This window comes from Thermobia domestica, chromosome 16 (assembly GCF_964235325.1).
Source record: "Thermobia domestica chromosome 16, izTheDome1.hap1.1, whole genome shotgun sequence".
NCBI classification, from domain to species: Eukaryota; Metazoa; Arthropoda; class Insecta; order Zygentoma; family Lepismatidae; genus Thermobia; species Thermobia domestica.
The window spans coordinates 186,703,502-186,775,590 of NC_137469.1; the positions used below are offsets into that span (position 1 = coordinate 186,703,502).

The 72,089-nt window shown below is 34.2% G+C and overlaps 1 protein-coding gene across 1 annotated transcript; it reads left to right on the forward strand.

Moving 5' to 3' along the window:
- Positions 1 to 1,941: 1,941 nt before the first annotated feature.
- Positions 1,942 to 45,741, forward strand: LOC145673566 (uncharacterized). Its single transcript, XM_081743399.1, has 2 exons — positions 1,942 to 2,559; positions 41,285 to 45,741. Exons 1-2 carry the CDS (start codon positions 2,195 to 2,197, stop codon positions 42,873 to 42,875), a joined length of 1,956 nt encoding a protein of 651 aa, XP_081599525.1. The 5' UTR covers positions 1,942 to 2,194; the 3' UTR covers positions 42,876 to 45,741.
- Positions 45,742 to 72,089: the final 26,348 nt, after the last annotated feature.

The following is a 72,089-nucleotide window of genomic DNA, read 5'->3' on the forward strand; positions in this document are numbered from 1 at the left end:
GGGGACGGTGATGATGAGAATAATGAATGAGCTAGTGGAATGAAGAAAGTGGAAGGAAACGGGAGAACCCGAGAAAACCACGCACACGGTGTTTGTCCACCACAAACTTAACTTGGCGTGAGCAGTACCATCATTTCAGATTTTGCTTGGGGGGGCAAGACCTTTTGATATATGTAAAATTTCGCGTCTTCACTGATTACTACTAGTCCATTGATAAAATTTATATAAATCTCAAACTCAGGGGGAGGGCAATTGCCCCTCCCTGCCCTCCCCAAATAACGCCCCTGGGCGTGAGCTGGGATCGAACCAGCGTGAACGCTCTAACACTGAGCCACTGGTGTCTTCCTCCCTATTGGTTTATTCACAAGAAAAATAAATTGATGAATCAGCTATACATTCATTATTTGTTATTGGCTTTGATCATTTATCTAAAATTTTAAACTTTTACACACAGTACAGAATTATAGAGGAGTACAGATTGTCCAAATTGTAACTATAGTATAGTTTATTTATCTATTTTATTTCTGTATTAATTTCTTCATATGAATCCTTTATATCTTACTTCAAACAATTACATATCATTGTTTATTCAGTTTTCAATGTAATTCAATTTATACAAACTCTTAGAGTTACCTTTTCTCCAAATTTGTCTTAGGAAAAAAATTAATTTAATATACAGTATGTTTCACATTACTGACCTTTAATTATTTTCTGTGTAGTTTTCGATTATTTCTACTCTCAATTCTTGTTGGGGAATACAATGATCGTAAGTTAACCTTTAAACGCCAAAGGACGCATGTGCTGCGTTGGACTTTAAACCTTAATAACTCAGCCCCTAATTAAGCTAGGAAAATAATTTTGGTATCAAAGTCTTCGTGAAAGATGAAGCTTGTCGCCGATATGCATTTTATGTGTGTTGGGAGTACTACGGCGGAGACGAGAAAGGTAAATTTCGTGTTTATTTTTCGTTAATTTTTTGGGGGGCATTCTCCATTGGGGGTAAAGTCATAAAAATTGCACCCTAATACCCTGCAAAAGTATTTGTTACTTATATGAGGGAAGTAAGAAAGGGAGGAGGTTGGCCAAGATTTTAAGTATCATTTTTTTAACGTAAATTACATTTATTTTCTGGACTTCCATATAAGACGAGATATTTTCTCACTGAATTGGTCTAGAAGCATAACTCTTGTTGCCTCGTTGCAATCTGTGTTCCATAACATATCCAACGGTGTTTCAATCATGATTAGAGGGGTCACCAGGGCCGCCAAAGCGAATTTCTGTAACAGCCCTTCGAAAATTATATACAGGGCGCTTTATAGATTTTTTCTGAATTTTTCTCTCGCTTTGCATTGCAGCAATTGCTATCATTTTTTAAAGTAATATTATAACAAGCGTATTGCATATACATTATCATCGTTTTGTCAGCATTGGTTGTCTGTGTGGGTTGCAAGGGCCCCCCCAAGTTCTAATTTTTTCGTATTTTAAAAAAGTTTTATGACAACCTTCTTCTACGATTAGGGTGGGAATTCCACAGTGATACCTCGTTGGAATCAGTGTTCCGTAAGCTTTCCAACGAGCTATAGATACGGGGGAATTTGTAATTAGGGGGTCCCCTAGGTCCCCAGCGTGAGAGCCTACGATTTCGTTCAAATTCTTGCCAATTGTATAAAGGTTAAATAGCAACAATAAATATGAAAACGTGGAGTCAGGTTGGGCACCGCAGAAGACACAATCAAAAGTAACACTTGAAGCAACAATAGCACGTATATTAAATAAAAATCAGTATACGAAACGGGAGTTCGACAGTCAATCAAACCGCAATGGCATGCAGAAATACAGGATTTGTTATTCCCGCTAAAACGATAAAGATGGATGGATACCTTCTGAACCAAGAGAATAGCGGTATGCGAGAGTGAGCAACACTAGCGACAAAAGATCTCACTTGAATGAAATCTGAACTAAAACAGTATACATCCGGGTTCCATTTGACTTTCCTTCGGCTGCTCCAAACAAATAAACAATTGCCGAGAGAGCGATCGTGGCAAAGTAAATAAGCAAAATCAGAAGAAAAAGATTTGAAATATAAAGTTGCATTTGTGAACGTTCTTGTAAACCATTTCATTAACACTGGCAACATAAAATGTAAGAAAAAGTATAAGAAGAGTGTTAAATTCTTATTATATTTCAATTCACAATGGCTGGTGAGGCGTCTGTTAAGTTGGAATTGATGTGCAAAGAAGAAATTACTAATGACTTACCTCAGGATGATCCACTCAAAGGGAAAGGGTGGACATACGAACTGATGACTGACAAGAAAGACGTAATATTATCCACAACGGAAGGAGAGGAAACAATGGACAAGGATACAGCTATGTGTTCTTTGGATGTGAAACTAAACGTTGATAGGGTAAAATCAGAATTAGCAGTAGAAGAAGATCCTAAATTTGAAAGGAATATAGAAACGCCTAGAAAAATAGAGGTTCAGGAGACTTGCGCGTCGTACTCTAATGACTCCCAAGAATTAACAACAAAAAGTTTAAATTCAGTTCGGGCAGCAAGGTAATGTTTAATTCTATATATACTAATTGGCTCAGATTGATAAAACGGTTACATGCGTTTGGAAAATTTGTTGGTTAAAAGAAATACTTCACGAGAAATGTTTAGGTATGGGGTATATCTCGAACGTAAGTTAGAAACACAATATGGAAATGGTATGCCACACATAGACTAGCTGTATACCAAATAAAAATAATAAGATCGATAAGACACACAAATCTTATGTAGTTCATATTTTGATAAAATAATTAATTCTTTATTATTGATTAGACACTTCTCACTAATTGTTGCACATATTTAAAATATAGGTGGTCGACAATATTGTTTTATTTATATAGAGACTTATGTAAAATAAGATATCGTGAGAATGGTATTTATCGTAAAATTTTCCAAATTTAAACGTGGAATGTATTATATTGGAACAAAAACTATGGACATTTGAGTTTTTACTTAGGATTTAGCTCAAATGTGTCTAGCCTCATTTTTCCGGTGCACTTCGAAAGACATTAGCAAAATACAAAATATGTAATGTTTTAACCATCAATGGATGTTCATTAATTGTAGAGGTCCATACATCAATCCATTTCATAGCTGCACTTTTTTCTTTCAGGGAAGTCGATTATTTACATTCCCAGTAATCATTTCTATAGTATGGACCTCCATTTCTCAATATATAATCACATTGAGAGCTTAGTGAAGTTGCATGATATATGAATTATTGTTCAAACAACGCTAATCAGCATGTGCTAGATGGCCGGTAAAAATAAGATTGCTATGCAGATTAGGCATTACGCAGAATGTTGGTAGACGAGGATAGCGCAAAATTCTTTATTTAGGATAAACTTACATATCTTACGTGTTGAATGTGTTCTTGAATGTATTTTATAGGTAACACTCTGAAATGCAGTCTTTGCTTGTATATTTGTGTTCCAAATTACACAATATATTAGGGACGTAATTTCTTAATTATATGGATTCCCTCCTTCCCAAACGTTTTTCTAGTTTTGTATCATGATTTGCCACATTGAGTTTTGATACTTCGTTTCACTACCGTAACACGGGGTTACTTTGCACAACGGGCATTACTTCCCAAAAAATATGAAAAGAGATTCAGTCATCTGTTAGTAAAACCCTGAACTGTAAACAGATTGGTGGTAGTTCATATTTTTCTCACTGGGTGTCTCTGTACAGTCATATGGTACTTTGTTACTGTGGTGTCACATTCCGTCTACTTGTATGTGTGGAATGCGTTGAGCGGGAAATTGAATTTTTGTTTCATGGCGACGATCGTGGCAACTATTCTACAACCAACATTACTGAATAAATAACTTATTTATTTTCATTTGTAGTAGTTAAGTTTAACAAATTAGGAGTTTGTGCTTTTTACAATTTAGAAATTTGTAAAAACATCCCTAGATGGAAACTACAAAGAAAGTTTGAATTCGTTTTATTTCAAGCAAGCGCTTTCCAATTAGTTTTTTTTTTTTTTTTTTTTTTTTTTTTTGCGCGCTGCTCTGAGCCTATCGTAGAAGTATATATTTGACATCCTGCTATTCCTAGTAGAAGAGGCAAGTAACACGTGAGTATTTTTTTTAAATGAGGAAGGAGGTATTAATGTCCGTACTGACAAACAATGAAAGAAATTTTGATTCGTAGCATTAAGCTTGTTTCAAACTTCGTCATCAGAACGGCTCCTTCTCTGCGGATGGTATAATTTGAGATGGTTTCATTTCTTTTAGGCGAGTAAAATGAATTGAGATCTTATTTGAGAATATAAAGGAACGTAAGAATATCTCAGGTACAAACCATGAAAAATTTAACAAACATTCTATTTGAAACATCTTTCGAACTATTTCCATTTATTTTGCTTCTAACTACAGTGAAAGTAATTTGAGATCACGTCTTTCTTATTAGGTGAGCGAAATAGATTTTGTTACTTTGCTTTTAGATTTTAGATAGAAATGAGAATGGCCATAGATACATGTCCTGCAGGATTTTTTTTATTATTATTTAAGAAGAGAAGGTTAAGAATAGATTTATCAATACAAAATATCTATGCAAAGTACCTTTTTTTAGAAAATAGAATCTTATAATGTTTAAAAAACGTGCCCGACGTCGGCTTCTTCTTTTTTTTTTGGTGTTCCCTGTACAGGGGGTGGTCATTATGATTACAAATCGATTTCTAAGTAACTTTAGTTTCAGTTTTTGTTATGGTTTATCAGATAATGTTCTCGTTGTACTTTGAAAAGGGTATTTTATAAACGACTTTTCGTTCTTCAATATAGAACTCTTGTAGAGCTTCTACATAGATCATCATTATTATTTAAATTCATTTCAGAGAGATGTTAAGTCAAATTTCATTGTGGGTTTATGAGATGTACTCATAAAATGCCAGCAAAGCGTTATTTATTTATTTATTTATTATTTAGCCCTGTGCAGTCCACATTAAGAATATCGTAAATGAGATATTATTAAGTACATCCCGATTTTCAAACAGAATCTCTTAGTAGGATAGAAAACTACAGCGTCTAAGCTTCATTTCATTCTTGAAAGTAGGTTTACATTAGGGAAGCACGATGATGGTTGATTCCAAGTTTTTATGAGAGAAAGATATAAACTGCTTTAAGAAAAATTACTGTCAACTTTTATTTTATTTCTTACACGGGGGAGTATATTCTGTGATCCAGTCGAAAGTGCAGGAACGAGAGAGTACAATGAATCAAGTCAGACGAGAAGGTTATGGAGCTAATGGTTTATAGTTTATTTTTGTATCAGTTTTCTGATATATTTTGAGTTTCGACGTAGTTTTTTCTTTCTTTAACTTGCACTTCTCTCAAATTTTAAGATTTTTTCACACTATTTTAGATTGAATTCCACCAAGATACGAGTTTTCTATCATTTTGTCAGTACTAGTGTGTATTGATAGATTTTCCCATACTTCATTCTGAATTTTTGGACAGGTCAACATTCTTGCACTTGATGTAGTAAACGCTGAGCTATTCCATATAAAATCAGGAAGATCACGATTGAAATCTTAAAAATTAAAGTTAGATTTTACATTTCAAATGAAATGGACGTTGCTGATGGCTGAAAGCTCTTAGGATACTGGCATGGGTGTCGTTCTTAAGCTTATGCATCACCCTTTACAAGGATTTCCATTAACAAGCCTGGATTTCTTTAAATTGTACTATTGTTTTCTTTTAAGATTTTAGGCTGCATTCTCCGTTTTTTGTTGACTACTTACAGTCTTATCTAGGGCACTTGCCTCGTGCCTTTTTTTCCTTGTAATTGTCTATTTCCGTTACAATTCTTTTCTGGTTAGTTATAACTCAGTAGGTTACGTTTATGCATTTTAAATGTTGCATCGTCTCTGAAGTTTAAACTCAATTCCTTCTTCCTTCGTTTCCGTCTGTTTTTCTAAGATATTTTCTGAATTTAAAAATTACTCTAATAGCATATACCTTACCAAAATGGGAATCGTAGAAGAGCTGGGAGTGAATCCAAAAACTACTCTCTCTTCTTTGTCTTCAGTCAAATATAATGTTACTATTTGGATGAATCCTTCGCGATTAATTCTAATCAGTATTGTCTTAAAATCGATAGGATAAAGCGGGAGTAAAATGGAATTAAAAGAAGAAGAAACTGCTGGCAATCATCAAGGATATCTTCTAAAAGTTTGTTCTTGGCTTTCTTTTTATCCTTCCGAATATCTTGATATGGTTTGTTTCTCTTTTCCATTTGGTCTATTGCGAAACAACATCTGGAATTACAAACATGTATTATAACGAACACTAACAAAACGGAAGTGATGTTCACCTGTTCCAGGTTATTTCGAGAGAAGATAATTTTGTTTATAACAAGTTTTCGTCTTCGTTTATAAAGATACATAGTTTGTGCTAAAGTAATGTATGCTTTTTTTCTTGCTTTCGTTGTTTTTTTCTTCTCGCGATATTCTTTACTATATATTGAATTAAGTCCTGAAATTAATTTTCTATCTTAACATTTATGTTATCCCATGTATCTGCATTATTTTTTAAGTATCAATAATGTTCTCATTTCTACCAGGGTCATAATAAGAAGCTGTGAGAGGCGTAAACCTAAAATCAATAATTAGGCGCACTGACTGTAACATAGGAACGTTATTACATATGCGTATTTTTTCTTAAACTGGTGTATCAACAGTTGTATGTGGAGTATTATTAAAAACTATCCTCGCAGACGGTCTAAACGCTCAAAATTGTAAGTTTCAGTAAAACGCAGCGAAATTATAGCTATTCCATAATAAGTTACTAGCTTTGGAAACACCTGCTCGAAACACAGGTACCGTAGTGAGTCATCAAAATGGCCTTCTGACAATTTTATAACTTTTACGTTTGTAAAGAAAAGTTTAATCGAATATTTCTGATTCAGGCCTACACATCCAGAATAACAATGCTACCAACTTGAAATGTGCAAAATATAGCTAGAGGACCAAATATTTAAACATGTACAAATTTTACCCTGAAATCCAAATCGAAATGTTGAATATATGACAATTCAAAGATATGGTAGTCACTTAGATTGATTATTTTTTCTCTGTGGGTTCAAACTTCAGAAAAACGTTCATATGGCATTTCAATATATTTGACCCAAAAGCGCAAACCGTTGGCCGCTAGGTTAGTCCGATGCTGATTTCTTCCGGCGTTTGGTCTACCATGCAGTAACATGTTTAATCATATTCGGTATTTAATCTTCTAGTATAAGGATTACAGGAACCATGACCTCTAAACACTTCCATCGTTTCTTTGTTTAATTCCCTTTTCCCTTTCCTAATTAGAATAGTCGGTATATTTTATTCCAATTTGTCCTTTTATGGTTATTTTTTTTACCATGATATGCATTTTCTTTTAATGATTGCGTTTATCTACATAATCGGAATTGTTCCAAATATTTTTAAATGTTCACTTATTTTTCTTTAATACAATTTTTTATTGTCCTAGTCAGGTAACCACTAACATTTAGGGAGACTGACGTTCTAAGAAATAGTATCTCCGTCTTCTAGTTGAAAATGGCAACACGCATGCCCCAAGATACGACATGCCAGTACATTTCTCCAATTGGAGTAACAAAAATGAACATTTCGCCATCACTTAGACACGCACTAGGTAGATTTGATAAACTACATTCACGTTGAATTTTAAGAGATGAAAATTAAAGCAAACAAAATGAATATAACAATTTGCATCTGCTGAGACAGAGAAAGCATGGACAGAACAACGAAATTTTACTCTCATGAATAGACAGTTTGAATTTCCCTCCTGCCCCATCTTTCTGTTTTGGGTTTTTCTTTCTCCTTTAAGGAATATATCGCTTTTAGTTAGCAATAGCAAACAATTTACAATGCTTAACTCCCTGAAAAACAAACTGTAGTTCCAGTCTGCCAATCGAACGGAGAATAATTAGAATTAGTCTCACACTCTGTCTAAGTAGGTGATCAATCTAAAGCGTATGTTCAAATCAGTCATAAAAGTCCACACTGCCATATAGCTGTCTCCAGTTCCATTTCAATTTTTAAGTTTATTTACGGCTTTTAGCTTTTTATGGGTTAAGATCTTTCTTCAGAAAAAAACATTGGATTTGTAGATCGAGGTCAGACAAATTTAATTCACTATTTTCAGAACTTACTGTTGCGTGTACATATATGTAGAATTACTAAAGGATTTCCATTGAGAAAAGCTAAAATATCCAAGTTAGAAGCACGTTGAATGTGGTATTGGCGCACAATGTTGCGTATATCATGGACCGAAAGAAAAAGAAATGAACAAGGACTAAGGGACAAACAGGACAGGTCACGAAAATTATAGGATACAGAAAAAACATTATGCTTTGCCTCCTTATTTAGCACTCCGATTGGATCACCATGCTGATAGCGGAAAAAGCAATAGGAATACCAGGTTAAAGAGGACCAGGGATACAGTATATAGACAGTTACGAAGAAGAAAGGTTATCAAGTTTTAAAACTGATCTCCCAAGGTAGAGAAAAGTTTCAAAATTTCCATGTTGCCCACCTACCTGTGGTTGGTGTGAACAGGAAGGAATCGACGATTTAAAGAGTGATTTATTAAATTTACTATATTCACACTAGTTCTTGAAGAAGGATCAGAACGTTGATTTCATAAATCTACGAAGCCAGTTCTACCTTCTGAAGGAGGTGTACTCACCAATAATCCATGCGGGAATGACATTTCGTAGCTTTGTTATGTAACATTTTGCAGCGTAAATAAAACTTCGAAAATAATATTTGCAAGCTCTCGCATGAATACGTTAGAACTGGGTCGTGTTGTTTTTTCAAATAAACCGCGTTCAAGTATCGGCTTGTACAAGCTATATTTTACTCTCAAAATACATTAGTTTGTTAATAATAATTTGTTTTCTGCATTTCTTGTAGATATCTTAAATTTTATTGGCCAGTGGTTAGTCGACGCCAGTGTTGGTCAAAATCTTTACTCTTCTATTTCTTTCTTTTAACTGCGTGGGTTATTCGTGTGGCCATGAAATCGTATTTTCTGTGGTTGTTAGAATCTTGTAAATTTATTCGTAACCTTCATATTGATTTTCGCTTTTTTCCCAAAAGTTTACACATCCCTCTCTCTCTCTCTCTCTCTCTCTCTCTCTCTCTGTGTGTGTGTGTGTGTGTGTCACTTGTTTATTGCGTTTATCCCAACTTTGGTATGGCAAATCACGATTTCTTCCGTACCTACGTTTTGTCATAAACCGAAGCTGGGGAGATCGGTAGAAAAACATAGATACTGTAAAAATTGAAAAGTGAGCAAATGATCAAATTAAGCTCAGATATTAACAAACTAAAATTATCTTGTGCAAATCATAAAACCTGGTTAAACTGTACAGAAAATATAATAATACCGAATATAATTCATACAAACTAAAAGAATACTAAAAGGTTACAAATGAAAAAGTAGCTTTTATTGTATATATTTTCGGCCGTGTTAACTTCTTTTATTCCCCTTTTATCTTATTTTATTTTCTTTTAATACTGTACTGTGTGACACATTTGATAAATTAAGATTTCACTTACTTATAATATTCTTCGACCGGTCAACTCCTTCCGGGGTGTTGCAGTTATAAGGATCTCATTCGTTTACGTCGGATAATCCCAAGGATCCGCTGGAGTCCTCTGCTGATAGTAATAAGCGATCGTCCAAGCCGGCACAATTATTCCTTCCTTTTCAATGATTTTGAGCCAGGGTTTCTCACACAAAACTGTTATTACAAACGAATGTTACGGTTAAACAGTGGGGTGCATTGTTCCAAAGTAAACACACGTTATTCTTGTATGAGTGCTCCAATTGTACGGATTGATCTTCGCAAGCTAAATAGCAGTTTGCATACGTGAATGCCAAATTTTTTAGTTTATCATCAGTGTATGTATGATATTTTCATACGTCTCCGTGTAAAATATTTTTTTCTAATATTGTGCAGAAATCAGCAGTGAAGTGACTAGTACATATGTGTTAGCACCCTAACATTCGTTCGTAATCTCAGTCTTGTGTGACTAATTCTGGCTCCAAATAATTGAAAAGGAAGGAGTAAATGTGTGTGCTTGGAGGGTCGCTTATTCCTATCAGCAGAGGACTCCAGCGGACACTTGGGTTTATCCGACGTGGAACGCCTGAGACCCTATTAACTGCAAAGCCTCTGAAGGAGTTCATCGGTCGAAGATTATTGTGTGTAAGTGAAATTTTAACCCTGTTTTTCTGTTCGGGTCTATTTGACCCGAAATGGATTTTGATTTCTCATAAAATTTATGATAATTTTTGTAGTGTGGATCAAGTTTGTGACTTTGTTTTATTCAATCCAAATTATATTTTCTGAAAATCTCAAACTTTTATTAATGACGGTTTTCGAAATTTTTCTATATATTACTAATGTACTGTTCTGGATGTCACTAATGTAATATGACCCGAAGAAGTATTTCTGTGGTGTGTATGTGAATATTCAACTGCTGTCTTATATCTCTCGCAGAACTTGTGCATCTACTTTCGTGATGTATGGGAAAAGTGGATGGAAGTACTTCGTAAGATATATTATCCTGATGCAAACGTTACTCTTGACGAACAATTATTAGAATTTAGGAGGCGTTGCCCGTTCAAGGAATATATACCCAGTAAACCTGCTAAATACGGTTTAAAAATCTGGACTGTATATGATAGCAAAACATCTTACGTACTCAAGCAACATGTATATATATAGGAGGTCTATGTAAGGAACGCGGTGCATAGTCTGAGATGAACTAAGGTATGCTTGTTGTAAGCAGTGGCGAAGGGTGTACGCCCAATTTTCATCTTTAACTTTTTATTCTTCTTCTACTAATACTACTACTGCTACTACTACTACTAGTACTACCACTGCTGCTACTACTGTTACTACTACTAGTACTACTAATAATAATAATAATAAATGAAACAGATTAAACATAAATACTTTACTACAGAAAGAAGACAAATTCACATAAATTCAACGTAATTGTAGTGCATCGACAGCACTTATTCTATCCGGATCTCAATTTTCGTAGTGAAATTCACGTATGCGACTCTCAGCTGATCTTAATTCGCCGTAATGCAGTTTAATTGTTTTAATTGGGCGTGATTGAGTGGGGAAGATGGATTATCACATTATCTGCCCTTTACAAGAAGCATATGCCGCCCTATGCAGAGTCGTTTTGACATATGATTAGCATCATACTAAAGTCCTGACTACTGCAGGATACATGTTAGTCGATCTCTTTAGTACAGCACTAATTGCGCGTCAGAACGACTCTACATAATAGGCCCATGTTGTTTGTCTACTTGTACTGAAACAAACTCTGCTTGTAAAATTTCGTCTTTTATTATATTGTTCAAAACACATGGTAAACATTCAATCAAGTCACTTTGTGTGTCACTTAATTCTCCTTTAAAAGCAGAATCACACGTAAATATTTTCTTCATACGCTTCTCTTTATGTCAACAACCCCAAGTAATTTTTTGTACCAATGCATGTAGAATTCTCTTGCACTCTGCTCTATTTTCAACAGAGGCATTAATCTTCGTTCCTTAATAACACATTGGTAATTTTTAAAAGACCACTGACATAGAAGATTCTTTAATGGGAACAACGTAACGGAATAAAGGGGTATTTGCGGTAATACGCTTAGAACCTTTAGAATTGCTTGTCCCAGCTTCTGCGTTCCGTTAGAGTCCGCAAAATTAACAAAAGTTGGTACGGAAACGAGCCCTACATTCACTTGCTCATTATTTGTTTGATATAACGATTCGAAATCGAAAGTCTCGAGAGAAACGCTTTATGTAGACACGAAAGTCGATAAGCGCTGAGGCCGGTCTCTTTATCAGGTAATTACCAACACGTTCTCTCACCGGATTTTCAGAGTAGCTTGGCTGCAGTTCTATTACCGCCTGAGGCACTGCTCAGTTTGCCTCCCAGCAGAGGTGCTAACCACGATTTCTTTATCAAACATTTTTTTTTTTTCTACTTAGAAAGTATCATACATTCTGTGCAAGGAAAATGAATTAATTATAAATTATAATTTCTGAATGTAAATGGGTAGCCAGGCCTCAAGGCCTCTTCCGACCCTTCGCTACTGGTTGTGAGTGATCTTGTTTCCTAACTAATTGGCCATAAAGCAACTTGTGTAATTTTTTCGTCTCGTTCACTTTAGTACAGCATCTTCTTGGAAGGAAAATAACTATGCTTAGGACATTAAGGAAAAACAAACCTGAACTTCCGAAAATTTTGTCAATCAAAGAACTGCATTAACCGTCGTTCCGTTTTGCTAGCAATACAAGCGTTGTACATTATATCCCTAAAAAAAAAAAAAAAAAAAAAAAAAAAAAAAAAAAAAAAAAAAATAGAAACGATGTGCTGATGAGTATTCTTCACACAAAAGAAATCAGCAACCGAGTTTACAAGAAACCCAACATTATATTGGATTGTAATTCAACTAAAAGAGCTGTAGACACTTTATATCAACTTGTGAACACATACACATGTAAACGCAAAACCAACAGATGGCCCATAATATTATTCTATAATATGATAGATATATCAGCTTACAATGGATTTATTTTGTGAACTCCAAACAACCCAAGCTGACAAGTAGGAAATCTCATCAAAAGAAGATTGTATTTGGAAGAACTTGGAAAATCTCTCATTTTACTTGAGATAAAATCTAGACAATATATGCTGAGAAGTGACGACACTCGAAGGATTGTAGCCAGACCACAAGGAAATGCTGAATCTGAAACTACAGTGATAAAACCCGAAGCAAGTTCTTATCAAGCGTGCAAGGTGCAGATACTATCCATCACCTAACGACAACAAGATAAATTTTGTTTTCTTTATTTGCAAGAATCATATGAAATCACATACTGCATATTACTGTCCGCTCTGTAAATAAAGAGTGGTATGATCGCGTCTAACGCTTACCAAATTATTTCATGGAAGCTTGTTAATATTACCGCTTACCAAATTTACCAACAAGTGTTATGCGTGTCTAATGTGTTATATTCTATTTGCTAATTACCAATCTTGTGAAGACTAAAAACAGTGAAGCAATGCAGTGACATTTGGGCTTTATGAATATGAACAGCTGCGTAGTAATACAATTCTTAGTACAATATGCTATCTTGGTTTAGGTGAAAATAACTAATGTTCCAAGTTAAAATACAGTAAACCATTAGCAAATGTCCAATATTTGTGTCTAATTCAAAATTTCCTACATTTTGGTTTCATAGAAAGTATGTACATATGACGATGATGGTGAAATTTTCTGCCCGAAGGTCCCTGTGCAAAGAAAACCCACGACGGTTTGCTATTGCCTTTCATGGGATGATGAAAAATCCTAACGACGGGACCTACAGTTCAAAGTGAGATCCGAATCTCTTGTGTCCCTACCGAAAATCGGAAATTGAAGTCGATAACCGTTGATTATAAGGCAACGAGTGTAACCACTCATCCACCGGGGCAAGTATGTACACTAATGTCCGAAATTTTTGTTGCATGTCTATAAATATGTTGTTGTAGGAATATAATTTGATAACGAATTCGCTCGGTATTTCTTAAAATGTTAGTATGTGCATAATTGGCAAAGACATGTATGTGGCAAATTTCATCTCAAAAGATCAGTAAATAAGAACAATAAAACGAAATTAAAATTTTCTTATCCATTTAGCAACATTTTGATTTACTCATTTTAATTTTAGTATTTATAATTCTTTTCCTATGATATTTACCACAAATATGTATTTCTCGACTATAAACATAGTATCAGTATTAAAAGTATAATGCAAAATCATTATCACATTGTAGTCTTACAAGAAAATAGTTATACATATGCGACAATCATTTTGGACATGAGTGTACGGTTACCCACATAAGTACCTGGACCCCTGAGTGTCATAATTCTATTACTTGGGGTCCACGTACTTATGCGGATGACTGTACTTGTAATGCATTGTAAAATATTTAAACACAATTAAAATATTTTCCTAGCACTAGACTATTAAATAAACTAGTCATTGTTTGAAAACCTGGTCCTTTTCCAATACAATTTAATTATGGGTCATATTGACCCGAACGGTATATGTGTGGATAGTAAATGGGAACAGAGCAGCAGGGTTAATTTATCAATTGTGCCTCACAGTAGAGTATTAAAAGAAAAGAAAATAATATAAAAGGGGAAATAAAAAAATTAACACGGCCGAAAATATATAGAGTAAAAGCTACTTTTTCATTTTTAACTTTTTGATGTTCTTTTATTTGTGTGAAATATATTCAGTATTATCACACTTTCTGCACAATTTAACCAGGTTTTATGATTTGCACCAGAAGTTAATTTTAGTGTGTTAATATCTGAGCTTAATTTGATCATTTGCTCACTTTTCCATTTTTACGGTATCTATGTTTTTCTACCGTTCTCCCCAGCTTCGGTTTATGACACAACGTAGGTACGGAAGAAATCGTGATTTGCCGTAGCAAAACTGGGATAAACGTAATACACAAGTGACACACACACACACAGAGAGAGAGAGAGGGGTGTGTAAACTTTTGGAAAAAAAGCGAAAATCAATATGAACGTTACGATTATATTTACAAGATTCTAACAACGAAAAAGAAAAAAAAAAAAGATTTCATGGCCACACGAATAACCCACGCAGTTAAAAAAAAGAAATAGAAGTAAGATATTTGACCAACACTAGCCTCCACTAACCACTGGCCAATAAAATTTAAGATATCTACAAGAAATGCAGAAAACAAATAATTATTAACAAAATCATGTGTTTTGAGAGTAAAATATAGCTTGTACCAGCCGATACTTCAACGCAGATGTTTTCAGGAAATAACACGACCTAGTTCCGATGTATTCATGTTAGAGCTTGCAAATATTACTTTCGAAGTTTTATTTACGCTGCCAATATATTACATAACAAAGCTAAGAAATGTCATTTCCGCGTGGATTATTGGTGAGGACACCTTCTTCAAGAGGTAGAACTGGCTACGTAGATTTATGAAATCAACTTTCTAAACATCTTTAAAGAACAAGTGTGAATACAGTAAATTTGAGAAATCACTCTTTAAATCGTCGATTCCATCCTGTTCACACCAACCATAGGTAGGTGTGTAACGTGGAAATGTTGAAATTTTTCTCTACCTTGGAGATGAGTTTTAAAACTTGATAACGTCTCTTCTTCGAAACTTTCTCTATATTCTATCCTTGGTCTTCTTCTTCCTCGTATTTCTATTGCATTTCCCCTTATCAGCATGGTGAACCGGAAATCGGAGTGTCTAATAAGATCGCAAAACATGGTGTTTTTTCTTTACCCTATTATTTTCTTGACCTGTCCTGTCCTTGTCTTTGTCCCTTAGTCCTTGTTCATTTCTTTTTCTTTCGGTCCATGATATACACAACATTGTGCGCCAATACCATATTCAAAGTGCTTCTAGCTTGGATATTTTAGCTTTTCTCAATGGAAATCCTCGATTAATCCTACTATGTAGACGCAACAGTAAGTTCTGAAGATAGTGAATTAAATTTGCCTGACCTGGATCTACAAATCCAATGTTTTTTTTTTTTCTGAAGCCAGATGTTAACCCATAAAGATCTAAAAGTCGTAAATAAACTTAAAAATTGAAATGGAAACCGGGGCTACTATATGATAGTGTGGAGTTTTATGGCTGATTTGAACACACGTCTTAGATTGTGCACCTACCTAGACAGGGTGTGGGACTCATTCTAATTATTCTGCGTACGATTGGCAGCCTGGAACTACAGTTTGTTTTTCAGGGAGTTAAGCATTGCAAATTATGTTCGCTATTGCAGCTAAAAGCGATTTATTCCTTAGAGGAAAGAGAAAAACCCAAAACAGAAAGATGGGGCAGGAGGGAAATTCAAAGTGTCTATGCATAAGAGTAAAAATTTCGTTGTTCTGTCCAACCATTCTCTGTCTCAGGATGATGTATATTATTATATTCATTTTGTTTGCATTAATTTTCATCTCTTAGAATTCAACGTGAATGTAGTTCATCAAATCTGTCTAGTGCGTCTCTAAGTGATGGTTTAATATTCATTCTTTCTTGCTCCAATTGGAGAAGTATACTGGCATGTCGTATTTTGGAGCATGCGTGTTGCCACGTTCGGTGTCCAGCTATCAGACATAAATTGAAACAATTCAACTGAAGATAGGAGATACTATTTCTTAGAACGCCAGTCTCGTTAAATGTTAGTGGTTAGCTGACTAGGACAAGTAATAAAAAATTTGATTAAAGAGAAATAAGTAAACCTTTAAGAAATATTTGGAACAATTCTGATTATGTAGCTAAACGCAATCATCAAAAGAAAACTCATACTTTGGTAAAAAATAATCATAAAAGGACAAATTGGAATAAAATATATCGACCATTAAAAGTTGGAAAGGGAAAAAAGGATTAAACAAAGAAACGATGGAAATGTTTACAGGTCATCGTTCCTTTAATTCTTACACTAGAAGATTAAATGCCTAATATGATTAACATGTTACTGCATGGTAGACCAAACGCCGGAAGAAATCAGCGTCGGACTAACCTAGCGGACAACGGTTTACGCTTTGTACAAGCAACGGCTTTTGGGTCAAATATAGTGAAATGCCATATGATCGTTTTTCTGAAGTTTGAACCCACAGAGAAAAAATAATCGATCTGTGTGACTACTCTATCCTTGAGATGTATTATATTCAACTTTTCAATTTGAATTTCAGGGTAAAATTGTACATATTTAAACATTTGTTCCTCTATCTATAGTTTGCACATTTCAAGTTGGTAGCATTGTTATCCCGGATGTATAGGCCTGAATCAAAACTATTCGATTAAACTTTTCTTTACAAACGTAAAAGATATAAAATGGTCTTTTGGCAATTTTGATGGCTCACTACGGTACCTGTGTTTCGAGCAGGTGTTTCCAAACCTAGTAACTTATTATGAAATAGCTATCATTTCGCTGCGTTTAGTTTCGGAAGCAGCAGTTAAGATGAATACTGAGTAGAAGTTGTACTCTGGAGAAAAGTAAGATCATTATGTCGATTCGTTATGTTTCTGGTTTCAAGTTTTTTAAAGTTGAGTTCTGCGCTGACACACAATTACTACTGATGCGAATGCAGTTACTAATCCTCTGGACATTCCAGACTGGGTATATACTATTCATTTCACTCCTTTTGCTTTTCTGCAAATAGTTCCGGAGGTATGAGTTCGTTTTGCTAATGATTACACTAGGAAAGTAGTACCCGAATCATGTGCTGCCATGTGCTGATATTATTGCCACCTCGCATACAGTTTTGATATTTCGTGACTTTTCACGTCACACTCAGTTACAACATAAATTGACTTTTTAAGAAATTGTTCATTACCATAAACAAGTAATAAAAATATGATTTAAATTACTTAGACGATTCTGATAGTGCTTCGATACAAAATACAAAATATGTATGTTGCATCAGTTTGTGCGCTCCAGTTTTGAAACAGTTGTTGACCACGCAGAATTTACGGGGCATTTCACACCAGGTGTTGACAATAAGGTAACACTGGTTAACAAAAAAAATGTCCTTGTAATCCACAAGGAGCGTAGCATATTGGATGTCGCGCCTAGCGGGAGGTTGTAAGGGTAGTAGGGACTGTGAGAGGGGTAGGTCCCGAAGAAACCAGGAGGAGGCATGAGTCTTGCTGTGAACAAATCATATAAACTCTGCCTACCTTTCCCTGCGATAGTGTAAAACTTTTCTTTTCGTAGAATGTAATCGTTCGATTGTAACATTAAAATTAAATTTAACGTATTTTTCGTCACATTAGCCCAGTTCGAATACTAAGATAAGTTACTACTATCAGGCACCCTTAATTTATACGTATATTTGTAATAACTAGTGATTGCATAACTTTCAAATTAGACACATCATATTCACCACAACTACTTTTTATTCTGTAATCTCCATTAATAAGTACCAGTTCCCATAGGAAGCCGAAACAAAATTCTATTTTATTACTGTAACCACAATTACAGATTATCTATCTAAAGTCAACATATATTCTATATATTTTTCCTTCTTCTTCTTAACAACAGATTGTGCACTTTTAAGTAGCACCTTTGCCCAAAATAGCTACAAGAAAAATAGAAGTAATTTACAAGTATAAAATATCGTTGTATGATCTGAATTGGCATGTCATGAAATCAGAGAATACTGAAGAGAAAAGTTTCAGACCGTGCGTTTTCAGTGATGTCCTTAACAAAATCATTCAAAGTGTGTCTAACCGGTTTTCGAAACACGAAAACCTTTACCACGAATTGGTGTGTTTCGATCCAAGTCTGATTTCTGATTTAAAAGACGAACTACCCTCAAATGCAATGAACAAAATTTGTGGCATAGATAAAGGGAAAACTATCGAAGAACTAAAATTGTATGCAGATATTTAGTCCAAGACATCGCAAGGAGATGTTATGAGGGAATGAAATGTTGAATATATAAGTAGTGAGTATGAAGAGGAAGCATGGTGAAGCGATATTGAACCCGGAATGTAGGATATCAAAGTAAGCTTGCAAGTCCTGCCTCACGTGTGCGTTTAAAATTATATATGAATATCACATGTATGCCTTATGTTATACATACCTCTTTAAAATGTACAAGTTCCTCCTTACTATCCCTCTTGCACATGTAGAAAGGAAGTTGTAAATATGCTTTTCTTGAAACTCAATATTATTAAATAAAGATTAAAGTTGAAACTCGGGCAAGACAACCTTTAATCGTTTATGTTAATGCAGTGTGAAAGGGATATACTAAATGAAGTGAATAAAGATATCTAAAAAAATAAATTCTGTCATAATAATACAGAATTGAAAAGATCTCTGATATAAGGTAAGGATGTCCTTGCTTCTTGTCATGTAAACAGATGAAAGTAATAAAAGTTGAATTTTATATGTATATATATATGATGCATTGCCACATTATATATATATATAAATATATAGTGACAGTGCATCAATAGTAATTAAGCTGTCTGAAACCAATGTGAACTACCATAACTCCATTTTCGAGCTGTCAACAAGTATGCGTAAAACTGGAAACCCAGGATGTCAAATAACACAAAAAAGGTAGATTGCCACATTGTTACATCACCTTTTCATGTGAGTTTATCCACCACTGTTTCCAAAAGTGATAATTTATCACAAATTATAAAATACTACAATGTTTAATCTGGTTACTGATATTTCGAAAATGCATTTAGTTCACTGTTTTTAGACAGCTCAGTTGAGGTCCCCATAATAAAATGGATCCAAGCTATTCATAACGTTTCCAATAACGTTTATTTATATTCGAAAAACTACCATCCGGATCACAATATGCAAACTACAAGAACCACATTGCACTCCAATCGTGGGTCTATCAACGAGTGAATTGCGTCGCGGTTCTCCTACCAGCTTATATGTTTCACTATGAAGACTTACTTTCCTAGGCATAAATATACCTACTTCAAAGTCAGTTCCCTTGAACTCCAAGGTCTTCCCCTTATGTTTGATGTAGATGTTTTATGTAGTGTAACGGAATAAAACTATGTGGTTTTGAAACTTACAATTTTGAGCGTTTAAACGGTCTCCGAAGATAGTTTGTAACAATACTTCACATACAACTGTTGATCAGCCAGTTAAATAAAAATAATACGCATATATTATAACGTCCCTATGTTACATTCAGTGCGCCTTATTAATGATTTTAAATCTACGCCCCTCACAGCTTCTCATTATGACCCTGGTAGAAATGAGAACACTATTGATATTAGAAAATACTAATCCATTGGCATAGGATAACATCAAATGGTAAAATAGAAAATTAATTTCAGAAATTAGCTCAACATATAGTAAAGAATATCGCGAGAAGAAAAAAACAACGAAAACAAGAAAAAAATCATACATTACTTTAGCACAAATTATACATCTTTATAAACGAAAACGAAAGCTTGTTATAAACAAAATTAACTTCTCTTGAAATAACCTGGAACAGGTGAACATCACTTCCGTTTTGTTAGTGTTCGTTATGATACATGTTTTAACTCCAGATGGTTGGCAATAGACCAAATAGAAAAGAGAAAGAAACCATAACAAAATGATATTCGGAAGAATGAAAAGAAAGCCGAGAACAAGCTTTTAGATAATATCCCTGTTGACTGCCAGCAGTTTTTTCTTGTTTTAATTCCATTTTACTCACGCTTTATCCGGTCGATTTTAAGACAATACTGACTAGAATTTATCGCGAAGGATTCACCAAAACTGTACCATCATACTTAACTGAAGAAAAAGAAGAGAAAGTAGCTTTTTGATTCACTCCTAGCTCTTTTAGGATTTCCATTTTTGTAAGGTATATGCTATTAGAGTAATTTTTAAATTAGCAAAATATCTTAAAAAACAGAAGGAGACGAATGAGAGAGGGATTGAGTTTAAACTTCAGAAACGATGCAACATTTAAAATACATAATCGTAACCTATTGAGTTATAACTAACCTGAAAATAGTCAATGGAAATAGAGAATTACAAAAAAGAAAAAGGCATGATGCAAGTGCCCTAGAGAAGACTGTAAGTAGTCAAAAAAGAAACGGAAAATGCAGTTTAAAATCTTAAAAGAGAACAATAGTACAAATTAAAGAAATCCAGGTTTGTTAATGGAATTTCTTGTAAAGGGTGATGCATAAGCTTAGGAACGACACCCAAGCCTGTATCCTATGAGCTTTGAGTCATCAGCAAGTTCTAATCGAACAAACGTCACTTTTATTTTAAATGTAAAATCTAACTTTAATTTTTCAGGGTTCACTCGTGAACTTTCTGATTTTATATGGAACAATACAGCGTTTACAGCTTCAAGTGCAAAAATATAGACCTGTTCAAAAAGGCAGTATGATGTATGGGAAAATCTATCAGTACACACAAGTACTTACAAAATGATAGAAAACTTATATTTTGGTGAAATTCAATCGAAAATAATGTGAAAATAATCTTAAAAATTGAGAAAAGTTGCAAATTAAAGAAAGGGAAAAATACGTGGAATCACAAAATATATAAAAAAAATTGGTACACAAGCAAACTATAGACCATTAGCTCCATAACTTTCTCGTCAGTCTTGGTTCCTTGTACTCTCGTGTTCCTACACTTTCGATTGGATCATAGAATATATTCTCCCGTGTAAGAAATATAATAAATGTGGACAATAGTTTTTCTTAAAGCAGTTTATATCTTTCTCTCATAAAAACTTGGATTCAACCATCATCGTGCTTCCCTAATGTAAACCTACTTTCAAGAATGAAATGCAGCTTATACGGTGTAGTTTTCTATCCTACTGATTTTTTTTTCGAAAATCGCGATGTACTTAATAAATTCGTATTTACGATAATATTCTTAATATGGACTTTACAGGGCTAATTTATAAATAAAGCTTTGCTGCAATTTTATGAGTACATCTCATTAACCCACAAAGAAATTTGACTTAACATCGCTCTGAAATGAACTTAATTAATAATGATGATGTCAGCCTACAGGAGTTATATATAGAAGAACGAAAAGTCGTGTATAAAATACCCTTTTCAAAAGTACAACGAGAACATTATCTGATAAATGCTGCTGCCCCATAACGAAAATTGAAACTAACGTTACTTAGAAATCGATTTGTAGTCATAATGAGCCCTCCCTTTTAAGGGAACCCATAAAGAAGAAACCCACGTCGGGTACATTTTTTTAAATATATAAAGATTCTATTTTGTCAAAAGAGATACTTTGCATAGGTATTTTGTATGGATAGATGTATTCTTAATCTTCTATTCTAAAGCTGTTCTTAAATAAAAAATACAAAATCCTGTGGGACTTGTATCTATAGCCATTCTCACTTCTGTCTAAAATCTAAAAGCAGAGTAACAAAATTTATTTAACTCACCTAATAAGATGGACGTGATCTCATATTACATTCTTTGCATTTTGAAGCAAAATAACTGGCAATAGCTATTAAAGTTCGTAAGATGTTTCAAATAGAATGGTTGGGAAATTTTTTATGGTTTTTACCTGGGATATCCTTACATTCCTTTATGTTCTCAAATAAGATCTCAATTCATTTCACTCGCCTAAAAGAAATGAAACGATCTCAAATTATACCATCCACAGAGTAGGAGCCGTTCTGATCACCAAGTTTGAAACAACTTTAATGCTACGATCAAAATTTCTTTCATTGTTTGTCAGTACGGACAATAATACTTTCTTCTTCATTTAAAAAAATACGAGTTATTTGCCTCTTCTACTAGGAATAGCAGGATGTCAAATATATACTTCTACGATAGGCTCAGAGCAGCGCAAACAAAAATTCGATTTGGAAAGCGCTTGAAATTGAACGTATTGAAACTTTCTTTGTAGTTTCCAGCTAGGAATATCATTACAAATTGCTAAATTGTTGAAAGCAAAAACTCCTAATTCGTTACACTTAACTGCTAAAAATGAAAAGAAATAAATTATTTATTCAGTAAAGTTGGTCGTAGAATAGTAGCAAGTAAAAGGTACAAATCCGAAACAAATTTGGAAAATATTTCCAATCCTTATTCTTAAAATATTATCTAACTTGTGGATGGTAATAACTGTTTTCCCGCTTCTCAACACAAAGGATATAACTTGAATTTGTCTTATCCGTAATAAGAGAGGGAAACACATTTGTTGCTATGTGATACAATATAAAATGTAGAAGTATGTCCGTAGATAACAGAAACTCAAATTATCCATTTCTTCTATTCTTTACCTACTGTAAATTTTAGCCTCCCATTTACGCGCTCTGAGGAACTGACGTGGAAGTGTTTCATCTCACACCACGTTATCGCTATCCGATGAGTGAAATACGAGGTGTGACAAAAAAAAAAAAAAAAAAAAAAAACGAGACTAAGTGCATAACTTGAAAAAGGATTAGAGTTGGCAACAACAGTTTTGGTGACGTAATGCCACACCCCTCCTCTACCCATGCTGCCAGTTTCGACTCAGCCGGTGGTGACAGTTGGGAGTATTGCATCAGTTAGTGAACACGTGCAACTGCATTCTGCCGGAAAGATGTCTAGTGTAAAAACTGAACATCGAATTAACATCAAGTTTCTTGTGAAACGTAAGAAATCAGCCACAGAAGCATTTCAAATGTTAACTGAGGCTTATGGAGATGAAACTTTGTCTCGAGCACATGTGTTTGAATGGCATAAACGGTTTTCGGAAGGAAGGGACATTGTTGAAGATGATGACCGTTCTGGGCGCCCAAGGTCAACGATTACAGACCAAAACATTGCCAAAGTTCGTGAGATGATCCGGGGTGACCGAAGATTAAGTGTTCGTGCAGTGGCGGAGTTGGTTAACTTAAAAAGGAAAGCTGTTCGACGTATTTTAACTGGGGAATTACACATCAGGAAGATTTGTGCGAAGGTTGTTCCAAAAGTTCTGTCCGATGACCAAAGCAGTGCCGTAAAAACTTGTGTGTGGACATGCTAGAACGCATTAGAAACGAGCCAAATTTGTTGGAATCTGTTGTAACTTGTGATGAAACATGGATTTTTACCTATGATTCTGAAAGTAAGCGCCAATCGATGCAGTGGAAATGTCCAAGATCCCCAAGACCCAAAAAAAAGCGCGCATGTCAAAATCAAAATTCAAGGCAATGTTGATTGTCTTCTTCGACATTAAGGGAATTCTAATAATTGAGTAAGTTCCCAGTGGTCAGACTGCTACTCAGCACAACTACATTGAAGTACTAAAAAGACTTCTTAAAAAAATTAGGAAAAGAAGGCCACAGTTGTGGAGTGATACATGGCTGTTGCATCAGGGCAATGCACCGCTCACAAAGTCCTATCTGTCAAGCAGTTTCTGAGCAGCAAAAACATAACTGTAATGGAGCATCCACCTTACTCGCCAGATTTGGCTCCCTGTGACTTTTTTATTTCCCAAAATTAAATCTTGCATAAAGGGAACCCATTTTACCGCAGTTAAAGATGTTCAGGAGAAGACGGAGAATCTCCTTCCAGACACCTCGTTCCAGGAATGTTACAAGCAATTGCAGCACCGAATGCAGAAATGTGTGAATACTGAAGGGGACTACTTTGAAGGTGGAAACATCACAAAGAACTAATTCTGTAAGTACATTGACTTATTGGAACAGTCTCGTTTTTTTTTTTTTTTTTTTTTTTTGTGTGTGTGTGTCACACCTCGTAATTAGTTATTTTCTACAATCTAGGAAAGAATAAAAATATAAGGTAAGGTAATATGGACAACCACAAGCACCTTCGTTACTCTTTTTTTATACTAGTGCTTCTATGTCTGTGCTCTAAACAGAATTTATCATAACCTGCTGTAATGCTATTCCCAAAAATCGAAATATATACCCTACTAGATTTGGAATCCTGCTTTTACAGAATTTTTGTAAACAATGCCCCTCGTGTGTTATTAGCATCGTGAAACACTCTTCATTATTGTCTTTTACGCTAAATGTAAAAAGGGCATGCGAAGATAAATACTACACTCTGAATACCGAAAAATTTAAGAAATATGTTATGCATCACATTATAAAATACAGGGAGTTGAACTGTTTGAAATAAATAATTTACTGTGTTGAGCGTGTACATTTAAGTGACATTCTATTACGTTACGTTCATTCAAATGGGTATCATAAAGACGGGAAGAGGATTAAAATTGTAGGTCAAATATTATAATCTGAGTGGTCTCTCTTGTTAGAGAAAGGACAGTTGGCACACTAGCTTTTTTTACTTTTAAAAAAGTTTCGCGTGCAGCATTGTTTTCGGAATTAAACATTCAAGAGAGAGAAGACGAACAATCTGCATACTACACCTAAGTACAAAAAATTTGACATCAACCTAATCTGGTGTTAACTACAGAAATGGCTGAATCGATTGATATTAAATTTTACATGCCTGCAGTTAGCCAGACGTCTAACTCATTTAGAGAACTTGTTGTCTGTTCTTACGTTACTGTCACTAAAATGAAGATCCTACGAGTAAAAGAACATATTTAAATTTTACGCTAAAAGTTTTGAGTGGATTATGCTTAGGAGGTGTCTTTACGCTATACCAGTGAACAAGTGATCTGCTACTTATGAGATGAAAATGGGCAATTTCCGCAGATTACATAATACATAAATTTACCATGTGATATAAAATTAGTATGAATGTACAGAACTTCATCACGCATTGATGCACTCAAGTGATCACAATTTTGCTAGCATAAAAAGAATTATGGAAAAACTACGTTTTCAAGGGGATATTGTGAAATTAAGCTTTAAACTTCAAATCAACTTATAGACTACTTTAGATGTTTTAACAAGAACAACGTAAAACCAGCAAAAAGACATGAAGTATACTACTTAAAGATTATTTATTTTGAAAGAAAGTATTTTCATCATTTCTCTTTCAAACAACGCCTTTATCCTTTCCGAACGTGCTTGTTTATATATGTGGAGCAATCTACTTGTATCCAGAAGTATATCTGCGTACTTCTTGGGGAAATAAATATCGAAGAATCACTATTTCTTCCTTCGTAATTCACATTAACATTACCTGTATCATTCCCGCGTTACTACACTACGATACTCACGGAAGAACACTTACAGACACTCTTGATTAAGTATATCTACGTACCTTTAACGGCGTCATATATAATATACCATCTCTAACTCAACCTTGGAGGAATAAAATTACGTAATACTGTATGTCTAATGTTGTAATGAACACTGGACGCTTGTAAACTTACAACGTAAAAACTACAAACAATAATAATAATAATAATAATTAACATTTGAAATAAATTTTCAACAAAATTTTTTCCCGATTTTAGCATCGCATTTCGAAGAAAGTATACAGTTTATTTATACTATTTCAGACAAAGTGTATTTTCTTTGGTCTTGAAACTAGTCCACATCCCATTAAAGTACGAGTTAAGATCAAGATCCTGCACAAATCCTGAACCAGGGACAATAAGCACAAGCTTGGTCCTGGTTGTATTTACTGTGCTATCTGTGAAATTTAAAACTTGAAGTTAAGCATTGGTTTGTGCACATTCTTTTTGCAGAGGTAGCACCCTCGTGGTCAGATGTTTGTTTCGCTGGTTACAAGAAAGTACAACGTACTGAGCATACGTTCGCAAAATTGTGAATGAAGGCCGAAAAAGTCTATTAATTGCAACAAACGTGAATTTCATTTGAAGTTTTCATAGTAATTTTCAGTGTGTAATTTTACCAGCAAATATTAAAATCTTAAAAATAAAATATATACTCCACTTTAAACTTTAGTATACATTCAAGAATATACGAAACTCATTTACCCAGTGGTTAACCAAACCCGAAGTCCCACACCTCATAAATTTAACTTTCAACTGGATATCATCCTACACTAAACCATGCCAACTTAGATTATTAAAGCCCTTTCTTAGAGTATCGTATTGTATTATATTATCTTATCGTTTTTGACGCACCAACTTTCACACAGGTTTTACGGTTCACATGCATATTACTGACGCAAGTGACGTGACTCGCCTATAGTAGGCATATCGATTTCATCATTTGTGTAAAAATATGTGATGTCTTTCTAATGTAAATGTTAACTATATATATAGCATGTGAACTTCCGTTCGTTCATCTCACGACAAGTAAGTTATTCCAAATTTAAAATATTTTTGCTGATTGTTAATAAGCATTCTTAACCCTTTTGTCCCTGACCTACACAATTGTGCAGGTAGATAGAATCACCAATATATACAATACCGGCCGAACATGCACAATTGCGCAGGTAATTTTTCCGAAAGCTAATAGTGAAAAAAAAAAATCTATTAGTAGATCAAACTAGATTATGGAAACCACGATTCTTTCTTTCTATTTTTTTTGAGATAAAAGAGATAATCATCCTTTTCTCAATCTGGTCTTTCTGTAGAACTGTTCACAGTTCGGATGAGATTTTGTAAAGCCGGTTAACAGATATTTTCTCCTTCCTGATCGATTGTAAGTAAAACTGTAGCTGCGTGATACGTCTACTCTAACAACTAAATTTATTCCATTGATTAGAGCAACACCCAAATATTACAAAAATTATTATACATCAATCCAAATTTCTGCTGCAAAGTTATATTACTGGTATTAACCTATAGAATTTTACAAACTAGTAAACTTTGCGGACACACATATCAACTGAAGTCTGCTGAACCGGACAAAACTTCACTAACATAATTATTCATGCACTAAGGGATATATTATTATATAGCAAAAAATTGACTCAAACTGGAATCAAAGACATGAGTTAAGGTTTTGTAAGTTCTGGGTTTTACCAGAGACCTGATATCTTGAGCTTTTATTTATATGGTAGTTAGTAGTGGGAAAGAAGCGTGATAATATTGCATACAAATGGAAAAAGGAAATAAAGAAATGTTTAACAATGTCTCAGAAATATTATGTATACACTAAGACAACTATAATGAACAAGTTCAAAAAATTATAAAATTCGTAAAATATTTGCGTTTTCGAACAACTGAGAAGGTGTTAGCGGAATGTGTGAAATAACCAACGTAAATGTCGGAATGGTAAAATCTTGTAGTGTTTAAAACATACATCATTGGCTGGAAAACGAACAAAATAACAGCATTGCTTAGTACTAGAATAATATTTCAAATCAGGATAAACGTTAAAATTTATGGCAGTAACAAAGAAAGTGTGAAGGCAGCACATTTTTTATTAACCATTCACATAACTTCTGCCACATATCTGTTACATAGCTACAACTTTTTTATGCATGACTAAAGGTTTCAACTTGGTGGGGTGTATTAAACGTGTTATTAATACCCAAATTTAACAAGTTAATATCGTTTCACAGTGTGAATCTAAGACTTCCAGATTATGCGAATTCAATACTCAAACTTGAGGTCGTTCATCTGTAATAATTTGTTTCCATATAGTAAGAAGATCAAAGAAGGAATCTGTTTTTTGGACGCTGGATCTATCTCAAAAATCTATTACTAGTTATCCGTTACTCTTTCATTTCTATAGAGATAAATGTTGAAAAGATCGTTAATTTGAAGCATTTCTAATTTGAATAGAAGGTTAGGGAAGAAGATAGGACGTATCGTTGGGACGCTGATCCGATCGCAGAAGAGCTGCTCGACATCTTATACAGATTTCTGTATGAAAATTAGATAACAGGATTACTAATCACTTACTAAACAACAGCTACTACATATCTGTTACCATTTTCGTTTTGTAGCGATAAGTGTTGAAACGGGAGAGGGATAATTTTGACCACGTCCAGATTGAATTGAATTTCAACGGAAAAGATAAACATACTATTTGAACGTGGAATCGATTACAAGAAACTGCAACGTGATAGATTTTAGCATTCTATCTGTAAGAAAATAAGTATTGAAATTGGATGTAATAGTAAATTTAAACTACCTGCATATTCGGCAGTGTCGTGAATGGTCATTATATATTGTATTCAGACGCTCAGTGGCTTGCTGAAAACTTGTCTGCTTATCTGCTTGTTCTATGGCAACGAAAGTTGAAAACTATATCGAATCGGATGTAACAGTAAACTTGAAAACCGTTCGGTTTTGGGAGACCTCTGTGGTAATCATGATATGTACAATTGAAAAATCGAAATGTTTCCAGAAAGCCGCACTTCGCTGTCTGTTAAGTTCTCACTTCTGTAGGGATAAATGTTGAAATCAGAAATGACTAATTTGAAACGCTCACAGTTTGAGTGGACGGTGGACGGAAGAAATGAACCTATCTTTGAGAAGCTGTATCGATTGTAGGAAACCGTATCTCGATATCTCTAATCGCCCTGACTCTACAGAAATCAGTATTGAAATTACCACTGTAGAAAATTTCAAAAACTTCCGATTTCGTAACGTACTGTTGGTTGTGATATGTACACTACAGACTCTCAATCAGTTGCACAAACCGTTTGTTAATGTCTGTTACAGTTTCCATCCTACGATGACAAATATTAACACTACAAATATTTAATCTGAATTGCTCCGCTTTGAATAGGGCTTAGTGGAAAATGTAGCTTAGCTGACTGTAAATACGCACCTCCATTACTCTTACCGCGATTGTCACATAGAAATAATTTTTGAAACCTAAATAAATATTAAATTTGAGTGTTTCTTCTTTTGGTAAAGTGTTGTAGAATCATATTATGTTCGAAGCTCAATTTAATATGGTATAAGTTATAATAGTTGTTTTTTGAAAGATGTCTCCTTGCTATGTTTCCGTACTATAGCGATAGAAGATGAAATTGGAAGTGGCTAGTATAACCTTGTTTGGTTTGATTAAGATTTCAACACAGAAGATGTAACCTATGCTTGCGATGCTTCATCCCATGCAAAAAGTCGCTTCCTGATAGCTTTATTAGTGTTCTTTCTACGGAGATCAATTTTGAAACCAGTAGTACTAGTAGTATCCAGGATAGTAGCGATATATTGTTTTGAGACGCTGAATTTTTGGCAGCAAACCGATTCTTCTTTCCTGTTATCGTCTTCGTTCTACAGCAATAAATGATGAAACCGGTACTGAAACTGGCAGCAATAAAAAATTTGGAAAAGAGCCCATTTTGGCAGAGCGTCTACCCAGTCAATATCTGTTGTGTATAGACACAGGATCATTTGTAAGAAGCACTTCTCGTTATCGTTTACCATTCCGTTCTACGGTTTCTTTAGCTAAGTCTGAAACTAATGGCTAGTCTTAATCTTACGTTACAAATTTAGCATTATTTCCCATTATACAATTACATCAGATGAAAAAATTCATTATCTGTAGAGCACACTTTTCTAATTATCCAAAATTTTAACTTTATGATTAATTGTAGTTATTACTAGTACTTCTCTAACTATGTTCGTAAATATCTCTAATTGCCTAACATTTCTCTAAATCATTGATTGTATGGGACAGTTAAATGTTAATATAAACATAAAGTAGAATGAATTAAAACTCAAAACAAGATTTGATAATAAATTTTTATTATGAAGTCTGGTTCCCAAAACTGGAAACACCTGAAAAGAAAAAATATATACAAAACTTGAACATTCTAACAAGAATTCGATACAAAAAGTCCGCATACAAAACGGGATAGCAAAACTTTTCAAAAGTGGTGGGGTATTATTACTATTTCAAAGTCCAAAATTGCGTTCTAAATAAATTTCCTGTTTAAAATTTCCAGTGCCGTCCTTCTTCTGCTTTCCACATTCATCTTTCATATCCAAAAGCTTTAAGGAAACCAAAAAACATGACATCTAAGTGAACGTACCTAATTGCAGAGCGTTATTGATGGTTTCTTGGGTTGGCGCGTCAGTGGCGGTGGGCACACACTTAGAATATTAAAAGTAAAAACCTATCCTTCGAAATACGAGGGAAATCATCAAATAAATTATCAATAATCCTTTTCTCATTCTCCCTTAAAGTTTAAAAGGTCAAATTCGTTATTTCTGATTTCTCATTGCTCCGGCTTTAGTCCGAGTTCGGGTGAAGTTCACGCTTTTTTTTTTTTTTTTTTTTTTTTTTGCGCAAAGATTTTAATTTTCCATCTATGCCGGTTACGCTTTTAAGCTGTAATTTACCACGTTTCCGTGTACTTTTCCAGTTAGTTTCTTTAATTTGCAGAACTTTTCTCCTTTTTACAGCGCATTTACAAAATTTCGCCTAATGGCACGCTTAGTTTACGACAATTGGATTTACGCTGCATTGCGATACCTGGCATTAATTTCTTTTTATGTTTGCTCTTACTATTACTGTATTTCCCATGTAGTTTACTATAAAATATTCGTACGTGTTTCGGCTTAATCTTTTTAGTACTCTTCGGAGTCGATGTACACTTTTTTCCGCATGTTTGACTCGAAATAAGCTCGCCTACAGCTCGACTTTAATTTGCATCTTGTTCGTCTGTGACCGGGTTTAGTTCGTTCCGTATTACGCTTACCAAAGCACTTTTCTTCTATTCTCAAATTATTTCCTACTGGACGCCTAATGCGTGTTTGCGCGCTGAGAGTATACTGTACGTGGAGGTCGACGAACATTGTTATAATCACGAGTAATCAACTATTCTTCATTTTGAGCAGCCATACACTTAAATTTTTGCTCTTTACTATTTAGTGATAGTGAAGTATTAGTCTGAAAATTCACACATTTCGCAACTGAATATTAACAAATATTACATTTAATGTACTGATAATAATATTACGTCTGCTGAGTTTAATTCTGCTGATTATGCTCCTCGAAACAGAGTTTACGTTAACTGATGTATTGACAAAACTCAACTGGGTATCATTAGCTTTCGTATTTTCCTCTTAACCTTAGTGCTACATTTTAGCTCTACAACGGAAATAAACTTTCGACTGCGTGTGCTTTATTGAAAGTGTTACTTTTTCGCATTTTACGGTAAACATTTCTGTCCGACTGATTATGTACGAGACGTTCACTACGTAAAACACAATTCGCTTCGCGGGCCTACACTCTAAACTGTGAATTTGAAATCGTTTTCTTCTACAATACTCAAAGTTGATAAAGTCGGAATGGATTTGCAGCACTAAAATGCAACTCACGTTAGACGGTTACGAAGAGAAATTTGAATTTGTTAAGTCGCGCATTGTCAAATAGTTCTTTTTCTTCAAAAATGACATATGGATTATTATTCTGACAAAATATAGAAAGTATCTGTGTTAAAATTGTATTGGTTTTATTTAAAAAATTTTACAGACACATATTTACACATTTTTACACTAATTTTTATTCCAAAACTGGTGTTGAGTCTAGCGTAATATCAAGAATATATTTTAACTATATGTTAATAGGTTCCTTCTTACTTAACTTTCTATTCAAACCTGAATTTGTTCAGTTTAACCATTTCGAATTTCAAGGTTTATCGCTGTACAGCGAGTATTGTAATATAGCGAAAAGTATTTGTTTCCAAAGATACAGAATCTTAACACAATTTCACTACTATCCAATGTACCTTACCGGAAAACGAAGATGGTTCAAAAATAATTCTTGTGTAGAATAAACGGTAAATGCTTTCATGATGCTGTTTCTTATAAATTTTTCAGCGTCCCTCGAGTAGATTCAGTTTCCTCGGTTAGCCGTATACTGAAACCGAAATTTCTTCAGACTAGCCATTAGTTTCAGACTTAGCTAATGAAACCGTAGAACGGAACGGCAAACGATAACGAGAAGTGATTCATCCAAATGATTCTGTGTCTATACACAACACATAATGACTGGGATTCTGTCAAAATGGGCTCTTTTCCAAATTCTGTATTTTTGCCAGTTTCATTACCGGTTTCATCCTTTATTGCTGTAGAACGAAAACAGTAACAGGAAAGGAGAAGCGGTTTGCTGCCAAGAATTCAGCGTCTCAAAACAACATATCGCTACTATCCTGGATATTACTAGTACTGCTTATTTCAAAATTGATCTTCAATGAAGGAACACTGTAAAAGCTATCAGGAAGCGACTTTTTGCATGGGATGAAGCATCGCAAGCATAGCTTGCATCTTCTTTCTTGAAATCTTAATCAAACCAAACAAGGTTATACTAGCCACATCCAATTTGATCTTCTATCGCCATAGTACGGAAACATAGCAAGGAAACATCTTTCAAATAACAATTGAGCTTCGAACATAAAATGATTTTACAACACTCTACCAAAAGAAGAGGTGGCTGAAATTTATATTAATTTAGGTTTCAATAATTATTTCTATATGACAGTCGTGGTAAGAGTAATGGAGGTGCGTTTTTGCAATCAGCTGAGCGTTCTAAGATAAGGTTCCATATTTTCCACTAAGACCTATTCAAAGCGGAGCGATTTAAATTAACCATTTTTGGTGTTAATATTTATCATCGTAGGATGGAAACTGTAACAGATATGAACAAACGGTTTGTTTAACTGATTGAGGGTCTGTAGCGGATATATCACAACCAACAATACGTTACGAAATTGGAAGTTGTTGAAATTTTCTAAACCGCTAATTTCAATACTGATTTCTGTAGAATCAGGGCGATTAGAGATATCGAGATACAGTCTCGTACAACCGATTCAGCTTCTCAAGAATAGGTCCATCTCCTCCGTCCACCCTCTATTGAAACCGTGAGCGTTTCAAATTAGCCATTTCTGATTTCAATATTATCCCTACAGAACTGAGAAGGTAAAAGACACCGAAGTGCGGCTTTCTGGAAACATTTCGATTTTTAAATTGTACATATCCTGATTACCACTGAGCTCTCCCAAAAACGAACGGCTTTCAAATTTACTGTTACATCCCATTCGATATAGTTTTCAACTTCCGTTGCCGTAGAACAAGCAGGTAACCAGAATCAGTTTTCTGAAAGCGATTGAACGTCAATATACAATATATAATGACTATCCATGAAACTGTCAAATACAGAAATAGTTCAAATTACTATTACATCCAATTTCAATACTTATTTTCTTACAGATAGAATGCTAAAACCTATCACGTTGCAGTTTCTTGTAATCGATTCTGCATTCAAATAGTATGTTTATTTTTTCCGTTGAAATTCAATTCAAACTGGTCTTGGTTAAAATTATCCGCCTCCGGTTTCAACATTTATTCCTACGAAAGAAAATGGTAACAGGTAGGTAGTAGCTGTTGTTTAGTAAGTGACTAGTAATCCTGTTATCTAATTTTCATACAGAAATCTGTATAAGATGTCGAGCAGCTCTTCTGCGATCGGATCAGCGTCCCAACGATACCTTCTATCTTCTTGCTTAACCTTTATTCAAATTAGAAATGCATCAAGTTAACGATTGTTTCAACATTTATCTCTATAGAAGTGAAAGAGTAACGAATAACTAGTAATAGATTTTTGAGATAGATACCGCGTCCAAGGAACAGATTCGTTCTTTAATCTTCTTACTATATGGCAACAAATTGTTACAGATGTACTACCTCAAGTTTGCGTATTGAATCCGCATATTTTGGAAGTCTTAGAATTAGACAGTGAAACGATATTCATTTGTTTAATTTGGGTATTGTATAACACGTTTAATACACCCCACAAAGTTGAAACCTTTAGTCATGCATAAAAAAGTTGTAGCTATTTAACAGATATTTGGTAGAAGTTATGTGAATGGTTAATAAAAAATGTGCTGCCTTCACACTTTCTTTTTTACTGCCATGAATTTTAACCTGTATCCTGATTTGAAATATTATTTTAGTACTAGGCAATGCTGTTATTTCTTCGTTTTCCAGCCAGCGATGTATGCTTTAACCACTTCAAGATTTTACGATTCCGACATTTACGTTGGTTATTTCACAAATCCACTAACACCTTATCAGTTGTTCGTAAACGTAAATATTTTACGAATTTTGTAACTTTTTGAACTTGATCATTATAGTTGTCTTAGTGCAAACATAATATTTCTGAGAGATTGTAAAACACTTCTTTATTTCCTTTTTCCATTTGTAAGCAATATTATCCCGCTTGTTTCCCACTAAAAACTAGAAGATAAATAAAAGCTCCAGATATTAGCTCTCTGGCAAAACGCAGATCTTACAACAAAACCTTAAGTTCATGAGCTTGGTTCCAGTTTGTCATTTTTTTTAGTATATAATGATATATCCCTTAGTGCATGAATAATTATGTCAGTGAACTTTCACCCGGTTCAGCAGACTTAAGTTGATATGTGTGTCCCCAAAGTTTACTAGTTTGTAAAATTCTAAAGCTTTATACCAGTCATATCACTTTGCAGCAGAAATTAGCTTTGATGTATATAAATTTTTGTAATTATTGGTTGTTTCTCTAATCAATGCAATAAATTTAGTTGTTAGAATAGCCGTATCACGCAGCAACAGTTTCCCTTGCTGTTGATCAGGAAGGAGAAAATATCTCTTGACCGGCTTTACAAAATCTCATCTGAACTGTGAACAATTCTACGGAAAGACCAGATTAAGAAATGGATGAGCATGTATTTTATCTCAAAAAATAGAAAGAAAGAATAGTGGTTTCGATAAACTAGTTTGATCTACTAATCCGCCTAAATATGATTTATTTATTTTTTAACTATTAGCTTTCGGAAAAATTAGCCTGCACAATTGTGCATGTTCGGCCGGTATTGTATATATTGGTGATTTTATCTACCTGCACAAATGTGTAGGTTAGGGCTAAAAGGGCTAAAAATGGTTATTAACAATCAGCAAAAAACAACGTTAAATTTTGAATAACTTACTTATCGTGAGATGAAGGAAAGAAAGTTTACATGTTATATAGTTGACATTTACGGTAGAAAGACATCACTTATTTTCACACAAATAATGAAATCGAAATGTCTACTGTAGGCGGGTCACGTTGCTTGCGTAAGTACTATGCATATGAACTGTAAAACTTTTGCGGATGGTTGGTGTATTAAAAACGATAAGACAATACGATACTCTAGGAATGGGCTCTAATAACCCAAGTTGGCATGATTTAGTGTAAGATGATATTCAGTTGAGAAATTGAATTTCTGATGTGTGGGACTTCGGGTTTGGTTAATCACTGGGTGAATGAGTTTGGTATATTCTTGAATGTATACTAAAGTTTAAAGTGAAGTATATATTTTATTTTAAGATTTTAATATTGCTGGTAAAATTACTATGAAAACTTCAAATGAAAGTCACGCTTTTTGCAATTAATAGACTTTTTGAGCCTTCATTCACAATTTCGCGAACGTATGCTCAGTATGTTGTACTTTCTTGTAACCAGCGAAACAAACATCTGATCACGAGGGTACTACCTCTGCAAAAGAATGTGCAGAAAACCAATGCTTAACTTCAACTTTTAAATTTCACAGATAGTACAGTAAATACAACCAGGACCAAGCTTATGCTTATTGTCCCTGGTTCAGGATTTGTGCAGGATCTTGATCTTAGCTCGTACTTTAATGAGATGTGGACTAGTTTCAAGACCAAAGAAAATACACTTTGTCTGAAATAGTATAAATAAAATGTATACTTTCTTCGAGATGCGATGGTAAAATCGGAAAAAAGATTTTGTTGAAAATTTATTTCAAATGTTAATTATTATTATTATTATTATTATTATTATTATTTATTAGTTATTACGTTGTAAGTATCAATAAGTGTCCAGTGTTCAGTACAACATTAGACATATAGTATTACATGATTTTATTCCTCCAAGTTTGTATTTAGAGATGGTATATTATGTATGACGCCGTAAAAAAGGTACGTAGATATACTTAGCGAAGAGTGTCCGTAAGTGTTCATGCGTGAATATCTTAGTCTAGTAACGCGGGAATGAAACAGGTAATATAATGTGAATTACGGAGGAAGAAATAGTGATTCTTCGATATTTCTTCCCAACAAGTACGCAGATACACTTCTCCATATAAGTAGATTGCTCCATATAAGTAAAGAAGCACGTTCGAAAGGATAAAGACGTTGTTTGAAAGAGAAATGATGAAAATACTTTGTTTCCCAGTAAATAATTTTTTAAGTCGTACACTAGAAGCCTTTTTGCTGTTTTTGACTTTGCTCTTGTTAAAACGTCTAAAGAAGTCTATAAGTTGATTTGAAGTTTACAGCTTAATTTCACAATATCCCCTTGAAAACGAAGTTTTCTGATAATTCTTTTTATGCTAGCAAAATTATGATCACTTGAGCGCACCAGGCAATGCGTGATGAAGTTTTGTACATTGCATATTTATTTTATATCGTGTGGTAAATTTATGTATTATGAAATCTGCGGAAATTGCCCGTTTTCATCTCGTAAGTCGTAGATCACTTGCTCACTAGTATAGCGTAAAGACACCTCCTACGCATAATCCATTCACAACTTATAGCGGAAAATTTAAATCTGTTGTTTTACTCGTAGAATCTTCATTCTCGGTACAGTAACGTAAGAAAAGATAAAAGGTTTTCTAAATGAGTTACATGTCTGGCTAACTGCAGACATGTAAAATTTAATTTCAATTGATTCAGCCATTTCTGTATTTAATACCACATTTCGTTGATGTAAAATTTTTTGTACTGAGCTATAGTATGCAGATTGTTCGTCTTCTCTCTCTTGAATGTATATTTCCGAAAACACTGCTGTACGCGACACTTTTTTAAAAGTAAAAAAGCTAGTGTGCCAACTGTCCTTTCTCTAACAAGAGAGACCACTCAGATTATAATATTTGACGTACAATTTCAATCCTCTTCCCGTCTTTATGATACCCATTTGAATGAACGTAATGTAACAAAATGCCACGTAAGTAAACACGCTCAACATATTAAATTATTTATTGCGAACAGTTCAGCTCCCTTTATTTTATAATGTGATGCATAACAAATTTCTTCAAGTTTTCGGTATTCAGAATGTAGCATTTATCTTCGCCCGCCGTTTTTACTTTTATCGTAAAAAACAATAATGACTAGAATGTTTCACGATGCTAATAACACACGAGGGTCATTTGCAAAAATCCTGTAACAGCAGTATTCTAAACCTAGTAGATATTTCGATTTCTGCGAATAGCATTACAGCAGGTTATAATAAATTCAATGTTGAGAGCACAAACATAAAAGCACTAGTAATAATCTAAGAGTGACGAAGGTGCTAGTGGTTGTCCATATTAACCTGGGATTCTGGAATCATTATATAATGTATTTCAAATAAGTACATAAGGGTTACAAGAAATTGAAAACTCTATGCTTCTCAAAAGTATTTATTTTATTAGAATGTATCAGATGTAACTACGTAGCTACATATCAATATACGCAAAATTTTACTATCTCAAGTTATCAGACTATATAAAAACGCAACCAAAATTGGTATACTGAAGGAAATATCGTATCTTGTGCAAAAGTTTAAAAGTTGTTATATCGTTCCTTTGTTTCTTTGTACTCATAGTGACAGTTTCTTGTAGCTGCAACTGCAAATCCTCTTCCGATTTTTAAATTTTTTGACACATAAAGTAATAATGTTAGTGACAACGGATCTCTATTTTCACTCGTAATAAATATTTATTCCAGTTAGCACAAAAAAAGTATTTTGGTATGTACCTGAGTTAACTCTGATATCCTAGGTATCCTGACGGTCATAAATCCTTAACCAGGTAATGGCGACTGCTTTGAAACAAATGCAGAGTGTGAGAATTAAATCTGCCATATCTGTTGTTCCGTGTGCAGAAGATACATACTTCTGGGTCATGATCGTAGTAGGTCGTGGTGAGTGGTGAGTCGTAGTGGGTCATGGAAGTGGTGGGTGGCAGCGTGTCGCGTGCTGTTGACCCACGATCAACTGACCCACCGACTCAATGACCAACTCAACTGTGGCACTTTCCAGAATATCCGTACAGATTTTGGAAAAGTTCGAAACGATATGTAAGTGTTACATTTTAGGTTAAGGTATTGCTAGTCTTCTGTTTCATTTTTGAATAGAAATTTCAGAAATACTTTCCGTCTTTTTAAAATTTAATTTTGAATTCTCTGGACTGCACTATGTTATCATGACCAAAGTCAGTGATTCTTTGTTAATAAAACATTGGATTCGTAAACGTTTGCATTTCCTACATAGAGGAGTGATTTTTGACTCTTACTTAAAAGAGCGGTCTTAGGGTAGTGGCTTGAGCATTCGCTTTGTGTTAGTGGTCGGCGGTTCGATTCTCTGAGGATATTCAGAAAATAAATTATAATTTAAAATGTGCATGTTTCTGATGTATAATAAAATGAAGAATTGTCAATTTCTCTCGTTCTTACAAGTTAGAGTTGAAACGACTTCCTTCACAAGGAAAAAGTAGTTACATGTCACAGTCTATAATCCCGATTTCTACTGTCAGAAAACTTCCCTTGTTTCTCAAAAAATTCATGAATAGAAACGGGTAATTCTTCAGGCCTAGAATGAGTCATAAATTTTCCTGCAACGTCATTGTGTAATTGTTACTAAGTGTTCTTCCACTCTTACTAAAAATAATAATAATGTTTTCGTTCTGCATTTACAACAAGTTCCATATATTCGCTTAAGAAAAATTGATGAATAATAACTATTCCTTTTTGTATATTTTAATAATATATCAATATAACGCATACATAATCCAATGTCTTTTAACCAAAGAAAGGGTGTTACTTCGAAAGGGTATTGTGAAGAAGACAAATCCTACTTAGCTTCTGTTAAGGCATCCGAAGGTTTCATTTTTACATTATCCAGTAGCTGATACCTTTTTCCCATCTTTCTTTTGCAAGTATCTCTCATAAATCAATTCATCCCTATATGGGGTTGAAAGAGTTTATTTTCTTTTCGCAATTTCTGTATGTTTATTTGCATTGCAGTAGGACGTAATATTCAGGTCTCAAATATTCAATAATAATAATAATAATAATAATAATAATAATAATAATGATAATAATCCGTATGAGGACACATTGTATTAAATCCTGTAAAATCGCCCGTAGCGTTGAGCAGAAGTTACAAAATAGTCGCAATTGGAAAGAAGTGTCAGGGCCATCAAGACATACCCTCCCCAAATGTCCCTACAACTAGCTAAATGTTATAACGGAAAGTTTCCCCACAACTAGCTAAATTTTATAATGGAAAGTTTCCCTACAAGTAGCTAAATGTTATAACGGAAAGTTTCCCTACAACTAGTTAAATGTTATAACGGAATGTTTGAAGGCAAATTTCGTGTAGAAAGTAAGGACTCTGAACTCAAAAGAGCCGTAAGAAAATTTGTTTTCAAGTAATGGTTATGCCGGCTAAGCTACAGAATACGTCGATAATGAGAATGAAAGAAAAATTTAATAAAGAAAGTGGGAAGAAGCAGAGCACGGAGAAAACTATACACACGTTGTTTGTTCAGTACAATGCCCACTAGGTGGAAGCTGGGTGAAACAAATTGTACCATTAACTTTACAACACTTCAATAATAATAATAATAATAATAATAATAATAATAATAATAATAATAATAATAATAATGCTATTAAAATTTGGCAAAAACTTACTTAACGTAGGGGTTTCGGGGAAGGGATTCCGTACCTTCATGAAACACCTCTACAACTCCTCAGATCTAAACGAAAGCTTTCCGCTAATATTTCGTGTAGAAAATATCCTACTGTACGTTTTCAGGAAAATAACTTTAATAAAAATAACTGAATGTAATTGAACTCTAAAACTTGTAATAAACTAATTTCTGGAGTTTGCAGATGTTTTTATAAAAGCTTTGCTACGAAAATATGTAAACAGACCATAATTCAGAGAGCTCTGAAATGCAAAGTAACTAAATAATGTATAAGATTCAGTCTACAGAGCAGCTGTTGCTTAAAGAGTGGCATAGAGTATTTCTAGATTCGAGATAAGAGGAGAAATGTTTACGTTACTTTTCGTCTTCTCTCGATTCTCATCTCCAAAGCATGACAATAGTGTGAGTTAGCCTTGTCCCGTCTCGAATTAAAATGTTAAGTCTCATCCCGATTTTGTCTGGTTTGTTTTAGAATCGAGATCAGAAATTCGTCTTTTCATGGGCAACGTTACGTAAAACCGAAATATTTTTTTTGCCTAATATCACGTTTCTGCTTGTAACGATATGACCTTAGCGATAATATTTTTTTTAATTTTTAAATATTCTTCGACAGAATTATAATTATTACTAGTATTATTCCTGAAAATTTGATAGTTCAAGTGTAGAAACAAACGAGTATTCATATATTTGAATATAATAAAGCGTGTGTTACCGGCGATCAATCGCCATCAAAATTCCGTGTTCTCCTATGATGATATAAGTGAATGATCTTCGGTAGAGTTTATATTAGTAAGCTTAGTTGTTCTTAAACCTTTGTTTTTTCTCCACACGAAACTACAGATAAGGCAGATCTAATTCTCATACTGTGCATTAGTTTCAAAGCAGGCGCCGTTATCAGGTCAAAGATCTATAACTGCCACGATGTGAATGATTGTTCAATTTAATATAGTGAAACAAACTATAGCCTTTTATTTTGAGAATAGAGAGATATGAAGATTTCTCAGTGTTACTCTATATCATATTTCTACAATATTTCATGTAATAATACAAATTAAGAGTAATTTTATCATGAAGTATAGCGAATGATTATATTTTTTTTGTTGCCACTCAATCATTATCTCCATTCACATTTCTTTGTTTGTTGAATTTGTTACAGGCGCGATAACGTATTAGCTTTCCACGCAGTAGATGATACGTTTATTACATTAAAGGAAGCAATTTCTCATTCAGATGAGGAATCTCATACTTCCATGCAGTTTAACAAAGCATTTCATCGCTCACGTTTTTCAAGAGATATGCTAACACAGGAAAGTGAAAGGCGTCATACGTGCCGAAAGAAATATAAGCACTTTAGTCAAAATTCAACTTTCTCGAGCGAAAAGTTAGTACATACAGGTGAGAAGCTATACATCTGCGGAGTGAGTGGTAAGGAATTTAGTGTATGTTCAAGTTTGGCTACGCACATGTTAAATCATACAGTGGCAAGGTTACACACAAGCCAAGAGTGTGGTAAGGCATTTAATCGACGTTCACATTTGGCTAGACACATGTTAATCCACACAGGAGAAAAACGTCACGCATGCCAAGAGTGTGGTAGGGCATTTACTGAACGTTCAAGTTTGGCTAGACACATGTTAATCCACACAGGAGAAAAAAGTCACACATGCCAAGAGTGTGGTCACGGACTTAAACACCGTTCAAGTTTGGCTAGACACATGTTAATCCACACAAGAGAAAATTATTACACATGCAAAGAGTGTGGTAGGTCATTTACTCGACGTTCAAATTTGGCTAGACACATGTTAATCCACACAGGAGAAAAACGTCACGCATGCCAAGAGTGTGGTAGGGCATTTACTGAACGTTCAAGTTTGGCTAGACACATGTTAATCCACACAGGAGAAAAAAGTCACACATGCCAAGAGTGTGGTCACGGATTTAAACACCGTTCAAGTTTGGCTAGACACATGTTAATCCACACAAGAGAAAATTATTACACATGCAAAGAGTGTGGTAGGTCATTTACTCGACGTTCAAATTTGGCTAGACACATGTTAATCCACACAGGAGAAAAACGTCACACATGCCAAGAGTGTGGTAGGGCATTTAATCTACGTTCACATTTGACTGGACACATGTTAATCCACACAGGAGAAAAATCTTACACTTGCGAAGAGTGTGGTAAGACATTTAGTCGACGTTCATATTTGGCTACACACATGTTAATCCACACAGGAGAAAAAAATCACACATGCCAAGAGTGCGGTAAGGCATTTAATGGACGTTCAAAATTGGCTAGACACATGTTAATCCACACAAGAGAAAATTATTACACATGCGAAGAGTGTGGTAGGGCATTTAAACAACGTTCACATTTGGCTACACACATGTTAATCCACAATGGAGAAAAATCTCACATATGCCAAAAATGTGGTAAGGCATTTATTCGACGTTCAAGTTTGGCTAAACACATGTTAATCCACACAGGAGAAAAAGCTCACATATGCCAAGAATGTGGTAAGGCATTTAATCGACGTTCAAATTTGGCTAGACACATGTTAATCCACACAGGAGAGAAAGCTTACATATGCCAAGAATGTGATAAAGCATTTACTCAACGTTCCAATTTGGCTACACACATGTTAATCCACACAGGAGAAAAACGTCACACATGCGAAGAGTGTGGTGAGTCATTTAATCGACGTTCAAGTTTGGCTAAACACATGTTAATTCACACAGGAAAATAGCATCACACATGCCAAAATTTTGAAAACGGATTTGAACATCGTTTAAGTTTGGTTAAACACCTGTAAGTTCACACAGGTGAAAAACGTCACACATGCGAAAATTGTGTTACTGATTTAAACATCGTTCAACACATGTTAAACCACATAGGAGAAATAATTACACATGCCAAGACTGGTTAGGGATTTTATCGACGTTCATCTTTAGCTGGTCCCTTTAGTGGTAAGGGATTTAAATATCTCAAATTCGGTTACACGCACGTTAATTCACTTGGGAGGGAAACCTCACACATGTCAAGCGTATGGTAAGTCATTTACTCGACGTTCGCATTTGGCTACACACATCTTAATCCACAGAGGACCAAAAGCTCACACGTAAGTAGATGTGGAAAAACATGTAGTCTACGATTAAACATTGCAAGGCATTTCAAGCCAAGTGAAAACCAAAGAGATGCATTGAGCGTACCATGGCATATACTCAAGGTTCACATACAGCAAATTAAGTACTAATCCAGACTTACTGGCAGTTCACATTTGGCAAATCACATGATAAAATATACAGTTGAGTAACCAAAATCATGCGAAGGTTGTTCAATAGGATTTAGTTTCGAATCAGCTTTGAAGAAACATGTAACTGGACATAGCATACAGAAAAGAATTGGCCGCACTCACAAAGTTAAGTTTTAGAAGAAACTTTAAATGCACGATAAATGCCTTGCTAAAGAGGTCTTCAATACAATTAAGTATTAGAGGAATCAGACCACATTAAGCCCATCAAATGTCGTACTTGCCCTTTGTAATGTGAGTTTTGGAAAACAAGTTGTTAAGTCCGTATTTTGGGGGCAGATGTTACGGAAAATATGTTCCACGTCTACTGTACGAATGGAGCTTCTGCTTTGCCGCCATAGGGATTGCTGCATAGTGTAAAAGTGGCTGACTTCGACGAAGATTCGAGTGACGATTCCACAATTGAACATTTATCTAAAGATAAAGATTCCGAACATACCCTTTCTTGAGACTTCTTATATGTAAGGGAGTTAAGGGCAACAATTTTAAGCGACATCAAAAATGACGGTGCACCTTCCTCGCCTTTCCGTTTTCACCGCATTTATTTATATTTCCCGTTTCCAGGACATTCTTTCATGCTCATTGACAAAAATATTTTGCAAATTGAAGATAGAAGCGATCAAAACCTCAAGTCCTCGTCCCTTCCACATGGGTTAAACTGATCACACATACTTTACGTAAAAATCGTAATAAGGTTGTATGTGTGAAGAAGTGACTTATTAATAATAGGGAACATGATTGCACTCCAGTTGTGTTCATCTTTGATTTCAAAGCGACATTAATGGCATTCTTATCCAGTGTTTATGACTTTACCGGAGTTTTGTTGTATGTTCGAAAAGAGGGTGTGTACCAAAAGTTCGTCACAAAGTGTTTCTAGTCTTTCTCTCTGACAGTCGTTTCTGAAGCGCGGGGTGATGATATAAAGTGAATGCTTGTGTGGGTTCTTAAAAATAAAGTTCCAAGCTATGTTTCGTATTCCTTCCCTATTCTTTATTATGCATTCAGAAGTTGTTGAGTATACTGACTTACCAACTTTTCACTCGTTTTTTAAGACAAGTTGTTAAATCAGGTTTTAAACTATTCAAAAACGTTCTGTTTACCTTATAAGTATCTGGTACTGTAAGACATCGCATACCTGTCAAAACAAACCAGGACAAAATTTTAGACAATTGTATTAATATATCGGTATTTCAACACATTTCTATAAAATTTAAAGCGTGATCCTGTAAAATCAAGCAATAGTGAATTAGGAACTTGTGATTCTAGTGCGTCACATGATTCGCGTTCAAGCTTGGCGCAACAAATTTTAATAAACACAAGAGGAAAACTTCACATATACAACGAGTTTGGAAAAGTATTTGGTCTATGTTCAAGTTTTGCAGGACATTTTAATACACAGATGAAACTTTCACACACACGAAAACACACAGGTGACAAGATTTATAAGGAGCTCTCGTTTTACAATGCACATGTTAAAACACACAGTACAAAACGTATCCTCAAATACTAAAGGAATAATTAAAGCGTTCCACGTGTGTAGAAAGGACTTAATTAAAGTTTATATTTCGCAACAGATACATTAATGCAAATGGGGAGGAACTGCTCGTGTGAAGACTATGAAGAATTTTATAATGGAAGTTCAATTTTGAGGAACATTCTATCTCATACAGGTAAAACATGGCAGTGCGTAGTTCTGAAAAGCATTTACATGAAGTCCATATTTTGTTAGCGGAAAGACATTGTAAGATATGTAAAACTACTTACTGAAAAATCATGTTTGTAAATAAAAAGGTATATTCAACTTACACACGTATTCACGTATATTCACGTTTTCGCTCGCGACGACAGCAATTCGGCCGTGAATGATTATTTACATTTTTCAGCATTGTGCATGATGCAAAGTGCATGTTTTGGAGCATTAGGTTTAGTAAATTAAGTCAAATCATTGTTGACGAAAAGTATAAGTTTAAATTAAATTCAACACTGCTAAATATGAGTAAAAACACTGAACTAAACACAACAGAATCTAACCTAATAACAGAATCTAACCTAACCAATATCCATGTCACTAAGCTTGTTGTTATAATGCTGATATTTATTGCAGGGAGCAGTATGCATATGCTTTTTGCATATGCTTTTCCTCAATAAGTAGACTCGCGAGTTCTGTTGTTTTCCCTTGACCCGCAGATATAGCAAATATTTCCCCCGAATTGGTTAGACTGGTTCATCATCGGTTGTTTGTTTTCTGTATTGTGCCAATCACACCAGCAATTTGTTTGCAAAGTTATTTTTCGAGAAGCTTTCATTTATCAGTTCTAATGCTAACTCGTACAGATATGGACTTCCTGTATTATTTTTTATGTTAAAGCAGTTAAAAATGAAAGAGCAACTGAAAAATAATGAAACCTTTATTTACATTTTTATGTAAATGCGAAACAAAAAAACTCACGTTTTGGCTCACTGTGACGGCAAATTGGCCGTCCACCCTCCACTACCAACTTTAGGATTGTACTGAACGGGAAGTAATGTCTTTGATAATATTCCCGCAGAGGATTGATATGTTTCAGATTAGCGAGGTATTCCTTTAGGATGATACATAACTTTCTAATCCACATTTAGAAATGGGAGATTAACGGGCTGCTTTCTAAGAACAGGGAAAACAGGTTTCCCTGAAACATCTATTAAACATGAGCGAAAGTGGAAAAGCAATAATAATGATGTCGAACACCGAAAAGTTTAGCTGGCAAGAGGCTCTCAGGACGGAGAGAAAATAAGAATAACTCATCCTCTGGAGGAGTGATAGATAAATGAGATAAAGTGGACGAATAAACGGATTGAACAGGGAAGTACGCTGATTATGCAGTTGAGAATTTATTAAAAAGAATTCATTAAAATTTTCTGTTCTTCCCTCAACTTGTGCACCTGATATAACATTATACTTTACAAGAACTATGCTAGAAGTTTTACACCTAGATCGGATAAGATACCATAATTGTTTAGTGTTGTTGTTGCTGGTGTCTGATATTATGAAAAATTTAGTCTAGGTATTTGCTGCATCTCAAAAGTTTTTTTATGTTAAGTCCTATATCAGAAATTCTTTTTAAGATATATATTCATTTGTAAATGCACACCACAGTTCCCAAAGGGTTTTTTATTTCGTAATGGGTGGCGACTCTGTTCGCCGTCCCTCATTAGAAATTTCTTTCTTTTTTTTTTTTTTTTTTTTTTTTTACTTTTTTGAATAGTACAAAGTATTTAATGTTGCATTAAAGACATGGGGAGAAGAATACAGTGCCTCTTCTATTGTTCCATCTACTAAAAGTGTCCACTGTATCACCTGTTGCACTTTACAAATTTCACCCAAAGGGGCCTTCCTTGAGTCAGGTGCAAACTTTCTTTTTGAGTTGGATTGCTGGCTTCTCGGGTTGGGAGTAAGATAGGGAACGGGGAATTCGCTGTTGGGAGAAGGAACTCTTTATATGAGATGACGCATTCTGTCGGAAAAATAGAGATGACATAATCAAAGGTGTTATTTTTACGCGCGTTATGAAAATTGTACTATCCCAAATCGAGTGCTTGAGTAGAATAGTCGACAAAGGGATGTCATTTTTGTGATCTTTTCCCATGTTTACTGTAGATCCATATCTAAACCCAAGTTATAGTCACCAAAATGAGCAACTTTGCCACCTTGTCGCAATATCTGGAAATGATTCGTGGCATGTTTCAAGAAAACTTTGAGGACTGTTCGTATATAGTCTACAGAAACACGTGACGAAGTTTGGTTTTGTACAGACTTACCTCGGCTCAAATCATTTCACACTCACGTACGGGATCGTTCTGTGCTCTGCTACCCCATTTATTTTAATGCTACAAACGATCCGCCCTGTGGTCTTGCGGTCGTTTATCTGTGAAGAGAATTGATTGAAAAATGCCATTCCACTGTTCCTTACCGATACTTTCAGACATATTTCACTCACCACTAAACAGCCATATTCCATTAACTAACTAAATTCATAGCACAGCCCGTAAAATTGCTTTTTATATTTTGGTAGTATAGTTTAAACGGGGTTTTCTGTTCACTGCACTATAGATCTGCATTCTTCTGTTCATTACCACATCAAACGCAGAATATGGAGCACCTGATTTGCCACACATCTCTAGCGTTTGATCATGTTGTCCTAGTCACTCTTTTCTTGCCATCTGTGTTGAACATTGTAAATTATATTAATTGAGTGTTTTTTAGCAATAAGTGATAACGGTATTTCACTGCATTTCCAGCTGGAGATACTGTTAAACGCAAACTCTAGCCGTAACCTTACTACTGGGTTCACAATGGAGATGATAAAGCACAGAGATAGCACAAATATTTTTCCCGAAGCAGGAGCACGAACTTTAACTTTTCTACGGTTTGATGCCATCTTTTAGAACTTTGTGCATAGACGATGCTAAGTGCATACAAAGATTTCGTTCTGCCAAATTCAACATACAGATTTAAGGTGCGGATAGCCGTCATCCAAAATTTATCAAAAACGTTTGATCCTCTAACCAAAAGTTTTCCACACAGCTTTCCTTGTCCGATTACCTAGTACCACTGTCCTATACCAACGCATAATTTTCCCCATATTACAATACTATATCGAAAAACTAAATCTCACCTATATCAACGAACGCTTCCAAACTCAGCACCCTTTATTCATGCAATATCTAGTACCTCACTTTAGACCCCACATCAAATCGCTATCAGCATACCCCTCGTCCCTAATGTTTACGCTCTGTCAGTACACTTCACCATCGTTGAGATTTATCGTTCTTAACCCTACAATGGTAACGTGAAAGAAAATTTCATGAATGGTAACATTTTGCCTCCTGGACCCAGGAACATTTTTGCCTCATAAGATGTGAAATGGGATTTTAATTTTTATTATATTTACAATACTAAATACAAACACCAGATAGTGGATAGTCTTTTAGCGGAACTGTACATTCACTTTATTGAAGCAATATCTTTCTTGTTATAATTAGGTTCGATACCTATGTGACTATTTTATTGGTTAAATACCTTCACTCAAAGTAAAACATGTATTAACTAGAAAGAAGTAAACCAGGATTTCTCCTAACAGCGGTGTATTACACATAGGGAAATTCACGTTTCAATTCTGCAGCAGTCTACACACATCATTTTTGCGTGACTTAGGCAAATCCAGTTACAGCACTTTTGGCAAAATATCTGCTGTTACTGTTTTTATACATGTAACATAGTCCTCGCTTTCCTACTTGAAGAGGGACAGGAGCATCTTCTTCTAGAGTCAGTCCAAACAACCTTGCCTCCGATTTTCTAAGCTCTGTGGGATTTCGTTTATTCAGTGCTCTCTGTTTCACTCAACTTTCCTCAGTTGCTTTTTGTATTTTCGCTATTGGAATTTAGTCGCTGGGTTCGCTGAATGTTTAACATTCCCGTTGATCGGTTCTACATTTTAGAAGTGATAAAATAACGCCATTGGCCATCGTGTAGTGTTTCTGTCTTCGTCATATTCAGTACTTAATTGGTCTACTATTGTCCACCCCACCTTTAGTATCATTGTAAAATGTGACGATCTCTGGCTTCCTGTTATCTCCGGTATTCTCATCTAATTTGATGTGATTGTGCATACTTGAAATCAGCACTAAACACCGATTTTTCTTAGATGCGTAGGAGACAATGGTGCAGTTCTAATGAAAACCAAATACACAACTGTATTCTTTCCTCCTGCCATTCACAAATGCTGGGGCAACTCTTTCTTGTTTTTACGAATTGTCCCTATAATTGTTAACTTATGGTCCTATTCCATTGATTTAACCAAATTGCAGCTTGTAAACCGATTATTGTCAAAGATCACTTTGCGAATGAACCATAAGTCGGTTGACACAATCTCTTCACTACTTCCTCAGGTTTGTTATCTATCTGCAACGGACCTTGTGGTTGTGTCTCCACATGCACTTCCATATTTATTGTGTAGTATAATGTTTCCTCATCGAGACTAGACATTTTAATTCCATGTTTTGGAGGTCTTTTAGGCATATACGTACGAAATACACATATTCCCCGGAAACAGACAAGTGTCTCATCCAAAGTTGCTAACATACCAATTAAGAAAACTGTTGTTGCAGTTGTTCACAAATAATTAAAAAAAGTCATGAATTGGGTCTAATCTGGGGTTGAAGGTTATATCTGATTATTTCATTCATTAGCATCTCCCACTCTTTCATCCATCATATCCTGCACAGTAATCACTTTCTACTCAGTTTGGCTTCCCCAGTTCCCATAATCACATAGAGATGACCCTTCGCAGAAGACATATTCATTTGTCTCATTAAAATACCCATGAGTTATCTGGTGCTTCCCACCTCCCCTTATTCTCCATCCTCGCTATCACTTTACAAATTTTTCATTTTCTCTAGTTGTGTTCTATTTATATTGAATCAATCTGTCTATTTTGTGTGTTATATATGTTTACTTCCTTCATAATGCTAAGGATCAAAGTTCCTTACGCACTTTTTTTTCGTTACATGTTATACCGTATAATTGTAAAATTTCGATAGAACACAGATCACCACTTACAATTTGCACGTAAATCCCTTTTCAGCACTCACGTTACAGAGGGGTAACCTTCTCATAGGTTGTTAGCCATTTTGACTGGCCTGTAAAAAGTAGTGCATTTGCAAACTTTCCCAGCTGGTTACATGTAGCGAGGCGTAGTTGCCAAGTGTAGGCTGTGTTTATTGCACTCGTGTGTGCGCACGGTGATGCTGACACAGCTTGCGAAAGGTTGCAAGAAATTGAGAGCTTTCACGAGCAGCAGAAGCTAGCTGGATATACAAGTAGTATAATTTTTGATCATCATTATGACCATTTTCATTCTTATACTGATCTCATCTCATAGTTTTGGATATTCAGTTATTTTATCCCATATCATAACTGACGATGGACAGTCTTTTACGCATTCTTTGAAGATAAACGAGAAGCGGAGAAATCGACGAGACAGCATACATTAAACCAAGTTCTCAGACTTCTCATTCTCCAATCAGTGGCAACCACGAAGCATCATCAACGAGTTGACCACCATTTAAGAAGCATACAAATGCACATAGCATTTCGAGCTCTGACTCTGAATCCAACCGGCTTATCTTTCTCTGCACCATGTCTACAGGTTCCTACTGCAAAACTACAATCCAAAGTACTTGAGTTCGAAGCTTTTACTTCTGTAAGTTCTCCACTATCGGAAAGCAAAGATATTTCGCAAATGGAGGAAACAAAAAAAAATGGATTCATCATTAAATTCATTTTGAAATGTTCAGCAAAACTGGAACTTTAACTTCTCTCAACAAGGTCCGACACTAGCAACCTCAGCCACATACCATGTCAGTAGTACGAGGGGTCCCTCCATCTATAACACTTGACGATATATAAGCTGAACTTCCTGAAGTGGGATACACCTTTAAAAATGCATCCGTATTCGAAACAATCACGGACCAACGAACATAGTTCGAATTCTGAGAACATCACAGGATACTATCAACGACCTTTTGCATAAACAAATCTTCGTTTCCAAGAAGAGACGCTGATTTGAACCATCCTGCTCATTACGACCACTTCCTCTCCGAGGTAAACGGTATCAAGACTACAAAGAACATCCAACTAACAGGTGCATCCTATGAACCTGTTATCCTACTAAGAAGTGCACACTTTTCCTATGAAAACCTGTCCGAATCTGCAATAAGCTCCAACCTACAACACTTGGCATCAATTCCCGCCTCCGACATACAGCTAGAAGTGTAAGTCTCGGCTTGCTCCACAAGAATTCAAGCCGAAACTTGTAGTGCCACTATTGACTCATTATTTTCAAAATCGAAAAGGCGAGACTTCACGAGAGGCTAATCAATTTCTTTTTATTCATAAACTATTAGCATTTGTCACCCGCACTCTTCAAAACGTTCATCTGTTGCACAACCACACGTTCAGCACGCAGCTCGCAACATTCTTTTCCTCGATCTTGATGCCACTTACAATGGTTCGTACGTGCAATTTCATCTATCTTCACTCGAAACAATTATTTAACTTCATAGTGATCATATACCACGGTATTTTACTATGACTTTTATTTCTATTTCTCAACGTTCTCCTGTACTTACCTCATATATTGATATTTGAACAACTATTACACGAGGAAAAATTTCATATATTACTTATCAGTAAAACGCATCTCACTCCCAAACTTAGGTGCAAATTTACCGGCTATCAACTCATTCGACACGATAAGAAGCTTCCGGGTTGACGCGCCACCAGCGGCGTGGCATAGTATTTTATCCTTACAGATGGAATAGTATTGACTACCCTTCTAATATTCCAGAACATCTAATCATAACTATACAAATCTTTAATTGTCACAATGCCAGTCATCTATGTTCGACCAGGTCGTCCTATTCCCCTCCCCTTCCAATATATTTCTAATATTTCCCACATTACTTGATATCTTCTGATATTAACATCCATAGCAGCTCAGACCGAGAAAAACAGCTTTTAACAATTTTATTACTTCCTCCACTACAGGCTTTATTCACCCATTACCAAAACCAATCCGTTCCTGATCTAACACTACTCCGGACATAGTGATCACTTCATTTCTCGCCCACAGTATTTTCATCTACATCCTAGATCTCCTTAGTAGTGAGCATGTGCCCATTACACTCACTCTAGAAGTTTCCACTACTTCCTCCTCTGTCTCACAACCCCCTCTTCTCATACCTCGCTACTAAACTTACTAAACTCATACATAGTCAGCGACCTATCCCTGTTTTACTGAAAATGAATTTAACCCTTCGAATATCAAGACTGTGTTAATTTGGCCCAGATGTCTTATAAAGAAATGCTATAATATCAAACAGAGGTAGTGGGCTAATATTTAAGGTATTCCTCCATTAAAAACCATTTTTACTTTCGGAAATCGTTTCAGTAGAATTTATGTAAAAATAAACACAGACCCAAAAAACGACAGAAAAGGTAGCTTGGTCATTTTGACCTAGCCTTGGTACCCCGTGGCACTGCTCAAAAAATAACATATTTTATTATTATTACTATTATTATTATTATTATTATTATTATTATTATTATTATTATTATTATTATTATTATTAAGTAGTTAGGGGTGGTTACTTCTGGCGCATTTTCCCCCTCCTAATATTTTTAACCAGCGCAGAAGGAACCAACTAATTATTCAAAGTTACATGGCGCAAAGTATTCCCATAACTACAATGCTAAAGTGAGATTGAGTATGCTTTTATGACATTGAAAATCATAAAAACTTACATCTAAAAACTTACAATCTAAAAACTTACATCTAAAACTACAACTCTTCTAACTTATAATGTCCCCATGGTAGGGTATTGATCCCATTCTTTAAAACACATCTCTTATCATCCACACAACTTAAAGCTAACTTATTTACTTCTATACTGTACAAATCGTGCTTATAACTTCTAATCAAATTCATTTTCTTATAATATTCTTTTTGATTGAACAAGCAGTCTTTATAATCGTTAAATGATAGTTCTTTACTTACAACATTTTTCTTAACTCCTTTTGCTTTCTTACAACATTTATCTTTTTCGAATCTGATTGAATACATTTTTGATCTTAAACCCACAAACTCTTCTATGATTGTGCCTTTAATCTCATCCTTCATCTTACCAAGTATTTTCTTATTGACTTGTGGTATCTTATATCTGTTATCTATAGAGTAATCACTCGTGTCGAAGTAATCAATATAATTTTTCATGTCCTCGTACACATCTTCTGTTTGGATATGGTATATATAACTATCGGTATCTGTATAACATACTTCTATTTTGTCTTGATGTTTTGGTTTCATCACATTATAATGGAAATCGTACATTAAATATTTTGACAAATCTAGAATTGACATACCAACATAAATCAGTTTGTTAAATTGCACTTTGACCTTGTTCATATGAACTGCTACTAAATTTTCCGAAAAAACTGTAGTACTCTTATAATTCGGTTTTGCTACAAGTTTCTCGTATTTTTTCTCATCACTTACAAGTTTGATATTAACTCTCTTTCTAATATTCTCCATAGTCTTTCCAAAAACTGAATTGTTCATGAGCTTATAGAAGTCTTTTTCAAAGTAATTTGTTGCTCTAGTTCTCATCTGCGTGTTTAAATCTATATAGTTCTTTAACCAATCTGATTGCTCGAACTCTATTACTCGATGTATCTTCTTAAGTTTTAATCCAAGTGATAGACACTGTTTTAAATTTCGATAGTGAATCACATATTTCTCTTTATCATATAAAGTTGTTAATAGCTTTGATTGTTTTGAACCAGGCGGACATATGTTTTGAGGTGCTAATGGGTAGTCTTTGTGATAGTCATGTAATTCTTTAGGATATTCAAGATCAACTTCTAATATGTAACCAGTATCAGAATCATCAGGTATATTTGTGAAATCTATTTCTTCAATCTCATCTTCACTTAACCATCTAAATCCCTTATACGGCAGATATTGACTCATTGCCCATCCATACAAGTTATTGGCATCTAGATACATTAAGTAAGAATCTTCTTTGTTCTTATCATAATCTTCCATATACTTATTGTTTGCTTTTACATACCTTTTTGAGCACTGACTAATTCCACCTCTTATACCTTTCTCTACCATTAATACCATATCATAATCCCACAATAATTCTAACTTTATATTCGTCATCTTTAACATTGCATTCCAAGCTAAACCTGGTGCTGTCATATACCAAGCAGGATCAAGATCATAAGCTTTAAGACATGTTTCTCTAAAGTTCTCAAACACATCTGCTAACAATAATACGTCTCTTTTCAAATATAAATCATGGTATTGTCCAAGATTCTTAATGTCAAATGTTTTCCATACTTTCTTTGCGTGTTCATAATCTTCATCACTTATATGTGTGTTCATAAGCTTGTTGAAGAATGCTTCCTTTAGTGGTAATTTTCTTTCTCTAAACCTATCCCAATTGTTAACATAATCATATGGGTAAACACCTTTTCTTATTACAAGTTGAAACTGTTCTTGATTAGGATAAAAGTGTTGGGTATGTATCATTTGCTCATGCTTCAAGTTCGATGACAATTTTTCTAGACTAGAAGCCATAAATCTAAATGAATCTACAAATTTCAATTTAATAGTTCCAACCTTTTTACTGAATGATATATATCTTTCTTCATTATTGGGTATTAGATCTATTTCTTCTTTATTACATCCAAGCTCTTTTATAAACAAGTGAGAGTCATATCCTGTCAAGTTATGTATGATCACTGGCACAAACTTTGGTACTTTAACTTTTAAATTGCAGTTATTACATAGAGGTGCTACAAACTCTCCTGTTATATGATCGTGATGTTTAACTTTGTGGTTTTCTGGTGTATATTTTACTTTACAGTAAGAACAGGATTCGGATTGGTTGAACTCTTTTATCTGTTTACGTGTTAATGGTAATTCATTATTTTGACTATATATGTTTGATATTTGTTTAGCTTCTTTCTTTAACATTCTTATGAACTTTTCTGCTGCATCTTTACCTCTATACACAACAGGATTAGTTTTACTTCCATCACTTTTTACAATATAATAACAGAATCCAGATGGTTTGTGCTGTTGATATTTTTTGGTATATGGCTCGTTATCCGGATAACATTCTTTACAACCCATAACTTTATGTAACAAACATTCAAAATCAGCATAAATCACAAATGGCATTTTCATTATGTATTGGTAGTTTTTAAATTCAACACATTTACCTTCTTCAGGCATTATTATTTTTACTGGTTCATTTAACGAACAATCTTGCTCATGTTTATTTAAAGCGTTTAGAGAGTAAAAGTATAACAAACATCTGTCACATAAATATTTTCGAGCTCTCTTTTTAGTTAATTGTGTACATACTAGTCTGCTTAAATCCTCAATCCAACAATAGTGTGTTTTAACTTGGTCTTCATTTTGTTCTTTTACATATAATAAATTGACATGATTTTCTTGCTTGTTTTGTGTGTGATGTAGTATATAGATTGAATAGTCTTTATCATATGCATAAACGTTTATAGAAATATCAAGTAATTTTTCAGCTCTTGGAATATCGCATAGTTTTACAGGAAAATGAATATTTTTTAATTTTTCTTGTAAGTATTTGACGGCTTGCTTGTACTTGGAAGGTCGTTGTGGATCTTTATTAACTGGGTATAGTGCAGACCAAATTGAATATAAGAAACATTTTTCATCTTCATTCTTTACATTAATTACTGCCTTTTTGTTTTGAATTTGTTTAGGTAATTCTATGTATGTTGATCCTCTATATGGTGTATATTTGACGATTGCTAGTTGTAAAAAGTTAATGTTTATAAGAGCCCAACCAGAACCTCTAGCTTGGAACTCATCCATTCTTGCTCTTAATTTTTGTTTCATCTTAGTTATTTCTTCCTTTAGATTACTTGATCGGTATATTTCCTGGTTTTCAGTGTTAAAATAGAAGTTTTCAGTTTCTTCACCTTTCTTATATGTACAACTTATATAAAGATTAGCTTTCAATGAACTATGTTTACTTAAGCTAATTTGTAATCTGTTTGATATAGCTTTAGATGTTGCAGTAATATATTGTTCAAGTGGATCTTGTGGTTTGTAATCTGTTGTAAATCTCCATGTTTCTAATCTTGATTTTAATGCAATGTTCTGGCGTTTTACATCGATTGGTTGTGGCTCAACTTTGATTCTCGGTTCTTCAAATACTTCTTGTTTAAAGGGGAATATATTTCTAATCTGCCTTCTGCTTTGTTCATCGTTATGTTGTTTAAGAAGGTCTATCAGTTCTGCTTTTCTTAATTGGGAATATCTTGTGATTCCCCTCTCTTTACATTGTCGTCTTAACTCTATTACAGTAAACTTGCTATAATTACTCATCTTATTTATACTATAGAAAATCTTTATATTCTTCAATTTCTATCTTCACCGGATTATTTCAGTTCATTTTCTTTTGTCCTAGTACAACGCTTAACATTGTACACTCCTGCCATTGTCTACACATTACGCGTTGTATTAGAACAGGACTTTCATTGGAATAACCCAACAAAGTTGCATATACACACATTAAAATTAAATCATTTTTGTAAACTTACTCATCATCATCATCATCATCATCATAATCATCACTACCATATTTATATTCATCATCACTACTCAAATCAGATGTTTTTTGTTGCATTATTAATAATTCTTTTTCCTTTAACAGTATTTGCTTCTCTAGTAGTGCTGCTAAGAGTTTAAGATCTTCATGAATAAGGTTAAGTCCATCATGTAATAAATCAAATTCTTTCTCCATATTTATTATATACAAAACCAACAAAAATGAAATAAATTTAAAAAACTAAGAATAAAAACGAACATGACTACTGCTAAGGAAATATTATCTTACAAGCCTATATTTGATTGTGTATGTAAACATTTAGATATCGGTGGTTATAATGATGAAGACAAAATAAATTTTAGCATGTCCATAGGTATGTTAGATCATTTGTTCAAGAAAGCCACTAAAGAAAACGACTCATTTCTTATACAAAACATTCTCTATGCAAACGTTATGGACTTGTCCGATGAGATATTAGATTCACTGACTGATGAACAATGGTTATCTATAGGTTATGATAATTATGAGGAGGAATATAACTATGATCACATTACAGAAGACTTCATACGCAAATATCAGGAGAAAGTTAATTTGAGCGAAATATGTTTATGGAAAAAGTTATCGGAAGAGTTTATAAGAGAATTTGCAAATAAAGTTGATTGGGAGATTATTTCAGGAAGCCAAGACTTATCAGAAAACTTTATAAGAGAATTTGCAGATAGAGTTGATTGGGGAGAAGTATCGTATAATCAAAACCTATCTGAAGAATTTATTAGTGAGTTTATAGATAAAGTTGATTTTGATGCTATATCTTATAGAAACAAACTCTCTGAAGTCTTTATACGAGAACATGCAGATAAAGTTTCTTGGGCGTGTTTATCTGGAAATCAACAATTATCAGAAAACCTTATAAGAGATTACGCTGACAAAGTAGATTGGGAAATGATTTCAATGTCTCAAAATTTAACAGAAGGATTTATTGAGGAGTTTAAAGACAGAGTTCATTGGCATAACATTTCAATATATCAGCGCCTCTCTGTAGAGTTTATATATTTATTTAGACATTACGTAGATTGGAGAATTTATAATAAGAAAATATCATAATAATCCTGATTTAGGTGATATATTGAATTTAGCATTCGGTGTTATAACAGATGGTTTTGTTTAACGCTTGAAATTGTACTTTGATGGATTAAACCATAAAAGCAATAGCATATTTAGTTTTTCATACTTAAATGTCTCTTAACTGAATAAACCTGTCAACAAGATCTATATCACTTAAATCTGTGTTCATATGCGAACCGTGCCAAGTTATTCTATCATCATATCTTTCTTTAGCTCTGTTGTATAAGTTGACAGAGTTTTTATCGTCGACGTTAAGCAGAATACTCATACTTGGATACTTAAGTTTGAGTTGTTTAATTCTATTTTCGTAATTGCATGTTTGTACTCTTCCAACCCAATACTTATATCGTTCTATTCTTTCTTTTTGATCTCGTTCTTCTTCGTCATAGTAAAAGAGTATATTTTCAAGTTGCTCTTTAGTAAGGTTTTTCTTGATAATGAATAGCCTATGTATCTTTCCTGGATCTTCTGTATATGGTGCTGCAACTGTTTTAAGATAATCAACTTTGCTTTCTAGTTCTTGATTGTACAATCGTAATTGCTCCATTTGTTGTTCTATCTCTTCTACTCTTGATTGTAACTCTTCTTGGTCTTCTTGAATCTGTTTAAAATTAGAAACGAAATAGTCTTCGATGATTACAGAACATTTTTCGTAAAAGTCATGTGATGTCCAAAAAGCAATAGCTAGGAAAATTCTTTTGTATACATATGTGCCAGAAATTAATAAATCTTTCTCGTTTGTACCTTTTGGTTCTATATAATACGTTACATTTAGCCTCCTACAATTATAGGAAGCTAATTTTTCATTGCAGTATTCCAATAATTCTTTAGAATCTTTATTTTTCAGCCAGTTGTCAAACCTCTTACCACCACTCTGACACATCTTAGTAGCATTAAAGTATCCTGTACTCTTATCTATAATCAGTTTAAAGTCACCAAAAATACCATACCAATAATTGTCCTTGATCTGTTCGTAGCAAATATCGTTTAAGCTAAGTGAACTATCCATAGTACTCATATTTATTATATAGAAAATGTTGATTTTTAATTTCATTTTCGTTATCAGCTAGCCGGCGCCAGATATCCCGCACCGGCTTTGATTTATGTAAGAGACCAACTCTATGCTATGTTTGAAATAAACGTATGTTTCTGAGATGATTGATGTTGTTTCTTGGTCTCCTTCTTTAATTAGATATGTAGAGCAATCCCTCGTATATGAGGAGTTGCTTATTTTAGCAACAGAGCAAAAGTGCTACATTGCCCCTCCTGTTATTTGATAAGTAGAGCGTCTGCCAGAAAGTCGACCTACGCTTTTTTTGTTGTGTTGCTACTTTTTTGATAATTTCTACAGCTGGAATACGAGCGCTGGAAATATATGCTATGAGTTTTTCAAAGGGGTCCACCAGCACTGGACCCCTTTCAAACATGCATACGTCGCTTCTTTGAAGTGGTCTATATCTAGACCGCTTATCTCGTTGATGAAGATTGTATGAGGATGTACACTTGGCAATGTCCTGGAAAACGGGACCTTGATTTGTTTGTATGTAACTTTGTTTTGGAGCGACTCCCAGAAATCTGGGGGTCGGTTATTTTTTGATAATTTCTACAGCTGGAATTCCAGCGCTGGAAATGTATGCTATGGGGGTATCGTTTCGCTACCCTTTATTTCATTCAAACTAGCCTTTATGGAATAATAGCCATAAAAGACATTTATATATTTACACTACAACATTACTCTTATCTATCCAACTATTATGCGAATCATCAAACCCTAGCCATTTAACGTATACTTTGTCACCTTTCTTTCTCAACACTTTCTCCACCAAGTATTCATCTTTATGTTTCGTCTTTAATAGTTCTGGTTCGTAAAATCTACCTTGCACATCCTCTTCTTCTAAATCTTTAATTCTATATGTAGGTGGATTGGATGGAATAACTTCACTAATAACAAATACTTCTGTTGACCAATTAGGTGTATACCCTTTCTCAAATAACCCTTTCGATTTACTTATACGAACATGATCGCCTAATTTGTATTTGGGCTTAACACGCTTATATTCTTTTTGATACACTTTCTCCAATATTGTTTGCTCATTCTTCTTATTAACTTCTTTAGGCTTTAAACCAATTGTTCTATGCACTCTATCATTATACTCACTAACCAATGTTGGTAATATCTCTATCCATTTGTAATTTCCTTCTGTTGTAAACCTTTTCCACATGTTCTGTTTAAGTGTTCGATTAAATCTCTCAACAACAGAAGCTTTCTTACCACTATAGGTTGAGTAATGATTAATCTGATTTTCCTCCATCAACTTCTTAAACTCTTTATTGTAAAACTCTTTACCTTGATCAGTTTGTAAGTTACTAGGCTTTCTCGTTCTTAATATGGATTCGAATGCTTCTGTAACATTCTTCCCACTCTTATCTTTAACAGGAACAGCAAACGCATATTTCGAGAACACATCTATAATCGTTAGCAGATACTTATAACCTTTATTTATTTTGGAAACACCTTTTAATACACCACTATCCATTTCCACTAGATCAGCTTGACAAAGATCATCGATACCTTTTATAACTACACTTAATCTGTCAAAGTTTTTTCTAGATGGTTTGTGAATTTCTTCTATAATGTCTTCTCTAACACCTTTACTTTCTTCTAGTCAATCAGGCTTTTTAACGAATTGAGTTTTAGTAACACCACATACAGAACAAATACCTTTCTTTAGATATCTTCCATTCTTTGTTTGTTCAATTCTAATAGTATCTTTCTTCGTATCTGTCGATTTCTTACACTTAACACAGTACATCCTGTTTATTATATAGAAAATCATTAAAGTTGTCGCTCTATATACATAATAACGAATAATAACTCTCCTTCTTCGAAAGCTGAATTTTTATCTGCTTGAAACGTAATTATATCACTCTTTTTAACGTCTAATGGAAAATTCTCTACTAAAGTGTTGTTCAAAAATATATTTAGAAAGTATCTGTCCAAACTTAATTCCATACGCATTATTTTCCCATTATAGAGAAACTTATAACCATTCGATAGATTAAATATTCTAAAGATTGAATCTTTAACATTTTTAGTTCTCAATCGACATAATAGATTTATAGTTTCTTTCTTCATAATGAACATATTTGCTTCTCTGTTTGATGTTTGGAAATCTTCTTTTGTAACAAATTTATCTATATCATCCTTTTTAGCAACGTTCACTAATTGTTTGTTAGCATCGCTTCTAACTGATTCAAGCTGGTTTAACGTAACAGCATCTTGTTGATCAATAGCATTGGCTACATTAACTATTCTTTTGTTTGTATAATCAATCCATGATCTGTAATTTGTTGTGAAAATTTTACTTATTTCTTCTTTCTTAACAACGTTATCTAAATTCCTTAACAGTTGCAGCTGCTCCTCACTAATATTTACGTTTGAAACATGCTTTCTATCTTTAACATTACCAAATATATCCATACTCATTTATTATTCAGAAAATGTCCATCCTAATTTTTCAAAACACTTCTTTAACATCTCTATTTGTCTAGGCGAGTGTTTAAAATCAATATCAACATGAACATCGTGCTTTTTCAACAGATGGTACAATACACATTTCAAGTTAATAAACAATACTCTTTTCGGATACAGCTCCCTAAAGACCTCGTGTAAGTTTTCGAACTCATTTATAAGTGTTTCCTCCATATGTTGTAATTTTAATGGTTTTTGATCGGTAAGGTGATAGTGTATTAAATAGACATCATCATAATATTTTGTGTATTTGTTCTTCTTTAGTACTTCTAGAACATCTTTTGTTGATATTAAATCTCTTGGTATATCTCCAAATTCATCATTTAACACCTTGAACACATCTTCAGGAATAATTCTATCCTGTAAAGCTTGCAAACGAGATAACTGTAATCTAAATCTTTTTGTAGTATCATACCATGGTTTTCTTACGCAAGCAGCTTTTGTTTCTTCACAAGTACTGTAAACCCAACCACTCTCTACAGAACAGTCGTCACAAATGTAACTACTCATACCTTTTGTTAATGACTTACTACCACAATTACTGCATTCTAATTGTCTAGAGCTATAATTCGACAACAACTCCTTTAACGTAATTATTGGACGTAACTTTTCCAACTCTTCTTCCGTGTACAAACATTTTGGTATTAACATTTTCCACAAATCAATAACTGTATATACGTTGTTTCTATCTTTTAAGTCTATCTTGCTAACATACTCAAAGTACTGATAAAAATTATATCTATCTAGTGCATCTAGTTCATCCTGATGCTTCTCAAAATAAGCTAAAAATCTATTGTGTATAGCTTCCATTGTTTATCTTAACACAAAACTTTTATGGATACAAACCATAAAAGCACTTAAACTTAATCATTTTTAATCATATACATAACATCACTAAAAGGATACCCTTGATTTAGAAGATTTAAAACCTTAACACAAAGATGACCACATATAACTGAGTTAAAGTCTTGTATTCGTTCGTCATTGTAAAGTAAGTTTTTGGTACCAAGATATTGTACCAGTTGTTTAGGAGGAACACCACCATAAGAATCGAACACGTACTTTATGTTGTTATCTTTCCAATAGCATATCCAATGAGTACCAATGTTTTCTGATTTATCGAAGTTAACTACACCACACTCATGTACATGGGGTTTTTGTGGAAGTTCATCACTCATAAATACACCTCTAAATCGTTTTATCTTTAATTTTTTAGCCAACCTCTCTATATCGAAGTTGGTCAATGGTTTTAGTTTTTTGACTTCTTTGGTTTACCTGCCCCCTGCTTTTCTTCCATAGCCATATTGTGTCTCTTTTGTTCTTCAAGTTCTTGTTTATTCTTCTTAGCATCCAGTACAGTTTTAGTAATCGCTGCTGCACCACCTGCTAATGAACCGACTGCACCTAAAGCTGCTAGAATGGCTGGAATTGTAAAAATAAAACCACCCATATGCTCTTTCTTAATCTTTTTCATTTGTGCAGTAGTTAAAGTTAAATTCATTCCTTTACCTTCTTTAATTTTCTTGGCTCTATCGTTAAGTTGTTTCTTTGTTAATACATGATCAATATTTAGATCCTTTAGTTCGTTATAAGGAACACTAAACATACAACCTTTAATAGAACACATCTTCCTATTTATTTAAGAGAAAATCTTTGTTTGTAAAAGTACAGTTGTTGTTGCTCCCCCAAAATCAATTAAGGAATCATTCTCATCTGTTATCCTTATCTCAAAATTATCAACCTTGTCCTTGGATATAGGGAAAAATAATGGATAAGTAGGCTCATAAACAATACTATGTTTAAACTCAGCATCTGTTTTGAATGACGCTATGATCCCTGTTTCTCTATGTGTGTATTCTGTATCTTTAACAAACATGCCATCTGCTATATTACAGTGAACATTTATAGTATCAAATGGGTGAAACTTTGGTAACTTAGTTCCAATATGTGTTTTGTTCTTTCCTAAAACTTCATAAAACTCAAATCCAAGAACAGTACTTAAATTTCCCATCATAATATCAATATCACCTGTTTCTATTTTTACTCTATTTGTTATATGATCCTCTTTTAACGTTATGTTTATGGAGCGAGATTTTAAATAATCATTAAGACTGTTTAAGCTGTATTGTCCATTTGGTATATGAACAGTTTCATCCCCATACTTAAACATCGTGTTATGTGTAACGTTTGGAGTTAGATATGTACTGTAGAACCCAACTAATCCTATGCTTAAGTAGTTGTTACTGTTGTCTAATTCGTAATGGAGTTTCTTCTTTAACACAGAAGTATCACTCGTTAACTTGAATACCTTAGCCATTTATTATATAATAAATGAGCGAGTTTGATTTACCTAGAGATATTCCAAGCGAGAAAGTAATCAAATTAATTGAAGATTTCATTCAAAAGTTAGAATACAGTTTAAAGAAGAAAAAGAGAAAACTACGAATTGTTAAATATGCATACTACACTTTGATCACGTTGTCGGTTATACTTTCTGCAACAACTGGGTTTATTAATATTTTTATACCTGTAACAATTTACTCGATATTAACAACGTCTCTTGCAACTGGAAGTGCTATAATAACAGGTTTGTCTTCTAAGTTGAACATAAGCAAAAGAAAGGATGAATATAAAGCCATTGTCACTTGTATTAACTCATTTAAAGAACAGTTAGAGATGATAATAACATTAAATGGTGAAATGGATAACGAATATATAAAAGGTACGTTGCTTAAAATCAGAGAACAGCTTAAAGATATAAGATCATAAAGAGTAAATTTGAAGACCTGGAAACTACAAATGGCGTCCGTTTAAGTCTTTTACAGACGTCGGGAAAATCGACGGCCGTTGTGATGGTAAAGCAAACACCCTTCCAAACGAACAACCTCACACAACCTTCATCAACGAACCGGGTTTGTACTCTCTAATCATAAAATCAAAAAAAAGAAAGAGGCTGAGCGGTTTCAAGATTGGATAGGTATCTGATTGGGTTGAAACGTTTACAAGACTTTCAGGCCCTTCACATGTGAATGGCCAAGGATTAGAGTTCTTTAACAAATCAAAAGGCATAAACAAGCTTGGGAGCTCCGATCGGTGCTACCAAAAATATACACGTTGAAGACCTGGAAACCAATGGGGGTGAGCAAAACGCTCACCCCCTTCCAAACGAACCACCTCACACAACCTTCATCAACGAACTGTACTCTCTAATCATAAAGGTGATGATTTTCTCTATAATAAATGAGTAAGAAAACTATTAATTGGGATGTAAAAGAGATGATAAAAGAGACAACAACTAAGAAAAGAAATGGAGAGCTTATACCTGATGATGTTCGATGTCTTATCGTGGGTCCATCTGCGTGTGGTAAGACGTTTTTGCTATTTAACTTCTTATTACAGCCAGGTTGGTTAAACAATAATTACTTCTACATATATTCTAAAAGCATGAATCAGCCAAAGTATGAGCAGTTAAAAGACCGATTTGAAAAGGCAGAAGTAAAGTTCAATAAGCATATAGCAACGTTCTTAAGCGGTGATGATTCTATTGTGCCTATTGATGAATGTGAAAAATACTCTGTTGTTATGTTTGACGATTACATTTTGGAGAATCAAGATACTGTTAGAAATTACTTTACAAGAGGTAGGCATAGACATTTAGACTGTTTCTATCTTGCGCAAACATATTCAAAAGTACCTAAACAGCTTATAAGAGATAACGTTAACTTCCTATGCATATTCAGACAAGATGATACTAATCTTAAACATGTGTATAATGAGTTTGTTGGGGGAGATATGTCTTATGATAAATTTAAAGAGATGTGCTCAAAATGTTGGCAAGATTATGGTTTTATAGTAATTGATATGACAAGGAAGGTAAACAATGGTAAGTATAGGAACAAGATAAAACACTTCTTAAACGTTTGATGTTTTTTCACGTTTTACGTTTTAACGTTTGACGTTTATTGACGTTCTTTGACGTTTATTAACGTTTGTTCGTTTTCTATACAATAAATGGATGAGAAAGAAATTGATAAGAATATGAAGTTGAAGGAGTTCTTGATAAAGGGCTTCAAATCTTGGAAGAAAGAAAGAGCAGGTATATACGATAAATTTAAAACACAAGAGCAACCTGTAATTGATGCTATTCAAAACTTGGGAAGTGAGATCAAAGAAGTAGCAGAACAAAATAAAAATCTAATAACTGAACTTGTTCCAGTTGCACATAAGTCGGCTTCAATTGATCCTAGTCTACTAGAAACACCTAAAAAGATAACTTATGATAGTTCTCCAAGTAGTAGCGATACGCCTATAACCGGAGAAATAAAGCAGATGAGAAAACAAATTAGAGACAAAGTGGAAGGAGTAGAACCTTTAACAACAGCACAGTCATTTGGTAAGATTGCAACGAAATATTATAGTAAAAGAAATGATACTGTGTTTGGAATAAGAACTGTAGAAGAAGATGGAAAAATAATAAATAAGATAGGAAATTTGGAAGTTAAAGTGAATGGTGATGATTTGATAATTAATAGTAAACCTTATAAAGGAACAGAAGGTCTATGGGAATTGTTAACGACGAATACTAATAAAACCATTGAAGATTATGATGATGATGATTTTGAACAGTACAAGGAAATAATAATAGAATCAGATGCTGCCTTCCAAAAATATAATCGAGATAAAAAAGTAGCATCGAGTAGAGGTTCTAAGTACATTAATATTATCAAGCCTATTTGGGATAATTATATTAAACCATCTTTACCTCCAACACCACCAAGAAAGAAAACACCAAAGTCTGGTGAAGGAATTAAACAATATACAGAGATACCTAAAGAGTATGTATGGATGGATGACGTGAGAAAGCTTATAGATAGGTTAATAGTTATAGATGGAGAAGGAAAGGCTGGAAATGATAACTTTTACAATGAGAAAGTAGGTATAGTGAGTATGATTAATAATAAGCTTTCACAGTTTATTCCTAATGATCCAAAAGGTATAGGGTACTTGATTAAGATCTTAAATACATTACCATCACGATTCTGGAATGATGAGAAGCTTGGGAAAGGATTAGTAAATGATTTGATTAATAAACTCCCATTTGAATTACATATTCCGGGTTTTAGATTTTGCGGGCCTGGGACTAAGCTTCAAGAAAGGTTAGAAAGAGGTGATGAAGGTATTAACCAATTAGATGAGGCTTGTAAAGAACACGATATATACTACAGAGACAATAAAGAAACAGAGTCAAGACATATTGCAGATAAGGAACTAGAAACTAAAGCATGGAAAAGAGCATTTAGTAGTGATGCGTCAGTTGGTGAACGATTAGCTGCTTTTGGGATTGGTACTGCTATGAATGCTAAGGTCAAGTTGGGATGGGGGTTATAAGTTTTCAATTGTTATTATGCCCTTCACATGTGAAGGACCAATGAGTCTTTTATGGGTATATCCCATCAAAGCGTTGTTTTTACACTTAGTCTAAAGCTTGATGGTTAAAGCCATGAAACCACAAAAATGAGCACAACAACAAACTTAAAACCAAAAACCAAATACACGCGTTTAACGAAGAAACACAAACAAACTCCCGAACGGAAGATTTTCCGATTGCAAAATACACCATCATGACACAAAACAATTTTTCCTCGGTCAACTTTCCGACAATGCTAATATTTATACAGCTATACAAACACAAAACAAAACAACGGAAGACAAACTTATTTCAGACACATAATACCACCCAGACCTCATAGTTCACATTGCATCATGGGTTTCCAAGCTTTATGACGATTTAACCATCAAGCATTGTTTCAAGATTTTCTTTATAATAAATGGATAGTGTTGAAAGTTACGAGTTACAGAGTTTTAAAGCTAACACAAGAACATTTAATAATTTGAATGAAGCTAACAAAGATATTGAGTTCGATTTCAATGTGGGGGATGGTTTTATACATCCACACAAAGCAGATTGCCATATGACTTTTGAAGTTGTTGGTGCATCAGTTGGAGGAACATTTGGTGCAAATGATACTATAAAACTTGTAGATAACTTCTTCCCATTCTTCTTTTCTCAAATTGAGGTTAGAAAGCATGGAGTTGTTATAGATAAGATTGAGCTACCAGGAATAACATCTACAGCTCTTGGAACATTAAAGATTTCCAAGCCAGAAGTTGAATATCTAAAACAAGCAGGATTTGAAACAGATGATAAACTTGGTCTAAGAAAGGACTTTAGTGTTTTGTACCCATTAAGATTAATTCCAGGCTTCTTAAGTGATTATAAAGAGGTTATGTGGAAAGGTGGATTGAGAATAACATTTACAAAAGCTAACAACAATAACGATGTCTTGTACAAATGGACTGGATCAGGAGCAGCTCCTCATGATGGAAAAATAACAATAAAAAGTATGGAGATAAGAATGCCCATTGTTGAATACGAATCTAATTATGAAAACAAGTTAAAGTTGAATATTCTTAAGGAGCCTAAAATCATGTTTTCATTCCATACTTATCAATGTGTTCAAAAGACTGTTGTAGGCTCTTTCTTGGAGTTTGATGTTACTACTCAATTTAATTCTAGAAAATTTGATATGCCTGATTTCGTAGTTGTAATGTTCCAAACTGATAGAAGTGGTAAACAAACAGCAGATACAAGTAAGTTTGATCATTGTAAGGTAAAGAATATCTATCTTAGGAATGGGAGGAATGAGGTATTTCCAAAAGAATCAAGAAACTTAGATATTGCTAACAAGGATTATTTTAAGATGTACGAAGACTATACTGCATTTAAGAGAATAACATGTGGTAACACTGAAATGTACTATGGCCCTAAAGAGTTTATAGATAATAGACCAATGTATGTGATTAATTGTAGTAAGAGGAAGAATGTATCGGTAAATGAGAGGACAAACATAAAGATTGTTGTAGACTTTGCGGAAGCTGTGGCTGCCAATACTATATGTTATGCGATTTTAATTGGACGAAAGAACTTTACATATGACCCTAAGAATGAGAAAGTAGTAGAAGAGTTTTAGATAGTTACATGTATGTTTGTGTTGTTTATGGAGGTTTTCCATAAACAAAATTGACAAAAATGAATAAAATATTTTTGATTTTCTATATAATACGATGGCGAGTCTCATTGAACTTTTAAACAAGCTTGGAAGTCTTGAGCAAAAATATGTTATTGGATTAGGAGAATTAGAATTGAATACAGAATATAAGATTGTGAAAATGGAAAAGATTAAAACTAAGTTTGGAAAGAGCATTTTAGTTAAGTGTGAGGAGTTTAAGGTCTTTCTTCCACCTAGATTTACAAAACACTTAACAGATAAAATGTTTGATGAGATCGTTAAAGATGGATTAAAAATCAAATACACTGGTTTAAAAAATAACTATCCAACTGTTGAGTTCTGTATGTGAATCCAAAGAATAACAAAAATGAACAAAAATATGTCGCCAGAAGTAAAAAATGGAGTGATTAGAATGGATCCCCAAAAGAAGTTCATTCTTACTAACAATTTCAATGTAATTGTGAAAAATGTGCAGACCGAAGTTCAAGTAGTTTTTGATATTAACGGCTGTCTATTCAGCTTGAATTATGATCAGTGGACGGAGTTTAAGAAGTCATTGTTTCCTATTGAGAACGAGGTTAGCAGAAGATTCCATTATCAGTATCCGAACTTGTAATTTTAAGTATGTTCTAAGTGTTTTATGGTTATAAAGCCATAAAACTGAGATCTTTAAACATACACAATGCATAAGAAGAAGCAGTACTTTTGAACGTCATTCGAATTTTAAATATCCACACATAAATAAGAGATTTATTTGAGTTTTTAAATAATATCCTTAAAGTTATGCAACCTACAATACATTCAAAAAAAATTAAATTTATTTCTCTATTGATTGACGTTTGAATTTTGAAAATCGGTTAATATTTGACGATGTTATAGCCAATTCAAAATTTCGGGAATTTTTACGGGTTTATTTTTGAGTTTTCGGGAAAATGTTATTCTTTAAAAAGGTCTTAGAATTTTATGTAGATTATGCTAGTATTTTTTATTTTTCAAATATCTGAATTTTTATTTTTGCAGTGTTGCAAACTTAGGACCAAATTTGTTACTAGACTTAGTGATTTTTTAATTTTATAGGTTGGCAACACTTATGGGTCAGCCAAACACTAATTGCCAAAAATTAAATATCAACCCTCTATCTCTTATAGGAACCAAGATATCCACAATTTTCTTATTTTTCGTTTTAAATTTGCCGGGCAGGTAAACATATTCAAGCAGTTACTCACCTACTCAATAGATGGCGTTACATATCACTTAGTTTATTACTTTGCTAATAGATGGCGTTGCTTGTAGAAGTATTTGTTCATATATAAGGACCGATTTTCTCTCCTATATACAGCGTTAACCCGTAGCTCAGTTGGTTAGCGCGCAGTTCCATAAAGCTTGTGGTTCATAAACTGATAACGTAGGTTCGAATCTTCGCCATGGAATTGCAAATTTATATCTACGGCCGGGGTATAAATTTGTAATTTCTCAAGGAACTGTAAAGTGAACTGAGCTATACGGCTGTCTTTCATCACAGATGGCTACAGTGTCCTCACCTCTGACTCATGTGTGGGATAAGGCTGGGCGTCTCTGTTACTTGGGACAGCAAAAAGGGAAGAGGAAGGGAGGGGAACCTGGCGCCAGGAATGGGACGGGATGGATGCAATAAGATTGTGAGCTGTGTGGGTGAATGTTGTGACTCGTATTCAGATAGGTAGCTATACTGAGGCTGGATGGAAAGCCACAAGTTCGCTTACAGACCTCAAAGGAAGGAAGGAAAGAAAGAAAGAAGAAAGGCACATAGAAATTGAACAAAAAGTCCTAGGATCTATCTGGGGGGAAAACAACAACATCAGCGCTGACCTCTCAGATGGATCCTAGGATTTCTGCGACGGCAGTTTTGCTGAAATAAACTCTGATTTTTTTAAACATATTTCTTATGATCTCGTGTTGTGGTGTTCCAATGTTAGTACTGGAATCGTTCAAAATGAATCAGTGACAGATCACCTGTTCCGGAGTTCTATGTATTCCTTCTCATTGAGTTTTCTAAGCTAATTATTAACGGATTTTCACGATTCAAGTGTCAAATGAAAGCTTCGAAACTAGAGATTAAGATGCAATAAATATATTTTGTGTAGGATTAAGAAATCTCTGTCAAAAAATGTCATAAAGCATATTCAATCTCACTTTAACATTATAATTATAGGAATACTTTGCGCCATGTAACTTTGAATAATTAGTTGGTTCCTTCTGCGCTGGTTAAAAATATTAGGAGGGGGAAAATGCGCCAGAAGTAACCACCCCTAACTACTTTATTATTATTATTATTATTATTATTATTATTATTATTTTGCGTATTGAAATGGTATTTTTCTTTTACATGCAACAATCACTTCCTCGTACTACCGAGCTTTGATTGGGGTGAGAGTAGTAGAAAGTTTTGTTCTATCAAACTTTTTTCCACTCTTTCCCCCATCCGCACACACCACTACACATTTCTTTATCAGCAATTGCTATATATTTGTTCAGCTCCCTAAAACATCTGTTTTTATTTTTAGCAAACCACGTGATTCTTCACTCTTCAAAAAAATGTAATCTGTCAGAAGCTTCTTTGCAAAGCGCATTGTACCAGCAAACCGCTCTGCACGGACTGTCAGGTGCAATTAAAATACAATGTGCGACAGAATTTATTCCTAACAAAGACAATGTATTTTCATGTAAAAATTGCTAATGTTACAGTACTATTATTCAGGAATTGTTTGAAAGAATCACGAGCCGCCACTGACAGTGTACACAGCGTATAAAATTTACTATAGGTCTAATATACAGAGCGATCAGGCACAGTCCGCGGCTTAGAAATTGTTACAAAAATTCAAAGTCCAAATTAATAACAAACTCTTGTCCCGTTTGCTTATGCAATCCACAAATACACATCTCGATCGATTATTTATTTCTTATCTTCAATCCAACTCCCTCCACCTCTCCTTGTCTAAAGCAGCGTATGCGACGTAATACACTCTTTCCATTCAGAAGAAAAAAACAGCAATCAAGTTTACAGTGTTATAGCTCTAAAACAGTTTTTTTCATTCGTTTGTTCTGAAATATCTTTTAAGAGCCTATTTTTTTTTTAAAAAAGTCATACAATCTTACCACAGCTTCATTAATATCTTTAGTTTCATTCTTTCCCTTCTTTAAAGACTGCAAGCTAGTAAGATGCTCCCTAAGAAATTTATGGAAATTGCCAATAACGGTACTAAGTTTTCTGCTTCCTAAAGTCTGTAATGCATGCACAGAACTCGACAATATCTACTGACAGAAGTGAGTGTTATTCAATGATTCATTTCATTTTTTTTTCAGGAATTGCAAGCAAATGTTCCAAGAGCGTCATTTGGGCAGGACAGAAGGGTGTAATTTCCCCTCCCTTGAGCTTCATAAATACATATTGTTTCAGCAAATGTATAGTAATACACTAATAAAAAGAGTGAAAAATTTTTGTTGGCGAAGAGTCTCGCCCCCCCCCTTCCCCGAATAAAACCTAAAATGACACTGCTTTTAGCAACAAACCTATAGAGTTACGATAACACATTGCTAGAGAGCTTACTAGTGTTGTAAAAAAACGGTTTTTTTCTGTGAAGTTTTTTTTTCAATAAAAAAACATCGTTCTTTTTCATGTTTTTATTCAAATGTCTGTTTTTTTTCTGGCAACTATTATTTATTGATTTATGTTGCAGA

Coding starts and splice junctions, on each gene's coding strand:
- LOC145673566 (XM_081743399.1), top strand. CDS start 2,195: ATGGCTGGTGAGGCGTCTGTTAAGTTGGAATTGATGTGCAAAGAAGAA. Junction 2,560..41,284: donor AATTCAGTTCGGGCAGCAAG/GTAATGTTTAAT, acceptor AATTTGTTACAG/GCGCGATAACGTATTAGCTT.